Source organism: Eschrichtius robustus, chromosome 8 (genome assembly GCF_028021215.1).
Source record: "Eschrichtius robustus isolate mEscRob2 chromosome 8, mEscRob2.pri, whole genome shotgun sequence".
NCBI classification, from domain to species: Eukaryota; Metazoa; Chordata; class Mammalia; order Artiodactyla; family Eschrichtiidae; genus Eschrichtius; species Eschrichtius robustus.
In genome coordinates, this window is record NC_090831.1 from 94,216,281 (window position 1) to 94,288,369 (window position 72,089).

The 72,089-nt window shown below is 34.3% G+C and overlaps 1 protein-coding gene across 1 annotated transcript; it reads right to left on the minus strand.

Annotated features, from left to right (window-relative positions):
- Positions 1 to 12,664: 12,664 nt before the first annotated feature.
- Positions 12,665 to 47,903, minus strand: PPP1R3A (protein phosphatase 1 regulatory subunit 3A). Its single transcript, XM_068550325.1, has 4 exons — positions 47,116 to 47,903; positions 17,185 to 17,243; positions 16,964 to 17,088; positions 12,665 to 15,046 (listed from the first exon to the last, which is right to left on the minus strand). Exons 1-4 carry the CDS (start codon positions 47,901 to 47,903, stop codon positions 12,665 to 12,667), a joined length of 3,354 nt encoding a protein of 1,117 aa, XP_068406426.1.
- Positions 47,904 to 72,089: the final 24,186 nt, after the last annotated feature.

A 72,089-nucleotide genomic window follows, 5' to 3' on the forward strand; every position in this document is an offset into this window, starting at 1 on the left:
CTGTACAGAAATCATGTTCAGTTTGAAACCATGGATTGAAGTGGTCTCTCCTTTTCATGAATAAACACAAACTAAAACCTAAAATGTAACTTTAACAAGCTCCAGGCCAGAGGAGAATACAGACATATCATATCCTCCCTACTAAGAATAGCACAAAACAACCGGCTGACTTTGCAATTGACAGAATTTGCAGTATTCCTATTTTCCCCATAGTACAGAAGCCTCCACTTCTGGTAATATTATTAGGCTCCACATTTGAGGATCAAGAAGCCAGGTGAAGACAATGACAAACAGAGTTGAGACAGGGAGAAATAAACTCAGAGAAGGAGAGAGACAATGAATTTATAATCAAAAATTCTAAAACACGTGAAGGAATCAAATACCAAATACAGCTAAAACCAAATCAAGAATTGGCATATTCACTTCAAACTAATGGGATATTCCACTAAAGATTTTAAATATCTACATTTAAGATACTCAAAGTGATAAATGGAGGAATAACTTTTATTTTTTAAATGGGAAGGAATTATTTTTTTATTGAAGTATACTTGATTTACAATATTGTGTTAGTTTCAGGTGTACAGAATTATTTTTTTAAAGAAGAAAAAATAAAAATGGCTAGGTATGAAAAAGAACAAATTCTATATATTTAAATAAAAGTCATGGTTATTGAAATGAAAAATAATTCTATATTAGACAAAGTAGAAGAGAGAACTAGTAAATTGGAAAGATAATTCAAGAAATTAAGAATGAAGGACAGAGAACAAGGAGAGAAAAATATAAAATAGAAACTCAAAATAACATGGTAAAAATAAGTCCAAATGTATTAGCTTATCAAAATATCATGCATGGCTCAAACTCCTCTATTAAAGGACAGATTATAGGTTGAATTTTTTTAAATATAGCTATAAGTTTCTGGCAAGAGATATGATAAAGTTATGAGGAAAGCTATGTTATGTCAATATTAATCATAAGAAAACTAGTGCAGCAATATTAATATCTGATGGCATATAATTTAAGGTGAATATTAATAAGAATATCATGTACAATAATAAAGGATAAATTCACTAACAAATGGTAACAATAATGAGCTTATTTGCAACTAAGAATTAAGAGTCTTAAATATTTAAAGCAAAACTGACACAATTACAAGAAGAAATGGATACTTTCATAATATTAGGAGATTTCAAGTAATGGTAGTCAAAGCACACTAAATATTAGTTAGAATACAGGTTTTTTTATTAATTAATTTTTATTGGAGTATAGTTGATTTACAGTATTGTGTTAGTTTCTGCTGAACAGCAAAGTGAATCTGTTATACATATACATATATCCACTCTTTTTTAGATTCTATTCCCATTTAGATCGTTACAGAGTATTGAGTAGAATTCCCTGTGCTATAAAGTAGGTTCTTATTAGTTATCTATTTTATATATAGTAGTGTGTATATGTCAATCCCAATCTCCCAATTTATTCCTCCCCCCCTTTCCCCCCTTGGTAACCATAAGTTTGTTTTCTACATCTGTGACTCCATTTCTGTTTTGTAAATAGGTTAAATGAACGTATTTTTTTAGATTCCACGTGTAAGCAATATCATATGATATTTGTCTCTCTCTGTCTAACTTACTTCACTCAGTATGACAATTTCTAGGTTCATCCATGTCGCTGCAAATGGCATTATTTCGTTCTTTTTATGGCTGAGTAATATTCCATCATATATATGTACCACATCTTCTTTATCCATTCCTCTGTCGATGGACATTTAGTATGCTTCCATGTCCTGGCTATTGTAAATAATGCTACAATGAACATTGGGGTACATGTATCTTTTCGAATTATGGTTTTCTCTGGATATATGCCCAGGAGTGGGATTGTTGGATCATATGGTAGCTCTATTTTTAGGTTTTTGAGGAAACTCCATACTGTTCTCCATAGTGGCTGTACCAATTTACATTCCCACCAACAGTGCAGGAGGGTTCCCTTTCTCCACACCCTCTCCAGCATTTATTGTTTGTAGATATTTTGATGATGGCCATTCTGACTGATGTGAGGTGATACCTCATTGTAGTTTTGATTTGAATTTCTCTAATAATTAGGGATGTTGAGTAGCTTTTCATATGCCTGTTGTCCATCTATATGTCTTTTTTGGAGAAATGTCTATTTAGGTCTTCCGCCCATTTTTGGATTGGGTTGTTTGTTTTTTTCTTATTGAGCTGCATGAGCTGTTTGTATATTTTGGAGATTAATCCCTTGTCGGTCGCTTCTTTTGCAAATATTTTCTCCCATTCTGTGGGTTGTCTTTTCATTCTGTTTATGGTTTCCTTTGCTGTGCAAAAGCTTTTACTTTTAGTTAGGTGCCATTTGTTTATTTTTGTTTTTATTTCCATTTCTCTAGGAGGTGGGTCAAAAAGGATCTTGCTGTGATTTATGTCATAGAGTGTTCTGCCTATGTTTTCCTCTAAGAGTTTTATAGTATCTGGTGTTACATTTAGGTCTATAATCCATTTTGAGTTTATTTTTGTGTATGGTGTTAGAGAATGTTCTAATTTCATTCTTCTAAATGTAACTGTCTAGTTTTCCCAGCACCACTTATTGAAGAGACTGTCTTTCCTCTATTGTATATTCTTGCCTCCTTTGTCATAGAGTAGGTGACCACAGGTGCGTGGGATTATCTCTGGACTTAGAATATGGTTTTGAACAGCAAACTTATGAAGCATGACCTAATAAATATATAAAGAACTCTGTACCCCCAAAAAGAATGTGTACATAGAATAATAATTACATTGACAATGCAGTAGATCACAGAGGAAGTATTATCACATTTCAGATAATTGGCAGTCAACCACATTCTATGACAATAGTCTAATGTAATTTGTACCAATTATTAAAGATCACAAAAAATTAAATGTCCTGTTAAATAACTCATGTGTTAAATTACAGTGGGAATTATAGAGGGAAACAGGAAATAAAAGGGAATAAAAATGTTTAAAATGTTATATATATGTATTCACACATATATTTTTGAGATATAGGTAATTATCTCAAAATCAATTCAATGCAGTTAAAAATATTTGGTTTATTTTATAGTATTATATGAACTTTTTTAAGGGAAAGGATTAAAAATAAATAAGACATACATTTACCTCAAGAAGACAAGAAAAAGAAAATAGAAGCAAGTGAATTAAAAATAATACCAACTAGTTGTAGTCATGATAGAATTTGGCAAGATGCATAAAAGAACATACAAAAATGAATATTGTTCTTATACATTATTGGCATAATGACCAAAATATCAAACTAATAACTAGTAGGACTAATGAGAAACTTTGGCAAAATAGTTGAATAAGTGACAAATAAAAATCAAGTGTTACAAAATATCAATAATTTCCCTAAAGAAAAAATAATAGGAAAAAGTGATTCATTCAAAATAGTAACAAAATCCATGAGGTACTTAGGAGTATATCTGATAGTAAATATGCAGTGTATTCATGGAGAATGTTATAAATCATAATTGAAGGAACAAAAAATGAATAAGAAATATACTATTCTCATGGGTGGAAAGACTCAATATTTTTAAATGTCAATTCTCCTCAAATTAATGTACACATTCAGTAAAATTCCATTAAAAATCAAGTTTTTCATGAAACTTGGTAAGCTGATCCTACAATTCATATGGAACAGCAAGGGGCCAAGAGTTACAGAGTTTTAAAGAAAAATTTATAGGAACTTGACTCACCTAATATCAAGATCTACTATAAATCTATAGAAATTTGGGCCATGTAGATCTACAGGAGGAAAAAGAGAAGCAGAAATATATCCATAAATATATGACAATTGGCACGTTAGAGATACACATTACAAATTCCATATTCCCACCTACCCTTCGAGAACCTACAAACATTTCCTTTACAGTGAGTCCCTCTCTCACCGTGTGCCTCCAGTTACTGGGAAACAATGGATTGCATGTAGAACAAACAACTGAATAAATTTCTCTCTTCTAGGAGTTTAGAACTGAGATCCAGGTAACTCTAAGCAGTTAACCTTTGGACATACATAATCAGGATGCAAGATTACCATTGGAAAATTCTACTTTAGGGACCATGCATCTTGAAGAGCAAGTTGAAAGAGAAAATCCACTGGCAAAAAACAGAAAAAATAAAGTAAATAAAATAAAGACTCAGAAAAGGGAAAAAAAGATGGGAAAACAGGAAAGTCAGGAGAGATTCCATTTCTGATGGCTTTTCATGCCCCGGCTTCTGTCCCTACTGATGCCTGTTTTCACATCTAGCCCTGGGGTAGTGGTCTTGTTTCCTTAAGATATGTTTTTTTCCTGTGTGTTTTGTTTTGTTTTGCTTAAACTACTTTGAAAGGTTTTGGTTATTTCCAACCAAAGGGCTTTGAGTAATGCACATTGACTATTATCAAAATTCCCTTGTCCCTAACAATTAAAAATGATAATATCCAACTTTATAAAATATCATGAGATCTACACCTTCAGTGATAGAACAGCTTTATAGATACATAAAAGTGACCCCAGTGACATTTTAAAAATGAACAAAGAGCACATAAAGACCACTATTTAAAAATTGTTCCTCTACGCCCTGTAAAAGTGTAAGGCTGGGTTGAAGTCACCAGAGGCACAACGCTTTTAGGGCAACTATGCTAGCCTTTTGCCATTCATTCAGTATGAACATATTTTGTGGTCTTAAATTATGGTAGTAGTTCTTTGGATAAGGTTCCAATGCACATATCCCTTAAGCAGAAATGAAGGGAATGCTGATCCATCGTCATTCACAGTGTCAGCACAGCACACCTGTGTGAAGTGAGGCCAAAAGTGATGGTTATTGCAAAGGCCAAAACTAGATGGAGTGACACTGGTTCTGCCTTAAAATGTCCTTGTCTCTTATTGAATATCTTGGGTCATTTGTTTATATTTTAATTTATTTTTGCTACTGAAATACTACTAGCTTGTCTCATGATTGTTAAATGCCAGTAATACGTAGCTTAATTTCCAAAAAATTTTGTTTCTCTTACAAATGATGAGCAGCATGTACACTCATAACACAGCTTCCAGCAACATAACGCCATTATAATTTTGAGTAACACACAGTGGCTTCCACAACTTTTGCTAAAGTTTCTTCCATCTTGTTCCACTTTGACTATCCTGGATGGTGGAAGTATCATGTCCTGTGCCCTCTGAATAGGCTATAGGCTATAGTATCAGGTTCCACAAAGTTATGGTTATCCAGTGTCAGTAATGTAAATGACTTCTTCCTAATGGATTTTGACCAGCACATTCTTTACAAAATGTCCCTACTTTTTAAAAAATGATTGCCCTCTGCAATACTGAATCTGCAAAAATGTTGCTCTTCTTTACTTAGGCTGACCAGGGACTGGTACGTCTGAGTTATATTCTACAACCCTAAGGACAAGAATTCTGCGGGTAGGTTATAGATGGCATTCACACTGGAAGTTTCCCCTTTTATTCTTGTGACACAGAGTGATATACACCTGCTGGCTAAGATATTTTCTTGGACTTTTAGGCTGACCTTAGCATTTTTCATCCAAATCATTTTACTTTTGAAAGTGAAAGGAGTGCTATTAATAATTACACTGGGACATCAGGCATAAATAAACACTATACCAGTCACATCAAGATGTATTCTCATTGTAGTTATTATTTTGTAAAACGCCAGTTGTAATGAGGCATTTGGAGGGTTTTATTCTGATTTCCTTGATACCTAAAATTATTGTGCTAAAAAGATGGCACATTTATGAAATACAAGAAGCAAAGTGCTTACAGGACCAAACATTCCTTTCTTTGTGCCACTTCTGTGCTTAGATCTTACCTCTATTGTTGAACTGGTCACAAGATATTGCAATTACTGGTCTCTAACTCCTTCGCTATACTCAAGCTAGGCAAGATTTGGGACTAATGCAATGTTTGTGTCCTGGAAGGAAGTCAAAGTATATTTTTTGAGATCATTTGAATAAATTGAAAAGAACAGAATACTTTTAGGAACTTTCTTTTTTTAGGAGCATTAATAAAGATAGGATTATCTGTGCAAGATATATGGTATACTCATATCTCATAGTATGTAATGTACTTATATATTAGTATAGCACCATGCTGCAGCATGCTAACATATAACTGCAATTTGTAAGATAACTTAGTATATCTGAACTGAAGGAACAATATGGTACAATGTTTAAGAGGATCAGCTCTGGGGAAAGACTGGTGGAGTCTGAATCTAGTCTAGCATGTGACCTTGGGAAAACCAGCCTTTGCGCATCTATCTGTAAAATGGGAAAGTAATAACACTTCTCTCATGAAATCATAAAACATAAATGAGTTTTTCACATAAAGAGTTTAAAACAGTGCCCAATTATTGTAAACACTCAAAAGTTGGCTGTTGTGTTATTATAATAATAATTATTACAACTACTATTATTATTATTAAAGGTTGAACCTCACATGCATAGATCAATAAAGATACAGATGTAGATGTTATACTCAAAGATTCAGGCTGCAACTGGTTTCCTTACTTATTCACATAATGAAAAATCAACATGTTGCACTTAAATATTAATTTAAGCATGGGAGTAAGATCATGTAGGCCAAAGAATTCATATGGGAGAAGACAACTGACTTAACTTGAAGTCTATATGCCTGATCCCAAATATTAAAGACTATGAAATAAATATGAAGGACATTTATAATCTCTTATCTCATTTTCATGTCCAACTTTCAAAGTGTAGAAATGTATTTAAAATATACCCACTCATATCTGTGAAGGTAGGAAATAAATTATCTTTTCTTTAACCTTTATTCTCTTTCTTAGGCAGGACTGAGAATTGAGAAACACGGGGAAAGTTTATGTGCATAATGAAAATTGAATTTTCCCAAAGATTTATGGATTAACTGGGAAGAGTCACTTAATGTATAGTAACAAAATATCAATATCATTTGTAGAATGTATGTGTAAAAATGATTTACATGTGTGATATATTCATAAATACCCCACACTAAAAAATTTTATAAACTGTACATTAAAACCTACATAGAATTATTAAAAGTAGGTTATGGGGTATTTAAGTGTTTACAAAGAGAATTTCTAACCTTGTATAGTGATTTTTAAACTCTCTCTCTGCTATTATGTTTTATAGAGTGTGTCTTTAGGAAATTTTAAATGTTTCCACTCAGAACCAGCTCAACCGATGCATGATACTGATGAATTCTACAATAGACTAGACATGTATCTGGCTTTTCTTTAAGTCTTAAGAGACTAATTGCTAATGGTCTTAAGCTGTTATATGGCATGCTACTACATTTCTAGGCCATATACTGCTTTCCTTTAGACTCTGCCCCCCAAACAGGCATATCTTTGTGTTATCATTTTAATTTCATATCTAAATATGATAAAATGAATCTCTTCAAAGAAAGGATAAACCCTTTATATATTATATTATATATATTCACTATGCATAGTATTAGTAGACTGTTTACTGCCATATTGTCATTTATCAGATCTTGGAATACATGTATGTATGTGTGTGCCTTTGTGTGTACGTGTGCATGTATATGTGTGTGTGTTTCAGTATATATAGGTACTCTCATATGCTAATCAGGCAATTGTTTCCTTTTTAAAAATCCACTTACTATTTTTGCTAGTTGTTCTGTTTGCTTATCCTAAAAGTTGACATGCAGAACAGGTGTGAAATTCAGAGATCGGCCATTTTCAAAGGGCATGGCAGCAGTTGGGAAGATTGAGTTTCTTACACTTGATATCTTGTGATGTTTGTTGGTTGTTAATCTACTAAGCTTCTTTATCTGAAGACATGCCTTGTTCTCTTAATTTTCACATTAGCCAGCAAATTAAGTTATGCGTTATTATTCTTTTAATATATAATCTGTATAGTATTTCCCATGAAATAGAATGAAGGGAATGTTTCCTGTGCTAGGAAGGATTAATAAATATAGAAAACTAATTTAATTGTTAAGAAGAATGGAGAGAAAGGATTTTTTTCTTTCTTTCCCACATCCCAGATCCACTGCATCACTCTGTCTTGTAGCTACATTCTCTTTGCCTTTTTCTACATTGTCTTTCGTAGTTTATGAAAACATTCCAGCTTTGCTTTGATTAAGTTTATTCTTTTTAAAATCAGACCTCAAAGTATCCTGTCCACGTTTCAGGGACAAGATAGGAAGGAGACATCACTGCAATTCAATTCTATCCACAAGTATTGACTGAGGATTCCTATAAACTAGACCTTGTGAGGTGACTGGAGGGAAGAAGCCACGTTCCTGTCTTGAACAAGCAGATGGTCCAGTTAGGATAATGTCAAATACCTAGCGCATGCAAGACGGTTAGTGTCATAAGAGACCTGAAAACGGAGAGATCTCACCAACAGAAATATTAGGAGACTTCAAAAGGATGGGGACTAAAACAGTACATAGAAAAATGTACAGAGTTGTGTCGGAAGAGAGGAGGAAAGATAACTGAAAGCCATTTCTAGACAGAGGGGCATACACGAGCAGTCACAGAGGAACGGATGAGCATGGCATGTTCTAGGGACAGCGTGACTTGCTTGACTGACAGAGGACTTGAAGCAAAGAGCAGTGGGAATTAGGGCTGCGTGGTTCAGACGGGGTGATAAGAAGGACGATGCACTGATTCCAACCAAGACCAGTAACTTAATTAGGCATTGAAATATGCTGCAAAATCAGATCTTTGCATCGTCTCAGAAAAATAAAAGTGATTTCTTGGTAATCCACTATTGATTTACCCATGACACTCTTTACTTTCTTATTATGAATATAAAGAGCTGAATATATTAGGAAAAGACTTAGGGATTTTTTCCCTAAATTTTCACATACTGCATTGCTTCATATTTGACGAATGAAGGTAGTATGTATGCATCTAACAAATACAGAAAGGACACAAGATAAAAATGCTGAACTTTTTAAAGAGTTGTTTGTTTATTAAGATTTTAACACACTGTAATAATATTTCTTGTAAAACATGTTCAAGCTAGGCTGAAAGTCTAGTGAAAATTTGATTAGCTATTTAAAGAGGTTTGGGTAAAATTATGGAAATGTATTGTATTAATGACTGAATCTATTTTTAAAAGATGAAAAGTAACTTATGTTGCCATGAGTTTTATTATGAATTATTTCTGAAAGTAGAAAAAAATTAAGTAAAAAAAAATTAAGTAGAAAAAAATTAAGTAGAAAAAAATTAAGCAAATTAATTTAATCCAATAAATAAAAGTAACTTTTTTAGTTGTTCTCTTTATGTAGGAGTACAACTGTGGAGATGCTGGAGGAGCATGGCCTGTCATAGTCCTTTCATACCTTGTTGCAGGATCAGAGTCAGTCCTATTCCTCAGTTCCACGGAATTGGCTAAGACAGGACTTAAATTAACAAACCACGATCTTTATTGCATCGTTCAATTTCTGTATTCACTCAGTGAAATTTTAAAAGGTCAGAGATCATGACATCAGAAATCAGTAGATGAACTGGCCCTGGGGATGACAGCTTTCCTGCCTGCATCTTTACTAGTTTTCCTGCTAGTTTTTTGTTTTGCTTTGTTTGCTTTTTTGCAAAAATTTATATGCAAAAATTGAGACTAATAAAGAAGACAACAGGTCTGGTGAGATAAAATAATATTCATGACTGAAAAAAATTATTAAGAAAGTATCATGAATGCTATTTGGGAAAAATACTTATTTCCCCAAATTTGGTCTGGATATTTTTAAGTTTTCCATTTAACCAGAAGACTGGTTTAAGATGACAAATAAAAGATGATCCTGTTTCTCTCACAAAATGGTGCAGAATATATATATATTCTTTGAAAAAATTCACTATCAAAATATTGGAACTCAGCAGGGAAACACAATTGCATTAAGCCAATGTTCTTGAATATTGAGAGGTGAATGTCATCTCATTGACCTATTTACTCTTACATTGAAAAATCTATTGAGATATTGGTGGCTTACACAGATGTGATTTTCTGAGATAGTTGATTTTACTACCTACACTTGCTTGACTCGCCAATTAATTTTTAGAACTTTGTTTCTAATAGTCAGAAGCCCAGCAAGATAAAAAGGTGATGGTTATTACATCACATTTCTTACCCACTATAGAAGCAGATGTACAATATACTCTTTTTGTTTATTCTCATGCCACACCCTTTTGGCCCTTAACCAATACTTGGGGGGACACGATGAAGGCAGCTATGCTTATAAAGTTGACCCTTGTCATGATGATTCACTGTCAAATCTTTATTAACCAGGGGCTGCCAGTTCTTCCTGAGATCCACTTTTCTTGTTCAACATAGTGATGTGACCAAAACAGGTTGCAAAAATCTACCTCTCCACCTGGCAATAGTTTCATAGTTCTTTTGACTTTATTTCTAATTCTTCATAAGTAATGTTTGGAAAGTCAGTTAAATCACCAATTATTTCTTCTTTGCCTGCAGAGAAGTACACAATGGAGTATTTTAAATCCTTTGAAACTTCTATTGTCATATTACAAATATGCATGAGAAGGTATAGTAAGTTAATGTTACCAAAAGTCAAATAAAAGAGATAAAAAAAAGTTACATTCTTTTATGTATAAGGGAACAATTGCAGTTTGGGCACCTGTGTTCATAAAGTAATATAGTGTTCTTTGCATTAATAAGATATGGCATATTGACTGAAACTCTTAGAGGTAGAATGCAAAAACCAAGCCATTAGGAACTGAAGAAATGCTAACCCTAACTTCGTTGTAATCTAGACCTGTCAACAAAATTATCAAGACAGCAATTTTAGAGATAATATTCTAGGTACAGCCTACAGTATCCCACTTGTATTTAATGAAAATATGCTCTCTCAAACAATCAAATATTTGCCCTAAGTTCTACTTCAGGATGTTTGTATTTGTTCAACTAAAAAGTTAAAGTCAAGCATTCAATTTCAATGGGACTTAAGACAAGCATGCAATTAGGGGATTTGGAAATAGTTGTGTACCTAATGAAAATTAAGGAAATCATTTACTACCACATGAAAGTCAGTTTAAATGCTTCATTCTCATGTTGTCTTCCCATGCATGCATGTTTCTTAGGAGTGTAGGATGATATATACAAGTGTTAGTCATTGAATTTACCTTTACAGGTTAATAAACAGATTACTTTTTCTCTCTGAAGATCAATGTTATATTCTCCATAAAAGAAGTTCCTGTTAAAAAGAAATCACCCAAGTGGGCTCCCTCAATGTGACTTTCTCCCATATTTCTGGCCAAGTCAAAAGCATCAATATACATATCGATGCCTCCTCCCTGAGGACTAGCCATTCGGGGTATCAAAGGAAGTGCTCTGCCACAGAACAGAGCACAAGGTTTTGCATATATTAGTCATTCAATAAATAGTTGTTGAAATCAATTGTATAAGCCTATTTGCATTACCACTATGTGGCTAAAATGATTAGTTCCATTATTTCACATACTTAGCCATAGATAATAACAGTAACTGAAGTCACTGCTCTACTGGATATTCATTTCTCTCTCAGTAGATCTCCATATCTACTTATTTGTCTCCTTAAAATTTGAGTTATCATTTAACAACCTGATAACTATATAATAAATATCACCAATGATTAGTTGTTTGTTCTCTAAATGCACCTTGGGGAATAATTTATTGTTTTATAATGAGAAAAGTTAAAAATTTGTTTGAAGACAAAAAATACTACCAAGTAAAATAGTTCATTAGGAAATCTTTTTTAAATTATTGTTATCATTTAATGCTTTATGCTTTATAGGTACAAATTCATTCTGAAGCAATGCTTCTGGAACTTTTAATTTAAATTTCCAACTCTGAATAATAGTTGACGTCAAAATTGTTCAGCTGTGTTATACAGTCTTCCTTTAAAAGAGAAAAATATTGCTTAAAGACAGGCCATCCCCCAAATTTTGTAGAACTGAAAGATCATCTCTTGATTGTTTCAGTCTTTGTCAAATTTGGCTTATGAATGCCCTGGCTTTGTAGGTATGCAGGATATAAAACATGTGTATGTGTATTAAGTGTTATTCAAGTACACAATGTGTTTCTTCAGGTTAAATCTATACATTTCAATATGCATGGGTGTTGTTCTTAAAAATATGCAATCAAAGTTGAAAGATTCCATTTATCAAAATGTGCTGATAAATGATACAGTGGTAAATGCAAATTTCATGGTCAGTATTAAAAGACCTAAAAAAAAAGTCCTCTGCCATTGTCCATGTCTTATCTATTTCTAAAAACAGTAGAGGGAAAAATACACTCAGGAAAAAAAAAAATGAAGCTTTACTGCAAAAATGAATTCAAGAAATGGCACTTTAAGTAGTGAAGAGACATGAAGCATTGAAACTTCATAGCCTGCTAAGGAGCAACAGCTGTACCTAATTTCAACTTGACGTGCTTCAGATCTCATATTCATATAGGTATTTAATGATCCAAACATAATGGTCCTATATAGAATAATTACTTATATGAAGGAGCAAACTTCATACGCATTCCTTTCTAAATGATCCTTCAAGAGGAAAACTGCGCTGGCTCTTTGAACAACGAATAGTCTCTTTCACCAATCCAAATGTTTGGGGCTAAATAGCTTATCTTTTAAGAGAGAATAATAATAGTGCTGAGGTTACTTCTTTTTGACAGACTCTTTTTGTCTTCCCCCTTCCCAGCACAGCCAGTACAATGAAAAAACGTAGAATGCCAAGCCGGTCATTAAGTCATACTGATAGATGGTTACAAGAAATATCAGAAACAAAAGGAAATAAGGCATTTTAGAGTTGGTGTATTTTGAAAGCAGAGATTCCCTTTGAGCTTGACTTTCCTGGGCAGGGAGACTGTCAGAAGCAGGGCTCTCAGATTCCTTGTCTCCTGAAGAGCACAGTGATTGTCCAGAGTTTATTAATCCTTCTTTTTCATTCCTTGCCTCTTCCATGTTCTCAAAAGCTTCACTGATTAAAATTGTTGACCCTAGAGATTTCTCCACACTGCATTCTCCTTGTTGGACAATCTGGCCTATACATCTTTCCCTCCTACTACCTGATGTCACTATTCTTGAACTTTTGGAAACTTCTTCAGGTGTAGACGCAGGATGATGGTGATTCTCAGCACCCTGGATTTCACTTGTTGGATTGCAATTATATTTTGATTTAGAAGAAATAGATTGGAGAGTCATGGTAGTAATTGCATTCTCTATAGCAGTGGCCTGTTCATGAGATGGCACTGAAGTTTTAACATGATGATTAGAAATGTGAGAGCCATTCTGAGAAGCTCTATTAGTGTCTGAGTTTAAAGCAGAATGAATAATGGCATCTATATTCGTTTTCTGTGATAATTCTTGGATCTGCCCATGATCTCTATTTTCTGGAAGTATTATTTTGTCTGTTGGTAACATTCCCAAATGTAAATCTAGTTTTGAGGCTGCTTTTTGATAGTCTGTAATGACCTGTGAGGATTCTTCTACAGATGTTGTATTTCCAGTGACACATTTCTTCCTGTCATGTGTCTTCCCAGGATTGTAAATAGATATGGTTTCTTCCTTCTCCATTTCATCTACATGTACATTACAAATACCTAAACGTGATTCCTTTTCAAAATCATTGTCATAGATTACACCTACTGTATCTCGTTGACAAAGGGTATCATGTGAATCATCATTTCTCCCTTCATGTGGATCAAACGCTGTTTCCTTTACCTCGATGGGCCTGTCACTTCGTGCTGTCTCTTGAGGTAGCTTAGCAATTATTGCTTTTTCTCTAGCAGACATGCTTTCTAGAGTACTTTCTGATGTTGTCTTAATTATATAAGCTGTACCTGTTTCTGCTTTCTCAGTAATACCATGATCAGCTAGAGAAGACAGTTCACAGCTCGCTGTTTCTTGGCAGGTAAACAATTCTTCTGTAGGATTAGCTTTCAAACTCCTTGCATTATCTCTTTTTTCCCACACGTCTCCACAATCTGCTTGTTCTTTGGTCTGCTCTGTTATATTTGTCTTACTCTCTCTTGCTCTTCCCTGACTTTCCAGAACATTCCAACTTTGTTTATGCTGGGTGTTCTTATTTTGATCTTCGGGATTAATCCAAGCTGATTTTTCTTCTTCAACTTGGAAAAGATACTCATTCCTCAAAACATTTCTATTTCTTGGTAAACAAGCTTGACCAGGCATCCCTCCTAAAATAGTGCCTTCACTAGTCGAGAGATCAAGGTCTGAGGTTGTTAACGCAGCTTCCTCACAACTTAGATTTGTCCTTGGTGAATGAAATGTATCTGCTCTGATTGACTGGTCATGAATTGGGGTATCCTTACTCGGCAGAGCAGTTAGGTCTCTGTTACTGGCTCCCATCCCTTCCACACTTATTTCAGAGTGGCTCATCTTCCTTTCTTGGTCATGTAAGATTGACTGAAAATTTTTGCTGTGTTTTTCATTAACACCTAAACATATTCTTTGCTCCTCCTCCTCATTCTTACCATTGCCATAAGCTTTCTTGGAAGATCCTTTTTCTGTAGATTCTTCTGAATGGAAATCCGAACGGAAATCACTTCTTAAACATTCCCGATCTTTTACTTCAGTCTTTTTAGCTTCTCCTTCACGTTTTTGATTAAGGTTGTCTGCCATTAGTTGATCTGCAGAGGGACAAGATATTTGCACTCTGCCCCTCCCTTGGGCTGGATTAGCATTGTTATCCAGTACTTCTTTGCTACCAATATGTACTTGCACTAATTCATCACTACTAGTATTTCCCAATGATGGCTTGATTTCTCCCATATCTAAAGTAATTTCCTCTGAAGGTTGATAACTACACTTATTTCCTGAGGAATATTTTTCATTGTGGTAAAACTCTCCCTTCAAGGATCTTTCTGCTGATGAACTTGAAGACAAAGGCCTTTTAAACAAGTCAGTGTATACTTCATCATGGATTTGCTTCTTCTGTAACCCCTCGGCTTTATTTGGAAAATTGACTGTATTCTTTTCATCTCTGGAAGCAGTACTTCTTATTAAATGTTGATTTATCTTAAGGGATAAAAACACAAAAAATAATGATCAAATGATTTTAAATATACAAAGCAAATTAGATAGGTTTCATTAACTTGGCTAGTAATTATCTGGTATATTTCCTTGATTCATTTCATTTGTGGATTTTGCACAAATTGTGGAAGCTGGATGTTTTGGGGGGATCCTTGTAGGCTATGACTTGGGAATGAGATTAATAAGAAAAGGGGCCAAAATTAATCACTCTCTTTCCTAGCTTCCAAATATCACATTGTATTATTCAACTATTCTTGCTTGTCATTGCACTTTCTCCTCACTTAGGAGATACACATTGATAGCTCCATGCTAATCAATTAGAGAGCAGCTTCCTAGATGCCCCTTTCTGCATTTACACTTGCTGTAGGTGCCCCTATTACAGTTTCTCTTATTAATATGTTTTCTGCAAAGCCTCTGCAAACTATTAATAGCAAAACGTCACTCAAAGAAAAGTGAGGGAGTTAATGTCTCTGCAAATTCTGTTTTAATGACCCTCTGCCAACTGGTACTCAAATGTATTTGAGCTCTTCAGTGATGCCAACTGTCAGGATTTAACAGTGAGATGCCTGTGTTTTTTTTTTTTTCCCTCATAACTGACATTTGCATGATCTCAATAATTATATGCAAATCTTACATTTTCCCCTTCTTCTCACATAAGGCTCATGTTACTTGTCAACTGCACAGCTGTCTTGTAAGCCAATGCCTGTGGGTTCCACAGATTTGGTTGTATTTCCATCTATTATAGAGCTTCATTGTTTTATTCGTTAACATCAGCATGGAGCAAATTAGCATCTAAATTACAGCTCCCTATTCATTTATTGGATGTACAATCTCAGTAACTTCTAAACAAACTTTTATATTTGAGTCTGCTGATTGTAATGAGGTATATTGGTGAAGTATGTGATTTTTCAGGGCCCTTTCATTATATTCTGTGGTTTGAAAAAGATGGCGATGTTAACTTTCAGCTGGTGAGAATTCTCACAATGGGTGACAACTTTGTAGTTTCTTAAAGTTGGAGCAAAGTAAATTGCATACTTTAGTGATGCAGCTTCCATATCACTATAGAAAGGGTGGAATGTGTGGGGAAAGAGGTGAGCTCCATTTCTTTTCTGTTTCAGCACGGACACTTGAAGAGGCAAATGTCATTTTAATCTTAGATGATTATGAATCCATGTATCCTAATGATATGAGCTCCAACCAAATACAGTAAAGGATAAATTGCATTATGTGACTCATTTACTCCTATTTCTTCCTTTGTGATAAAAATGCTATCTAAACCATCCCCCTAAAAATCCCAAATAGATTGAATGTTCACCAAGTGTGAAATTTATGATAACAAATTTAATACTAAATTGTACAGTTCTGAATTTGTTTCCTGTTTGAAAAATATGGCACAGGCTATTTTATCCTCATTTGGTAATTTAATACTTTCCAATGATATAGAACTTAGAGATTCTCACAGATGGAAGTAAGTTAAAAAAAAAAAAATGCTGCTAAATGCAAGAATCAGACTTGTAGAGCTGGACAGAACCCTAACAATCATCTAGTCCAGCCCTCTCATTTTACAGACGAGTTTATGATAAGTGTACACTTGTCACAAAGATTAGAAATGCACATCAGGATAGTACTACCTCTTCTGTAATTCCCACAAACTATTACTCAGAGCCACTGGTAAATAGGTAAGAAATGAATGTCATTAATTTACCAATGCAGAGACCAGAAGCAACATACTGAAATCAAAGTGCCTTGTTGATCAAGCTAGAGATGCAAGGACAGAATAGGCTGCGCTTTCACATTTGCAAATTATTTATTAGTTGAAGCTATTGAAAGGCAGGCATTGCAGCATCTTTGAAGCATAAATGGATTCATCTTCTCTAATACCGAGGCAACCAGAACACTTACCATCAAATCTAATTCTTTTTCATTATGTTCATCATGTTCCGTGTTTACATCTTTTACATTCTGATTACTGGTTTCCAAGTCTTCCTTGTCCTCATGAGAAAACACAATTGTTGGGATATAGGTATCTGAAAAGTTAAGATAATTGCACCTATGTAAGATTGTTATAATTGTAGGCTTTAACAAAATAAATATATTCGGTTTAAAAATTAAAGAAATATTACCTGTAATCTTTGAATTCTCAGAGTTATTCTCATCTGATGTTACCAGTGATTCTTCTTTACTGTTAAGTTTAAAACAAAATGTTATACTTTTTTTCTGGGACTATATTTCTAAGTATTTTTATAGAGGAGGAAATTCAAACCAATTACAAGCCAAACAAATATTATATAACCTTTCACATTTTCTTGCATTACTTTGTATATTTTTAAATTAAATTGATCTCTTAGAATGATGCAATAATATATATTAGTTGTAGAAAAATGTAAAAATTATTTACACAATTCCATAATTCTAAATAAAATTATTTTACTCATATTAAAACACATAACCAAAGGAAAAATATATGTAAGTGTAGATTATTCCATCATTCATGAATTTAATCTTTGCAAGTGAAAACATTTTTCTCTTGTTTTAAATGATGAAGTTTTATGAACTGACAGTCCATTTGTGGTCATTGAAATTACTTTCTAACGTTCCAATTATTTTTTTGTGTTCCATTTTACTCAAAATTCTTCCAGTTGAACTGACATATTATTAACTCTCTCTCTCTAGAAAAGGAGAAAAAAAACAAACTTACTAGAAACTGAAAGGCAGTTAAATTTATACCCAGTTTAAAGACTTCATGTGTGTATTGCCAAAGGCCAGTTTTACAACCAAGACTTTAGATCATTCATATGGAAGCATACATTTTCTTTCTTTAAAATAATTCAGGTTATACTAGCTTTTCTCTCATATTCTGCATGCTTATTGAGAAAGATAAATACTTTTTTCTTTCAAATGTAATCTGTTTGTAGGTGTATTTGTGGAATTATAAGAATTTAGATTTGTCCATGACACTCAGCAAGAAAAGAGTTAGTGAAAAGCTCACTTTGTGTATAATTATGTCACAAATCAGTCTATCAGAAATGATTGGCCCAGTCTCCACATTTTCTTGTACTGTCTCAGCTGAATTTTCTCCTAGTGGCTTTTCTCAATGACTTTTTTCTGCAATAAAAGAAATACAGAGAGTTCACAATGGCTGATAAATTTGTGTAATAGAGCCTAGTTTTCGTTGCATGGATAATGTTGATTCAAACCCCAGAAGGCTAATCTTGTTTCAACAAATCACAGGAAAATTGCAAATTCTTCCATCTTGACCATGTAAGAAGTAATTCAGCTTTGTATACATTTTATGATGCTTAATTTTAGATTTACCAAAACTATTTGGTAGCTTGAAGTGGGCCCAGAAATGAAAATAATGTTTTTACCTAAGTATAATTTTATTAGAAAAATATTGTATTTCCAATAAGTGATACTGCTTTAATCTATAAATCTATATTGTATAATGAGGCCTATAATTATGCAAAGATTCGATTTTTGTGGAATCCAACTGCAAGCTGGCACATTTTTCTTTCATAGAGTGCATAGAAAATCTATGTACTCTTAAAAATATATAAACCATTGAACAGCATTTAATTATCCCTTCTTTATCTTTAGTCCCATAACAATGCTGAAAATCTCATTTGTAGAGGGAAAGATCATAACCATTTAAAGCTTTTTGTTTTTGCCTAAGCAAAATGCTATTAATCATTTTTCTTATTAAATTCTCTAAAATGCTTTAATTTTTTAAATGATTGCATCAAAAGGAAAGAAACCTGCTTTTAGCTCACTTTGGGGACAAATAATTAGGTGTCAAACCGTGTATTATTATATTGACTTCTTACAAAAACATATAAATACAGAAATATAGGAAGGAAATCTTAGATTCAGGGGTAAATACAAGAAAGAGAACCTGAAATAGATGAAATTTAAATGTTATATCAAATATCTATTAAAAAATGAATAGGAAATGTGTAAGACTTCTACAGGGAAAAGAATAAAATTGTGTCAATAAATATTAAAGACCTAGAAATTATTGAGAGATATACCATGTTCATAGATAGGAAGAAGATTGTGAAGATATTATCTCCCAATTTGATCTACAGATTCAATTCAATTCTAATCAAAATTTCAAAACAGGTTTTCACAAAATTTGAAAATATAATTCTAAAGAGAAGAATAAAGGACTGAAAATAGGTAGACTACTGAGAAATAGCAGGGTAGAGGAACCTGCTCTACCTGGTTTCAATAGTTCTTATGAGGATATAGTTATTAAGACAGTTATATTGGTACAGAGACAGGCAAGTATTGAGAGCTTAGTAACAGATCCCTACTTATCTAGAACTTTGGTATATGACAAATATAGCATGTCACCAAGCAGGGAAATAAGGGACTTTTCAGTAAATGGAGATGGGGAAAGTGGCTACCCTCATGGAAAAAAGATGAAATAGGCAAAACATATATTCGATAATCAATTCCACATGGATTAAGGTCTTAAATGTCAAAAACCTTGAAATTCTTAGTAGAATATGTAAATATCTTTCAGACGTCAGAGTAGAAAATGTTTTCTTAAATAAGAAAAAAAAAGTGACTATAAAAAAAGATTGTCAGTTTAGCTTTATTAAAATTAAAAATTTTTGTTCATTGAAAGACATCTTTATAACAGAAAAATATAAATAAACTGGGAGAAGATGCTTATGTTATACAAAATCAACACAAAATAAATATCAAGAATATATAAAGAACTTCTACAAATCAATAAGAAAGCACAAACATTTCAATAGAATCAGGGGAGAGGAGCAGACATTTCACAGAAGAGAAAATACATATGGCCCATAAGCACATAAAGGATGGTCAGCAGTATTAGAAAACAGAGAAATGCAAATCAAGACCACAAGGAGATGCTATTTTATACTTATTTAATTGGTAAAAATTGCTGTCAATTGCATAAATTGAACCAATCCAAATACCTATCAACAGAAGAGTAGATACAAAACTTGGAATACCACAAAAGAAATATTATAAAGCACTCAAAATTAATAAACTACAGGAACATACAACAATATGGATAAATCTTAGCAACATAATACTGAATGAACAGTGCTAAAACATTACATCAGAGGAGGTTCTTTTTTATTGAGCTAAAACCTACTAAAATAATTTAAATATATTTATCAAGGAATACATATAATATAATACATAGAATATAACAATAAAGGTTGATTTTCAAGATTATGGTTACATCAAGTGGGGTGAGTCAGAGGAAAGGAATGAGCAAAGGAAATGGTGAGAAGTCGATTGTTTTGAGTGGTAGTTTTGCAGGTGTTTATTATATTATTTAAAATATCTAAATGGTTAAATTCTAGTTTTAGATAATTTATTAAGGCAAATGGGTTGCTGTCTGGCCAAAATTATAGGATGTTTATAGATAAAATCCCACTCCAAAATCCAAAGTGTCTGTTATATGACCAATTACATTTAATTAAAACCACTTCAAAAAATTTGAGGAAAAAGGCAAAGAACTTGATGGTTGATGAAGATAGGACCCACAACTATATACAATTGTGGTATAAGTGAAATATGTTAGTGAATATTTCTAGTCTCCCCTTTATATTCCCTGAGTCCTTTTGGAGCAGGGGAGTTTCTTATTGATCTGTATTCCCAGTGGCTAATACATTACCTGACACATAATAGTGGCATAATAAATGCTGCTGAATAAATGCACAGTGTCCTTTCTACTCTTCCCTTCTGTCCACCTCTTGTCAAAATTATCATAACATTATTCTTCTTTTCTTTCCTCATTAAAATTTATTTTCATAAAAGATTCTAATAAATTAAAATGTGCATATTTTTGTGTGTCTTGTAATGTTTACCTCCCACTCCAAAGTTAAAAACAATGTTTTTAATTATGGGTTTAAATAGCTAAACAAAAATTTTAAAATCTTCTAATATAAATTTAGAAATTGAAAGGTCAAAAAGGTATGTAGTTTGTGGAGGGATAGTTCATTTCTCGTGCACCTTAAATCATATAATATAGTCACTAGTATTATTTAATCATAGGAGGGGTCATTCATTCTTCTAATAGATATTTTGAATATCCACTATATGCCATAAGTTCTAATAAACACTGGGAAATCAAAGATGAATAATATATATGTAGCCTCTTACCTCAAGGAAGCTATAATGTAATGATGGAAATAGACACATCAACAGGCAATTATTATAATGTGATAAATATTATAATAAATAATTGGATATGATATTCTCTAGAGAAAAAAAACAGAAATGAGGAGAGCACTCAGTTGGAAGAATCAGGGAATTTTTCACAAAGGAAGTGACATTCTAATTAGGTTTTAGGGGAAGTAGGAGTTCCTCAAATAGAGAAAAATGGTAAGGTCATTTCAGGCAGAGAGAATAAGAAGCGGTCAAAGAAGTACAGGTAAGAAAGCACAAAAAGAAGAGAACCATCCAGGAACAATGAGATGTTCAGAGGGTTTGGACTGTGTTTTGAGGAAAGAATGCCAAGGAATAGAACTGGGGTTGGTTTGAGCCAGGTTTAAACGGCTTAACATGCCAGGAAATGTGGGACTGAATTTTTTCTGTACTTTTAAACCAGTGCTCCGGTTTCTGGGGAGGGGAGTGGAGGAGTTAAATGGGAGAGAGACACCATCAGATTTACATTTAGGGACCAATCTCTGGAAGTACATTTAAGGATCTATCTTAGGAGATCCTGGATGGGATGAGCCATAGTGAAGCAGGAAGACAAGTCAGGAGGCTCCTTCAATATTTCAGGCACAAATTATGACTGTTAAAGGTGATGGCAATGAGGAAAGAGAAAAGGAATCAAATTTGAGTTAAACTTTTGATGTAGCATCAGTGCGATTTGTTGATCAATTCCCTGAATGTAGATTTTAAAAATGCCTTCTTTCTGCCTGACCTTGGCTGTGTTCATGAGATTTAGAAGTCAAGTATTGCTCTTTCCAAGACCTAAGCAAGGGAGAGTTAAGTCTGGTGGTTAACCGGGGCTCCTGCACTGTTAAGTCGGTAAGGTCTTGAATTAGTCTGCTGACTGATTTCTGATGTCTTGCACACTGGGTAATCTGCTTCTCAGGTGCCCATGTAGACACCTTTCAGCCTTTTTCTCTAATCTCTGGTACGTGTGCCTGGACAGTGCATCAACAAGTTATGCCTATTTTCCTGGCTTTTATTCTAGTCAATTCATAGCGAAAAAGAGCAGAAAGACCTGGATTCAAATCACAGTCTTTCCTGTTATTTACCTTACTAAGTCACTTACTGGCCATGCGACCTCCAACAAGATACTTAACCTCTCTGTATCTCGTTTTTCTCCAAAATATTGCCTAGTCCTTACACAGGGCAATTATTTATCATAATTCTCAATATGTGGAAGTGTTTAATAAATGTATTATCACTACTGTTATTACCATTATTATTAGTGACATGTAGTAAATACCACACTGATCATTAGTTCTATACTGCCACAGTACCCGATTCCCGTGCTTCTCCTTTTACTTGGAATTATGTATATTTTTTAAAGTTTACTCCATTCTCTCATATCTTTAATTCACAAGTTACTTTTTTTTCCAGAAGTTACTTTCAAGAGTAAAATCTGCAGCCCATGATGACATACTCGCTTAGTCTTTCTAAAGTATACTCTTACTATCAGAGGACCACCCTCCAAAGAAAGATCACTAGATCATCAGTGAAAGTAACTTTTTATTTAAAATACAAATACAGTGTGCATGGGAATGCTAATTCACACTTTCTGCTACTAGCCAATTGATTTATTCACTGTCAGAATTTAGTCACCCTGTTAATATTCCTGCAGTTTCTGGGTATGTGGCACTTATTCTTTTGCAGTTATGGTTAATTTTAACACTCTCAAAATGTAGTAGTTTTAGTATAAGTAGTAATATCATTTTTCCTGAGTTTCTGTAATGCTATTGTGCTAAAAGCCCATATGTCTCTTAAAATATGAGTAAAACCTGTTCCACCCAGTCTAAGTCTGAAGTGATGGAATTACCCAACCGGTCAGGGTAAATGTCAGGATTAGGTTGTAGGCAGCAGAAATGTAACTCTGTTCCAAGAGGAATCAAAAAGTTGGCATAAAAAAAGGATCATTTCCAAAATGAGTCATGAATGTTGCATTTGTGTCTCTTTAACACTCTGCTTGAAAGTACTCAGCAATGCCTAAAGAAAACCAACTTGGAATTCTTAGGCATCAACTCTCACTCTGATAAACAGCTAAAAAGTCAATATTGAACTCTTCAAGAAGACGTAAGTGTGCCTTCTTTGTTCGAAGTTTGTGCTCTCATTTGATTTTCTCTACCCACTCTCCCTAAATGAATGGAGAGATTTTAAGTTAGAAATATTATGTACCTCACTTGAAATTTTTTTAAAGACACTTAAGAAGAATATATCAGGATTGGCATTGATAAGTGGATACTTACAGAAATACTGAAAAGGTTTTCCTGGAATAAATAATTACATATTGTGTACTGTTTATTTTCATAATTTTATGGTGATATTTCTCTAAAAATTGACTTTCTAGTATTCTGACATTTTATAGCCATGAATTGGAGGAGTGAGGAAAGCAGAAACTTGTACTTAATGAGAGGTAAAGTTCATAATACATTAACCAACTACTAGGGCTTAGTATCTATTCCTTTGGTGTTACAGTACCGATAGTCTTCTTTTGATCAGGAATAAAACCAGAACAGAAGAGAAATATTTGATCAAAAGAGAGACAATTAGAGCAATAAATGTCTAATTGTGAACAGAAGTGTCTCAGGAAAAAGTTTAAAGGCATAATGCAAGAAGGAATTTAGGATGAAAAGATGAATTAAAATTCAGTTCCTTGATGATAATTCCACAGAGGAAAACAAAATGAAGACAGTTCTGCATTAATAATGGGGATTGAAAGAAGCAAGAAATAATCTCAAAGAAAAAACATCAAAAATTTTAAATGGCTTCTATTTCCTTTAGATGCCGAATCTGGAGACTAATAACTAATATGGTAAAGAACATGGTTTTTGTGGGATTCCTCATCTTCAAAGTGAAAGCTCTAGATTAGATTAGGGATATCAAATACAATACTCTCATGCTGGCCTCCTTCTCTCGCACCCATGGCAAGCACTGATAACAGGTCAAGGGACTTCCTAGCTGAGACCAGATTGAGCCCCGTGATCCTTCTCTATACAACCAGGCAGCCACTACCCCTTTATTTCTCAACCCCTTTATTGCTCAAAATGGAAACAATTAGCCTTTCTCAATTTTGACATTAAATAACATGCTTTCCAGTTTTAGGAGTTCCATATTTATGTAGCTAATAGTATTCCATAAATATAATTTTGAAATGTAATTTGGAAATTTCTTAAATTTGTTTTCAAAAGATATAAATGCTAGTAGGATCAATAGAAATAACCATTAACTTTGCAATACAAAGGTAAATTCTCAATTGAATCTTATGGTCAGCATTTCAAATTTAATACCTACAGAAATCCTACCCACACAGTTTGTGAGCTAGACTTACATTATTTATAATGCAGATTATACAATGATTTATTCCCAAATTATTTTACTATGTCCAGGTAAAACTTTTCAAATAGTGGAACATTATCAATATCTACAAATGATTGGGATAAACGAACATATTGGATAATACATATGATATAAGCTAATTTATTACTTTTAAAATGTAAGCATAAACCACGGCAAACCACAAGCCCCTTGAGTAAAGTCTAGTGAACTGCTCAAGTATTCAAGTAACTAAGAACATATCACCACATTAGTGACCAGATGGTTTTATCAAGTCACTTTCCTGTTTTCCACAAACCTGAATTGCTATGTTCCTAAAAATCTTCTCTATTTCTTTTACTAAATTAGAACATTGCCCATTGCCTCAGTGCTTGATCTTGAAAATATATTGAAAACGATGGTACGATGCCTTCTTGATGCAGGAAATTTCAATAGCAGAGAAAGAAGCAACTAAAAAGCATAACCTTGTTGAAGAATTCTTTGGTAAGTTTCTTTTCCAAAGTTGCTTCATTTCCTAACTCTTTGTCTTCTGCCAAGGATTGCTGTTTCCAAATCTGCTTTGTCATGTTAAATCAGTGGGTGCTATTTTTTCTTGCTCACCCACCCCACAGAAATCAGGGAGAAAAAATTATTTGGATTTAATTCTGTGATTGAATCTAGGCATCATGTGCAATTTTGTAGAGATGGGATCTCCTTAGAGTGTCTTCTAAAGGAGTACTAAATTGCGAGAATCTAGTGCTTAATTAAGTCAAACCTTGGAGGTTCACATGTGAACAACAACAACAAAAATTGTAGGTTGCTTTGGGAGAGATGTAATTACAAGCAGAATCCATGAATTTTCAGTGGAAGAAGAGTTATAGGTAAACCTGGCCCAAGGGACTTCTCTGCCACAATCTGCCAATTATATTCTACCAAGAGAGAAATGTAAATGTTTTTAAGTGATGGATACTGGAAAAACTAAAGAATATACATCAGACAGATATCAGAAAAAAATTCTTAACTTTATTGGTCTAAAGTCCTTATTTTACCTGAGTTCTTAATGGAAGTAATTGTTACCAGTGGAGCATGTGGGTAACAGAAAAATTAGTCATTGTCCGGCTGAGACTCTTACTACTTCAGAATTCTGACATTCTGATTCTCCACAATTGCCCTACAAAGTGATTTCTAAGAACTTTATACAGCATCCATCTTTTGAAAATTATCAGAGTATTGTTAATATCTATTTTTTTCCTAAGGATACTAATTTTCAGGCATTATTTCCTTCATAAAGATATTGATTTGTTTGTGTTTGTGTAAAAAGTCATTATCACAAAGTCATGACTATGAGCTAACTAATGCAATTAAGGAAATCCGGATTAAACATGTTTGCTCTGTGAAATCTACATATAAGTATCACCTAAGATATTTGGTCTGTTAAATACTGAGATTTGACATCCAAGCTCTACAGAATTTGTATTAAATATGGTTTTGAAAACTGTTTTAAGAAAAGGTAATTTAAAATGTAAATTGATATTCCCAGTGTATGTGTGGAAGGGTTGTATTCGGAAGGGCTAGGGGCGAGAAGGAAAACAAAGGAGCATGAGACTTCCTGACTGAAATCAAATCATTTGGAAGTGACACTTCTCAAAAGGATCTGTTGCCCAGCTGAGGGTGGCAGCCACTCCCCTGAGCATCTGTGCCCGCTATTGTTCCCCAAGGTAGTAAAGTTTACATGGGGTTGTTCGTTTTGTTTTTTCTTTAGTGGGGAACAAAGTGCCAAACTTCTCCAACTCTTTCCCCAGCTTTTCTCCTATTCCTGGCTCTTGACAGAGAATTTCAAGCGTGTATCAATACTCTTCCCTTTATCTGGAGAGTAAATCAGGTGAAATGATGTATAATTCAGTAAAATATTGGTAAAACAGTTCTTCAGTATTTCGTATAGGAGATGGTAGGTTTTATGTTCGTAAGAAAAATCACCAAATATCTTAAATATAATAATAGGGCCAACAAAAGTCAGGGCATGCCAAATCAAGTTAGAAATGTTAAAGTACTGCCTTCCTGTTATTGCTTTTAATTAAATGTGAAATTTAAAAGTTATGAAATCATTTTTTAAAATCCTAGGACCTTTTATTTATGGCTATGCAATTAATAAACGTCTTGTATTTTCTCTAAATTTAAAATTCTTTTATATTTAAATTTTTTTTATATTATCAGCTACTGCTTTTTAGTTTTAATAAGTGTTTAGTAACCTCTATCATATGAAATCCATTGGAATTCATTTCCATTTTCAAGAAATTCAGTTTCACAAACATTTTTAAACTAGCTACTCTACTTATGCTAATCACAGCATAAATTGATATATCAGGGAAAAGAGAAATATGGTAAATTGGGTTGGATGGTTTGTGTTAAATTCCAAATAAGAACCCTATTATCAAACTGGATTTGTATTTAACTGCATTTGAAAAGTTTTCTAGGCAGACTCAGGAAGTCTTAAAGCATTATTTCTAAATTTAATGCTTTTGTGAACTTACGTCACACATTAAAATCATCTTAATGCACCTTTTTGTCAAATCTTCACAATAAGATTACAAAAGGAAGGGAGGAGAGGATACATTTAAAAAGCAAATGAAAAAGAACTCAATGGAAGCCTATTAGGCTACCTGTTGATGAGCCTGTAAGAGAGTCATTAATATGCGGATCATTGACATGATAGGCCATAATGACTCCTCCAGGGACACTCATTCTATTGTGTCAGAGACTAGTTAGGGATTCATTAACGTGAACACTCGTGACTTCTTAATATGCAAATTATTAATGCAATGCACTGAGGCATACTCACAAATGTCCACATCTTGTGTTACAGGTTTTCTTTGCCAGCCCTGCACCCACACCTTTTGTGAATTAGTATTTTCTTTCTGTCCTCTTGCGGATTTCTTCACAAAAGATTCTGCACTCCTGTGGAATCTACCACTTCATATTCAAAGACCTCCTCCCCTTCAGCCCACATTTCTTTGATTTAAGGCAGGTTTATATATACAAACCACTTGAACATTTTGACTAAATCAGTCAAAATTCAGCACAAAATCTGATTTGATATTTTTCTGCAATGTCAAATTGGTTTTTGGCTAAAGGCAGAACAATGTGAACGAAGCACTTGTTTTTAAAAAATGAGACTCTGAAACATGAATAGTGTAACCAGCAGTTGAATAATTTGCTCTGAAGGTAGGTAGGGAAAGAGTAGTGGAATAGAAAAAAGAAAAAGAGAGCAGAGAAAGGCCATGAAAGAGGACACAAGAAAGAAAAGTGCAATTAAACTAAGAAGAGTAAGTGTTCGTACCAATGTAACACATTAAATGAGGAAATGGATTTAAACTGCTCAGTGTCTGGCATACAGCAAGCAATCAATAAACATTAGCTATTATTATTACATCAACACTTTGCACTTTGCAAAAAGATAAAATTAATATCCACATTCCCTGTTGAAACAATAAGAAAAATGTTATGGAGTGAAAGTTGTTCAGTCCTTGAATTAACATACTCTGAAGAAGGGGATCAAACTTATAGTCCTTATTCCTGCAGCAGAATTATCTACAGAATTCATAGAAGGGTACTCAAGTATCTTTCAAAGCTTATACACATACCAGGTATGGGAAATATAATTTTTCATCTGGGACTATGTACGCAACCTATATTCATTTTCTTGCCATTTTATTCTAGCCTCATCTAAAATACAATACAATCTTTTACTACTATTTCTCTACTAAATTTCAGGAGAAACAGACCCTTATTTCTAAACTGATAAACCCTAAATTCTGCAGTCTGTCTATAGAAATCTATATCTGTTTATCATAAAATATTAGTATCCCCATACAAAATTAGTAATATAATTTTTCAAGTTAACAGCTTTACTGAGGTATCATTTACATACCACAAAATCCACCCATTTTAAGTGTTCAATTCAGTGACATTTAGTATATTTAATATATTTACAGAGTTGTGCAATTATCACCAAATCTAATTTTAGAACATTTCCAGCACCCCCAAAAGAACAAGCCTGTTAGAGTCACTCTTTACTCCCATCCCCAGTCCTAGGCAACCACTAATCTTCTTTCTGTTTTGAGATATTTGCCTATTCTAGATATTTCATATAAGGAGAATCATACAATATGTGTTCTTTGTGTCTGGCCTCTTTCATGGAGGAAAATGTTTCTGAGGTTCATCAGTGTTGTAGGATGTATCAATGTTTCATTTTTATTGATGAATAGTATTCCATTGTATAGATACACTCACTTTACTCATTTTCCAGCTGATGGGTATTTGAGTTGTTTCCACCTTTTGGCTCTTGTGGACAGTGCTTCTATGAACATTTACATACCAGTGTTTGCATGGACATATGTTTTCATTTCCCCTGGGTAGATACCTAGAAGTGAAATTGCTGGTTTATGATAATTCTATAATTTGTTTCTCCACATCCTCACCGACACTTGTTATTATCTGTTTTATTGATTGTTGTCATTATAGTGGGCGTGAAGTGACATCTCATTGTGGTTTTGATTAGCATTTTCATAGTAACTGATGATATTGAATACTTTTTCATGTGCTTATTTGTCATTAATATATCTTCTCTGGAGAAATATCTATTTAAATCCTTTGCTCATTTTAAAATTAGGCTGTCTTTTTATTATTGAGTTGTAAGAGTTCTTCTGGATAAGTCACTTATTAGATATATTTGTAAATGTTTTCTCCCATTTTCACTGTCTTGACTGTGTCTTTGGGTGCAGGAGTTCTTAATTTGGATGATGTCCAAGTAATAGAATTTTTAAATTGGCTTTAAGATCTTTGCTAACTTGCAGAGATCCTTCATAGAATCTATTTGATTAAAACTCTTTAAATAAGAGGCAATATTATTTTTAACATAATTAATCTTTATTAGTGTAGTTATCACATGCAACCAACTACATTTCATATTCTTGCTCATGTTAATTTCAATGCTAGAAAATGTCCACCAGTTATTGGTCCTAGCCAAGTTCTAGACTGGAGTAGATGTAAGCAGATTCAGGGATGATGCAAATGAACCTATAGAGTCAAGAAAAGAAGTCCAACTGATTTAAGAAGCTTACAGTACAAACACCACCTTACTCCTCTGGTTTGTGCCTTTCACTGGAAGAGATGGAATAGGCAGGAGGAGCTCATCAGTGCCAAGATGGCTCTCCCAGTTGAAGGCTTTTGGATCCCTGATTAAGTAAAGCAAAATTCATTGCCAGCAAACCTAAGAAGATGAAGTGTGAAGGTCTCACTAAGACGGACTATGGTTAGAGATTAATAGAAGAGCAATATGGTGCTTGGGAAGGACAAGTTGAGAACCAGTATGAACTAAAAGGCAAGGAACAGGTGACTGAAGAAGTTGGGCCACAGGCTGGGATTGCTGAAGGAGTCAAATGCAAGGGCTGAATCCTGAAGGGATGCAGTTATGTTGCCAAAGATGGGGATCTCTGCCACACTTTTTACAAAGCAGCACAAGACTTTACAGTCAACATTCTGAAGAATACAGCTATCAAGTGGCTTTAAAAGGATTCAGTCCTTCTACTGGACATCATGCTAAGTCAGAATAATGTTGGACAAAATTTAATGTGTATTCATTCAGCAAGTAGTTAATCTGTGCTAGGCATCATGCTAAACGTTAAACTACTAGCAGAAGCTGAGATTGAACCAACTCTAACTTCATAGAGCTTACAGTCTAAAGAATGATAAATGAAAACTAGCAGTATAAAATCACAGCTATACATTTCATGATTGGGGAAGCATGGAGTGCTATAGAAGAAAATACAGTCGACTCTTGAAAAACACAGGTTTGAACTGCGTGGGTCCACTTATATGCAGTTTTTTTTCAATAGTAAATACTACAGTACTACGTGGCCTGCAGTTGGTTAAATCTGACGATGCAGAACCATGGATACAGAGGAACTGAGTATATGGAGGACCAACTATAAGTTATACTCAGATTTTCAACTACAAAGAGGGTCAGCACCCCTGATATCCCCATTGTAATAAGATCCATAACAGGGTCCATACAGGATCCATACAGGGTCAACTATAATATCCATAAGTCAAACTCAGGGAAGGCAGTAGCAACTGTGTATATACATGGGCTTGTAAAAAGAGCAGACTGAAAGAAGATCATATCCTTTAATATGCTTACAAATCATATTTAAAAGTTTGATTTTTCTGAACTGTAAAATACATACTTTTCAAAAAGAAAAGTAAATACTTTCTGAAAGTTTACTTCATTCTAAATGGAAATTAACTTTACCATGCTATTTAAAGTGCCTTTTTCGCCTTCCCCAAGTCATCACAAATGATGGGGCAAAATTTCTGTAATAGATGCCTTATTTAAAAAGCTTATCTTTTGTATCTTAATTCCCACAGTACTAAATGTTTCTATTAATGCTTAAAAATCCCTCAGGCCATATTTGCAAAAGCATTATTTTATTTGCTAATTTCTCTTTGTTTAATAGCATTATTCTTTTGGTGGATACTGAGACTGATTTTCAAATTACAAAAAAAGTTACAACTCAAAACACATGTGTTTAGTCTTTTGTTTATATCATTCTCAACCCTGGTGCATATCGGAATCAGCTGGGGAGCTTTTTAAAAATACCAGTGCCTGCAACCTGCCCCCACCCAATGAAATTGGGGTCTTATAGGAGGATCTAGGCGTGGGTGCCTATTTTTCCCCTTCCTATGCGCACCCAAGTTTAAGAAACACTGGTTTACACTACTATTCTACACTGGCTTTTACTATATCGAAGTATGGTTAGTGGGAAAATAAATCCTTCAGTGAAAATACTCTGCTCTTAAGTTTTTCTATGGGGTGGGAGGAGAGGGTATACATAATCGAGCAGGTTAGCAATAATGTAAATTTTATAGGGATTTTACTTCTGCTACTGTTAGGTCTATTAAACAATTAATTTTTATTCATCATGGGGATTACCAATCCATACATCAGTGAATTTAAATTTACTGATTCTTTTAACTGAAAGGAAATCTAGATGCTGTTTAGGGTAAGAGACATTAATCTTTTCTACCCTAACACTGATCGTGTTTGTTAAGATTTAGACCTGGGATGGTAAAATGTTTTCCAGTTGTACTATGGCAAATGGCCCAAACAATTATTGTAAATGCAAGCACCGTAAAGTGTATTGCCAAGGACACTAGTTGGTTAGATCCCATAAAAGAGACAATTAGTCTTGAGATGAAAATGGTAGAGATGAGGTGACAGTTATTAAAAAAGCAGAACATGCAATGTAATGGCTTAAATGTAAGTTGTGGATAATGCTGATAGTTTAATGTGTTTGGAGTTTATAATATGTAAAATAATGTTTCATATAAAAAGATCAAAACTGCTTATATTCTGGTCTTCTTTTTTCCTCATTTGCTACATAAGTAAAGGCACTTGCAAGATTACACTTGCTATCTTTGCAAATCATTTTACGATGGTTTGCTTGATTTATTATATGTATACAGTGTTAATTTATGAAAAATATTTTCTTCTTACAGGTATCAATTTACATAAACTTATCCAGTATCTACAATACTCATAGTCTGTTGTCAGGATAATCGAAAAATTTTGAAATAAAATAATAATAGATAGAATTATTCAGTGCTTTTTAAGATAACTCAAATGTGGAATTTCTTCTTTGATTAGATTAACTGTAACACAACTGCCCCTTCACCAAGACAAAATTGCAACTCAGTCCTTCAGTTGCAAAGATGACTCTAAAAGATTGGATATAGGGATTTGGGCAGCCAGAGAAAGCAGAAAGGGACCCTAAAAGACTTTAGAGTCAAAGGCAAACTGCTGATGACATATTTTCATCTGTACCTTTGCTACACTGCCCCTTTCTCTCAGAGACCCTGTGGGTAGTGATGGGTCCTGTGGGAAATAAGCCCAAGAATGTAGAGGCGGCCTAAGGAGCACGAGAACCTAATGTAAACAGAAGGGGAGATCCATCACTTGAACTTTCTTAGAATATTTGCACTGGTTGCTTTGTTCTGAATGGAACTCTCTTCTCCCAGATTTCTTCATGACTGACTTTCTTCAAGTCTCTGATCAATTGTCATCTTCTCAATGAAGTAGTCTTTATTCCTTATTCTTCTTATGCTGCTCTGTTTTTTATATTCTCAATTGCATATGTCATCTTCTAAAATAACTTACTTATTCTTTATGTTTATTATCCTGTATTCATTTCTTCTAGTCATCGATCTTTTTTTTACTCTCTTTTAATACACAAGCTGAAAAGCATAGTAAGAACTTTGCTACTAATATTTTGATTTTTTTTTTCATGTGAACCAAGATTCATACCCTCTTAATCTTGAGGTCATTGGTACTATAGAAAAAAATATACTAGTGTAATTTCCATGTATCCATCCAAGAGGATAAAGACTGAGATGCCTGGACTAATATTTTTCACTAAATTAAAATGTAAACCTTAGATTTTGAGGAAGGATTTGGGCGAAAAACAATTATAGAAATAAATTTCCCCTAAGTGTCGCCAGAGTAGTAAAATAAATCACCCATAAAATAGTATAGAAATACCTAAAAATTAGTGCCATAATATATATATGTGTTTATTTACGTTAAAGATGACCTATAGCAGAATTCAGTTAATACTGATAATGAGAAAAGGATAAAACCTATGTTTTAAACATTCTAACATACAGAACCAGTAAGTAAAAAACAGTTATGAACATAGAAAATCAATATCCCTTTTTATGGACAGTGACCTAGTTCATACTTTTCACTCTATTCTGCATACACTTTCTGGATTGATATAAGTAAAATAATACTTTATCCTTGAGCATAGGAACTAAAGTTCAAAATCCTTGGTCTAGCAAGACTGTGCAATTCTTTTTCAACCTTTTTCTTCAAGTTTGATTCTCACAATTCTTTCCATTCCAGGCAGTCAAATTGACTAACAAAACCTCCGACTTATCTTTTTTGCTGCCGTGTCCACAAGTAGTTTTTATTCTGTGTAAACAGTCTCATAACTCTTCTCCACCTACCCAAGTTTTACCATTTCCAGATCAAGTTCAATTCCTCTGTGATGCTGTTTCTGATCAGGTCCGCCTGCAGTAAATCATTTCTCTAAAACCTGTTGCTCTGCACCTCCTATGCTCTCCTCTAAGTCTGTGTCATTCCATTTTTGTTGATAACTAACTTCTCATGTGCATAAATATTATCCATTTATCAAAATAATGCTTGAAAATAGAAGCTAACTAGAAGAATCCTACATAAATTAAGGACTCCGTAATTTCTTTTTGGTTAATTGGCTGATTGGGGCACTATGGTTCAAAGCCGCAGGGAATTAGAGATCTTAAATCACAAAAAGAGCTTTTCCTCTTATATATTTCCTGGTCTTGATCAAATAAATCCCTTTTGCCTAAATTTCTTCTCATGTAAATGGGACTGGCCTGTTGACTACAATGTATAAAAGTGATCTAGTGGGAGATAATTTTATATCACTGAAGAAATAATAATAGAGACATGTAAAGTATGTATTCCTTAAGTTTATATAATTAGAAATTTCTAAACAAAAGGACAGCTAACTTGTTAAAGTAGTAAAATATCATAAATTTAAAGTTGTCGATGGACTACAGTCCATGCACAAGATGAGAGTCCCACCTGGTTTCGTAGACAAGTTCTAATAAATGTTACAGATGCTCAGATAAAAATTAAAAGAATGAAAGCAAACTGGTCCAAAATTACCATAAGTGGTCAAGGAATTCCCCAGGAATTGAAGAATAACACAGAAAAGAAAGACTCTTATAATCACACCAACATAATTTTGAGGGTTTTCAAAAAAATTAATTGCCTCAGAATTTACGATTAGTCACAGACAAGAGTATTCTGTTGTACTAATAAGAATACCCCTCCAGGATGCTCAGTCAATAGCTAAGCTTTCCCCAGATACTGTTTAACTCAGTCTCACAAATGCCATTTTCAGTAGGAACCCATCCATATTTGTATACTAAAAGTTAATTGGACAACAAAAAATGTAAATGATAAAACTTTAATTTTCAGCAAGTTTCATTAAAACACTTCTTCCGAGAAAGTGAAACGTAACTATTTACAAATGCCATGCATTACCTACCTCAATAATACATTTATACTTTGGGTGGAAACTTCAGGTTTTATACAATAAAGCTCTTTAGGATATTAGGAAAATTATAGTAAAACTCTTAATGAAAACTATGAGATGATAGTTGAGGGTAATGATGTAAGAGTTAATTGATGTGTCATTATCCATGAGGTATATTATTATTTTGCCATATAAAATATGTAATTATTTATGCTAATTTCCTAAAAACATATATTTGTTTCCCAATTCTTCTATCATAAAAAGAAAAATAATATAATTTTAAAATTTAAATATTATAATATAGTAACAGTACTATTTCCATCTGAGTTTGTTAATATTTTCACAAAACATTTTAATTGTAGTTTATAGTCTGCAAAAATCAGCAATTAGCTACAAACTAGAAAGTCACATTGCTTATGTTTTTCAAAGGTAAAAGCTTTTGCCTATAAGAATCAATGTAACTGGACTCCTCATATAGTTTTAAAACATTTATATACAAGAATATGGGAAGTCTTCATATTATTCCTATAAATTTTTTTAAAATTTAAAATTATATCAAAGTAATTTTTAAAAAAAGTACTCACTAGGGACTTCCCTGCAGTGGCTAGGACTCTGTGCTCCCAATGCAGGGGGCCCAGGTTCAATCCCTGGTCAGGGAACTAGATCCCACATGCCACAACTAAGACCAAGCACAGCTAAATAAATAAATATTTTTTTAAAAAAGTACTCAACAGAATGTAGCAGATTCGTCATACTACCTTTTTGTAGGTTTTAAGGTTAAACATTTACATGTACTGCATTATTTCTCTTTAATTGTTTTTGTTTTATGGTTTCATATAAGCAAAGACCAAGAATCTGCAGTCTCAAGACAGAGAGGACGTGGTTTAGGTGTTTAGGTTTAGGAACAGGGGAGGAATCTGGTAGAGGCAAAAGGCCAAGTCAAAGGAAGTCATTAAGGTAAAGAAAAGCAGACAGAACAACAGCCAGACCCAGAATCCACAGGTGTCAGAATCAGTGAGTGCCACAAGCAGCAGCAGCAGAACTAACATGAGTATTGGCCCGGGTCCTGGCCCTGGCAAAGAGAAAGAATGAATGACTCAGCTCTGATCAGTGGACATACAATATCTGCCTTTGGTCTTTTATAATTCAGCCTGTTGGATTTTTCTCTTGTCCCACTGGTCTGGATTGTGATATGAAGGAAGCCAAAAGCTGACCAATGAGTATTTCTTTTATTTGGGATGTTAAGATTACGTGACATTACAGAATAGTAACATTGTACTGACTCAATGAATCAGCTCTTTAGAAGACAGGAAAGAAGGAAAGACTAAATAAAGTGTCCTATAGTAGACTATATTAACTTATTTCTCAATTTGATCTTTCTTTGATACCCTGGTAACTGAAAGTAAATTTAGACTGACTACAAGATGTTAATATGGTTAATATGTTCAATTCTATATTTAATTTTGAGTCAATTTAGACAACAAATGTGGTTATTGAAGAAATAAATTTCCCTCTTAGCTGTTGTTTTTATAATGTGTAAATATGGTTTTTGTATACTCTGTTCTTTATTTTTAAAATAATGTGTTTTTTTAAATAAATTTATTTATTTTTGGCTGCATTGGGTCTCCGTTGCTACGTGCGGGCTTTCTCTAGTTGCGGCGAGCGGGGGCTACTCTTCGTTGCGGTGCATGGTCTTCTCATTGTGGTGGCTTCTCTTATTACGGGACATGGGCTGTAGGCACGCGAGCTTCAGTAGTTGTGGCATGCGGGCTCAGTAGTTGTGGCGCACGGGCTCAGTTGCTCTGTGGCATGTGGGATCTTCCTGGACCAGGGCTCGAACCCATGTCCCCTGCATTGGCAGGTGGATTCTTAACCACTGCACCAGCAGGGAAGCCCCAAAAACAATGTTTATTTTTAATCAAATGAACAATCATTACTTCTGTGGCAATGGAATCGAATATGAGTGTAGAATTAATAGGAGTTGGCAAAAGAGAAATCAGTTCTTATGTTGATGTTTCTTATTTGCATGACTGGAATGATGACTATGACTTTAAACAAAGTATAGGATAGAGGAAGAAGGATTAGGATTGAAGGGGAAATGTAACTTTGGTTTGGGACGTAAGGGAATTAATTTGCCACATGGATATCCAGATGGAGATGACCAGTAGGACCCTGATTTTTAAAGATTGTGAAAACAATAAAAGCACTCATCATTAAAATTATAAAAAGCATAATTCATTCTTTAAGTACTCAGAATGGATACTTAAGGATTTTACCAGGCTCTACGGTTATCAGGTTTAATCAATATTTTTTTCAGAGCTTTTCCACACAAAACCCTTTGTTAGTCACAGTGGGGAATAATGCTTAAACTAATATACCACTGCTGACCTCAAGGATCTTGCAGTCCAGTTGAGAAGATGGCACACACATTAAAGTTTTTAAAAGTGCAGGAAAAGGCCACCATTTGAAAGGCCACCATTGGAAGAATTCTGGCTAAACAGATATAGAGGGACATATGACAAAAGTCCTCTTCTTCCAAATAAAAATATCTGATAAACAGTAAGTTTCACTGAATGTTAATTTCTTTGCCTATAAATTGCATCAGATGCACACATGGCAAACAGCAACCCTTTCATTTAAGGAAAGTTGTTTTATTTTGCATCATAGGAGTAGCTACTCCATGGGAAAATATTGCCGGAAGCGCTGGTAATTTTAAGGCAGTATAGTAAATCTATGTAAGGGCAAAAGCAAGTTCCATAACATGGATAAATCGACAGTAGGAGTAGCCCTGGTGAACTACATGAGTTTTATGAGATTTGTAAACCAATGCCTTGAATGTTCATATAACTGCCATTGTCTAAAGCTTAACTTGGTTTGCCAAAGGTAACTTTGAATGAGGTATTACTAATACAAACAGTATAAAATACTAGAAAATTATGAACTATCTTTGTGAAAAGTGAAAAGCCCATATACACATATGCGTGTGTGCTTTCCACACAAAAAAGCAATGCATCAAGGATAACTTGAATGTAGGTGGGCAAAATTACTTATACTGCTCCCTGTGTTCAATTTACTAAATAAATTATCAACTGGATTGACTGTACCAGTCCTCTGTACATATTCATTGCTTCGAACAATACCTTTTAGTCAGAATTGCACACACACATATACACATATAAACAGAATCAATAATTTTAACATATATTCAAATGACTTCTGCTTGTGAACACAGTATTAACCTTTCTACAAAAAGGTACACTTACAACAGTTTAAATTTCAGCTGGTCAATGTTACATTTGGTTTTTACAAATCTATTCAAAATTTCTTTTTTCAATGTACTTACAAAATTATATTATTGAATGAAATTGTATTAAAAATCAGATTTCTAGAAAAGGGTGTGGTCATTATTCAAAATTATTCATTATTTGTCTGAGAGAGTTTCAACAGTTCTAATACAGCTATCTTTTTAGGTAGGATTGAGAAATAAATGACATGATCTTCTGAAGTACTTTTAATTTTGTGATTTAGTAAAATAAAGCCTCTTTCTCTTCTCTGACTCCCACAGGAGTCCAATACTCAGGACTCAGAGCTAAAGAGGGCAGGATTGGGAAAGCTTCTTAGCTAGCCTATTAACCTATCCAGCTGCCCCGATACCTTGGTTCCCGCAGTGCACGGTCCTTGTAACAGTGCTATCATTCACTGGTTGGTGATGATTTTTTTCTTCTCTGACTTTTGCTTGAAATACTACAAACTAGTTTATTAGTTTAATCATTAGGAACTCAGGGGGGAAATCTAAAGTTGTTGAGCTTATTTGACATGGAAAATAGAAATTAAATACTTTAATTTTAAAGTATAAGGATAGGAACTCCAACATTTAATTCGGTTGAGAATCAGAGTAAACAAATGACAAGATTAAAGATATAGAACACAAATGGCTGCATGAAAAACATAGAATTTCCTGATAGAATACTTTACTAAAGAACACAATCTTCCCAGGAGACGTTTAAAAAGAGAATATTATAAGCATTTGGCTTGGGTAGTTTTCAGAATAATTCTGCCTGAAAGCAAAGGATAGAATTAGAATGGTCTCTCCTACAATACAATTCAAGGAAGACTGTTCAGGAATCAAGTGCTGTATTAGCATTGGAAAAAAATGATTATCACTTTATTTACACTAAGCACAGTAGTCTTATACACTTACTCAAGATTATATATGAAGATCATATTTTTTTCTGCTTGTACCTGAATGTGATTTTAAAATTCGGTGAGATTTTTCCATTGGCAAATACTCAAGAGATTTAAGTTGTAACAATATATTATTATAAAATTATTTATAAACATTAATCCTCAGGAGGAGATATCAGTAAAATGTGAAAATACTCAGCTTTATATCATATGTGGCTTATGAAGCTGAAAGTTACCTGAGCAGTTCTATGTAATTTGTAATTGTGTGAATACATCCACAGTAATTTTTAAGAATGAAAATCAGCTTAGGGTTTTTATCACAGCTTTAGAGTCAATAGGTTAGCTTTGTATCATGGTTTAATTCTGTAAAACAAGCAGAGTACCATCAGTGTTAAATGGGCTATAAAATCTGTTTCACATAATTAGGAAAAGCATCTACAATTTGGCATGCTTTACAGATTTAAATTTGCGGGATATTTTGATCTTTTTTTCTACTGCAAACTTCAAAAGGGGTGAATGAAATTCAAATCCACAACCGCACCCAGGACAATCATTGTCTTACGATGTTAGAATCCCATTTATAGTTGTGACTTGAATAACACTGATGTACAACACAGACAGACCATTTTCAGAATAACTAGAGGGGGAGGGAACAGTAAAATTTCCTAAAACAGGTTTGTTTAATGTACAATTGGTCTCTGTCACTAAACAATGCTGTATAACAGTCCAATTTGGCAATCTATTTCTATTTGTCATAAAATCTTTAAACAGCAGGATAGTATGACTGAGGTTTCAAAACCAGTTATTATTTATATAATAGATAATAACACTACCATGCCAGTTACCCAAGTAAAGCTATTAGAGAAGCAGAACAAAAACCTGAAAAGATTTGAGAGTTATGCCCTGAGGAGCTTTTTCTTTTTATGTAGTGGTGGGGTACAGAAAATGCTTTCAAAGCAGAGAAATGACCAAAATTCAATGGTGTATAATATATCTTCTTAGAGGAAAAAAATATATCAAATTCAGTTTCATTAACTGAGTTATTTGTAATGAGGTAGATGGACCTAGAGTCTGTCATACAGAGTGAAGCAAGTCAGAAAGAGAAAAACAAATACCATATGCTAACACACATATATGGAATCTATAAAAAACAGTACTGATGAACCTAGTGGCAGGGCAGGAATAAAGACACAGACGTAGAGAACAGACTTGAGGACACAGAAGGGGAAGAGGAAGCTGAGACGAAGTAAGAGCGTAGCATTGACATACATGCCCTACCAAATGTAAAATGGATGGCTAGTGGGAAGTTGCTGCATAGCACAGGGAGATCAGCTCAATGCTTGGTGACGACCTAGAGGGGTGGGATATGGAGGGTGGGAGGGAAGCTCAAGAGGGAGGGGATATGGGGATATGTGTATACTTATAGCTGATTCACTTTGTTGTACAGCAGAAACTAACACAACATTGTAAAGCAGTTATACTCCAATAAAGATATAATAAAAAAATTCAATTTCATTTTCTATTCATATGTATACAGGGATGATAAGGTGAAACTCTGTATAGCCAACTCAGTTTTTTAGTCCAAAAGAACCATCTTAAGAAGAACTACCTTAAGAAAAAACATGTTGTACTTCTATAAAAAAATACCTAAAAAATCCAGTCAATGTTCCAAAATTCTTTTGTAACCCAGAAGTTGCTGGAATTTGGGAATCATTTTTCCCCATAGTAGCAATGCCATAAAATATTAGCTTCCCTGGTTAGTGCCCAAAAGCTTATTGAACCCATAATTTTGAAACTATGTATTTATACTAACCTGGATCCAGGCAGCAGGAATGATACTGAGGGGAAAAATCATCTCTCCATTAATCTTGGGCATAGGACTAGCCATGTACAAGATTTTAAAATATGGAATTTATCACCAATGCTATTTTGAGTATCTACAAAGTGTCAGCAACTGGGATAGATGTTTATATATGTTAGCTAATGTATTTGTCATAGCAACTCTTCCAAGTGGAGATTATTATCCCTATTTTATACCTGAATAAAATGGATACAAAGCGTAATTTATCCAAGTTCATACAGCTACTAATTAGTTAGAATGAAAGCCCAAATCTGCCCTACTTTAAAGCCCATGCTGTTTCCAATATACCTTGTTGTTTTTGGAATCCTCCTTCCCTCCCAAATACACACACACACTCCAGACCCCCAGGGTCCTCCTGCTTCTGTGGAGCCCCTACCAAAACTCTGTATTCAAATCTGCCTTGTACCCCATAGTGCTCCCTGCTCTAAAATTATCCATTTCCACTGTCTCAATCCAAACTCAAAGCCCATTTGTGCAGCTGACCTTAATTGGGTGTAAGACAGAGATAGTCCCTGCCAGCCTAGAGGTCTGCATTTAAGGAAAGGAATTTTCATGCGTGTGTGTATTATATAAATGTGTGCATACACGTATAAACACACACACACACACACACACTTATATATTTATGATCTTTTTTTTTTTATTTTTTATTTTTTATTATTTTTTTTTTAAACATCTTTATTGAAGTATAATTGCCTTACAATGCTGTGTTAGCTTCTGCTTTATAACAAAGTGAATCAGTTATACGTATACAATATGTTCCCATTTCTCTTCCCTCTTGCATCTCCCTCCCTCCCACCCTCTATGATCTTTTAAGTCTGACAACGCAGTGGACAATCAGGCCCACTTCAGGTGACTGCCCCTGAGGTTACTTCTCTTCTACTGTTCCTGTTGGGGTGCTGGGGTAAAACCTTGGAACAAGGACAAGAGTCACAGTGAGCAGAATTGGAAGAAGGTGAAAATCTTGTGTCCCACTTCATAATCATCTTTTGCCTGGAGCTTTATTGGCTCAGAGTTCTTGGGCCCTGTTCCATTTTTACAGGCTGCAGATGAGCTTCAGGTGGGAAGTTAGGCTCGTAGAGATCCCAGAGGATCCATGTGAGGCCTGGCATCCATAGTGATTCCCTTCAGCTAGGGCTTGAGAGAAACCCTGAGTGGTGAGACCCTCTTCTTCCTCTTCTCTCAGAAAAGATTCAAAACTACTCTAGGGAAAGTCTAGGCTTATAGGGGTATGGATTTCCCACAAGACCAGGAAGCCACAAAGCCCTGGTAGATCTCCAAGGAAACTCTAAACTAGTTGGTTCCTTGCTGTCAACCAGCTGGCAGCTTCCAAACAGTCCTCCTGACGGGTCCTGTGCAGCTGTGTTCTGGGTTTCCATATGGCCCTGCCAGAGGTCCCTCCCTTAAACAGACCTGGCTTCCACAATTAGCGTGCACTCAAAACAGGTTAGTTATGGAATACATTAAGTCCTAAAGGCCTCATGGGGCTATTGACACTTCTTTGCACTACTTCCAGGAACCCAGGTTATACTGTAAGTGTAAATTAAGGAAGTCTCACAATCCTAAAGCTCTGACTGGAACATGCAACATGACCATATCTTAGGCACCATTTTCCAATGCTTTTCTTGGCTTCATTTTAATGATTTTCCCACCCTGAAAGATAAACTCTCTCTAATCTTAAAGTCATGCTTTAGAAAGTATCTCTTTCTTTCCCATTTTTGAATGTACCTGGTTCTGTTCCTCAAGGACAAAAATTGAAGACTGATCAATTTTTTTCCTTTGGCATTGAAATCTTTCGGGAATTTATTTGCATTCACTTGGCCAAGTTATAAATACCATCCAACACCTATATCATGCCATTTCATTACTTAAAATAATAAATTGGTTTCACTTAACAAAATACAAAACCATATGAAGTCAGTCTGTGTACCCAATGGTTAGAAACATTTAGCAGCTGTTGGGAGGAAAAAAGAGATTCTGAAAAGGTCATTCCGCTGTCCAGAACACAAGATCAGTTATAGATCACAGATCCGAGAAAACCTGAAATGTAAGTAGTTCTTTTTCATCCATGGCTTGCCTGGTATACCTAAAGAATCTGAGCTTTGTTTTGGTGTTCTTTCCCCCCCACCCCCTCTGCTCTCAGTTCCTGTGAGGCCTGTTCCCTCGGGGCCTCTGGTCTTCACGGGGTCATGTTTCCAGCCTTATGCCTAACAACACAGTACCTAACACACAGGGCCTTAATAAACACCTGTGGAATGAATTTTGAAACCTGAACAAGGAAGACTATGATGTCAGGAGAAAAAACACAAGTCCAAGAACCAAGAAATTAGTTAGCTGAACACAATTTGCTAATAATGACGGCAATTATATTTGGGTTTTAATGACTACTTTATATGTGCCCAACACTTTACTAGAAGTTTTTAAAACATAATCTCATTTTATTTTAGCCTAATCATCACAACATTGGGCAGGCACTATTACCCCTATTTACAGATGAATAAACTGAGGCTTTGAGACGTAAAGTAGTATGTCCATGGCCACATAGTTAAGTGTATATTAACTCGGATTAATATGTGTGTCTGTTGAATGCCATAATCAATGCCTTTTTTAACCCTTTTGATCTGGTCCTCCATTTTTTCATCTATTAAACATGGAAATTTTAATAGTCATTAAGATCTCTTCCAACTTTAAGATGTTCTAGATATCAGGTGACTACATCTCAAGAAAATTTAGAATTCAATGAGTTTCCCTTGTTGATTAAAATCCTGCAAAAGACAAAGAAATGGCTCTCTAAAGCTAAAAATTTAGAACCCGTGAAAGGAAAGAGGAAAGGAACTTTTGGGCAGTTTGGGCTTTTCTAGGGTTTTTCAGATCCACCTAAAGCTAGAGTTAGCCTTGTCTTTTTACAGGAGTTATTATTTACTGATAACTTACTATGTTCCAGACACTATGCCGAAACTTGAATGTATTATTTTAAGGAAATCTCTAACAATGTCTATGAGATAGTACTATTGTTATTCACAATTAACAGAAGGGGTACCAAGTTTAACTTGCATAAGGTCACACAGCTAGCATGTGGTGCAGCTTGGACTCAAACCCAGATATGTTTAACTCTGAAGCCCCAAATTTTAACTTTGAAGTTATACTACTTATGCATGCTATTTTTAGTTTATTTATCTATGTACATTTAATATTATTTATATCAATGTCATTTAATTCTTTTGGTCATTTATTTTGAAATAATGCCCCTGAGATGTAGATCAGAAATCTGCTTAGTTTGTTTGCTAACACATACACCAGTGCCACATATGTGGTGACACTTACCAAGTATTTCATGATGCATGCCTTTCAGTGCAATTAAATACCTTTGGGTCACTCTCAGTCATATGCCTATGAGTTACAAACTCTGTTTCCCTCTCCCTCTAGATATTTCTTTCTGTCCAAAGTGGATAGATTAATAAGAATCAAAGAAAACAGACAACCACATCGATGTGGAGGTTTGCAAACTCTGACCTGAAAAAAATCTCCATAGAGAAAACATAACAGAAATCCTACCTCACTCAATGTGTTCACACAATTCATTCTGTACTTATTAGAAGGGATTATCGACACTTTTAGAAGATACAGTTTCTGAGACCCTGATAGCAAATTAACTTTGGTATCAAGAGGAATTCAAGTTAGTTGTTACTCTCTACATTAAGACAGACTTATTTTCAGTTTAACTCTGACTTTCGTTACATACTATTATTAATCTACTTGCATGTATGAAGTAAAAATTCACGTACATTTCTCTTCTGCATTTATCTTCTCAAAGAAATGACCTCCAAATTAAGTTACATAGGAAGTGTGGAAATGCTCAAAACAGACCCATTTAGATTCTGTAACTTTTGAAGGGAGGAAGATATTTTAGAAGCTATAACTTTTTTGATCAAATAAGTATTAGTCCATTTTTGCTTTAGCCAAGTACACATTTTGTAAAAGAACACTAATAAGGTGTGCTGTTTTTCCCTAACCAAATTCTTCACAATGAAATCCAACTGCAATATTCATTTAGAAATTTGATAATGCTCTCTTGTGTGAGTTTTAGGAATATTTGAAACCCCATTGCATATAAATTATATCATGGAAAAGCTGTATAAATATTCTGTTATGGCACATGCTGTTCTAAGGATCTGTCAGGATTTCCTTTATACACTCCATTTTGAGTGGTATATAAATCAGATGTAAAAATTCATGTTGGACTGAAATTCAGCACAAAAGGCCTCCTCCAGAGGCAAATGCTTTTTTTCAAAATGTGGTTTGAATTATGTTGGTCATTTTTAAGTTATAGAAGTACAGAAAATGTATTTGTGGTTTTGAAGGAGAGAGATTTTTTCCATTTTTATAACTCATTAGGAAACTTTACAGGCCTTTAGACCATTTTGTGGTTTAGCTCTTCTCAAGTTTTTCCCCAAAGCAATATTAAAACTTGAATGGTGTCGGCTATGAATCCAATGGTTACTGTTCTGAATACAAATGTGGGTATTGATATATATCCAGTTATACATATCTTAGACTAGGAGAAGTTTCAATAATATCATGACTGGGATAGATTAGGCCTAGCAGTTATCCTTTTTTGTTCTTGCTATCAAGTCAAGTTTGCTCTCTCAAAGGAATCCTCTATCTTTACCATAGTTCAGCATGTAATGCTTGTAATTTTAAAGCTGCTTTTCTTAACTTGCAGAAAAATCCAGAGTTAAACGCTGCTTCTTTTATGAGGTCTTTGACAATAAGGCTATGCCTTTTTTAAGTTTCACTTTTCTCTAATATATAGGGCAACTTGCAGCATGTATATTAGATATTCACAGATGATGATCTTATTTGTAAAGTATTTAATATGTGTATATTTATGTATATAAATTAGTTTATTAAAAGAACTTATTTTATCTATATAGCTAACATGTTGCTGAGTAATTTCATAAAATAATAAACTATTACTTTAGCACGTAGAGATTATGATTATATTATCTCTCAATAGCATCAGTTAAAACCTGAGAAACTTTTGTTTGGACTAAGAAATGTAGCATATCTCACAAAGTCAGATAAACCAATCTTTCAGATGACTTTAAAGGATAATGAAAACAGAAATATTTTATATGATTGAATTGCTTCACCTACATTATATTTAGTTCATTAATGCATTAGAATAACACATTTAGTAGTTATTATTTATTGCCGTATGAGATCAAGGCATTAAAGCATAAGAGGTTAAAAACTTCCCAATGTAATTCTTTATGTTTTTATTTAATTCCACTTAGAATCTGGGTGTCTTGATTCTTAATACAGTTCCCTTTTCATCATCTTACACTATTTCTGGTGCAGTTACTAGAATCCTTGGGTCTAGTGACAGTTATGGTGGACCATCCAGAGGATAATCAAACATTTGCCTGTGGCTGGTAGAGCAATGTGGATTTTTCCCTTGGGACACTCCGAGGAGCAGGAGACATCCGTCTCCTCTTGGATGTTTTATCTACTCACCTACTGTCATGGAAATTAGCCAACTCTACAAGAGAGAGAATTGAATCCTCAGTTTTCTTTATTTTTTACATTAACAGGAGAGCAAGGTTACTAAATGAGGGGTCATATCCCAAATCTCTAATCTATAAAGCTAATATCCTTATTTCTATTTGGGTCATTTTTTTATTCTGCTCCATTTACTTTTACTAAATTATACTACTTTGTGTTCTATAATGTTACATTTGGTTATAATTATAAATTTTTATGTGTAATTCATGCATCACTCATACATTTCTGTCTTTCTCTTAGCTTATAATTAAAGTCATAGCTCTTCCGATTTAACTTAATATGTATCACTCCAAACATCCCTGTATGACTCAATCAATTGTTAAAAAGTTCGTTACAGCTTTGAGGGGAAGTCTATGAATTTCTGAGCACTAGATACATATGGAAATACAGTTTTATGTTAACCAGAAATGTTTTGAAGTGCGGCAAAAGTATTTGAAAACCACTGAAAATAAATATACATTAAATGACAAAATAAATAGTTTTATATGTTAAGAATCTAGATTCCGTGGTTTGAATTTAAGCAATTTATAACTCGCTAGGTAGGCAATATACACATTGCAGTCCCCCTGCCATCTGTTACACTATACCCATATTTTCCTTACATTTGGAGGAGAGATAACACAGTGCTTTTATTTGAATAGCACTGACCTTATTAAAGCCTAGCACCATTGTTTTATACATAACAAAAATATATTTTTAAACAGAATGGCTATTTCTTACAACCAGTGAAATAATGACCTTAAATAACCTTAAGATTATAAAAAAGTAAGGAATGTAAGATATATCCTCACCTTGATTTTACCTTTAAGCAGCCTTTTATTTGTCTGTTAGGAACTTCTTCCTGTAGTTTTCCAGGCTCCAGCTCTTGTTCTTTCTTTTGACAAACCAGTATATAATTTGTGCCATTATTATTTGACCAAAATGTACCAACAGAAGTTTCATAACGTATACAAAACTCAACTTTACTGCCATCTTTTTGATAAGGGGGAACCAATGAAATCTTAAAGGAGAATTGGTCAGTTTCACCATCACATGAATTTGGGACATATTCTGCTAATATGTCATAATATGTCTGCCAGTCATCTAAGGACATTCTCACATATACTAACTTCTCAAAAGAAATATTCAAAACTCGAATAATGCCCTTCATACTTGTAGATCCAGGAAGATACTCAGTTGATTCCAGTATCGCTTTCTGTACTTGAAGTTGTTGCATAAGGTCTTCTTTTGAAGAAGGCAAGTCAAACAGTGGAGATAAAACATATTCTTCTGTGTGGAAAATGTCCTTCATTAAGTCAAAATCAGTTGAACCACTCGGAAATTCCCAGGAATCAAATTCTTTAACAGACACAAGATTGAACCCAAAGTTGTCAGCAAATGAAACTCTTCTTGCACCTGAAGGTGGAGTGTCCAGGTAAATGTCTTCAGATGAATCAGAACCTCGTCTGCTAGGTTGAGGGGAAAAACCAGGTCTGAAGGTAGCTTTAACTTCTTCATCTTCAGAAAGAGAATCAGATAAATTAGGAACTTCTAAATGGTTATCTTTGCTAATCTGACTAGGTTCTTCAGAAGGCTCCATTGGGCTCTCTGATATCAAATAAGAGAGAACTGTACAACTAGTAGAGGCTGATACTTGAGACACTGAGGCTTAAAATAAGTATAAGGTTACAGTTGACATTGCAGAAAGGAGTCAGCTCTATAAATAGGTCCGATGGCGTGTAAACTATGCTCGCTTGCCTCCAAAGGCCTTTAATATGATAGCATCCTTGTTACTCTCACCAGCATGTTTCAGGTTCAACTCTCAGTTTTTAAAGTTGAATATGTTTATGAGTTCCAAAGAGACGTCTTAAATCATTTTCTGCTGGGTTCAACAATCTGAAACTTTAGAATAAAAATATTATTTTAACCAGTTGATATTAAAAATGAAAACTTGAACCATTTATTTTAAAAGACAATAAAATTAGTATCACAATACTAAATACGTAGTTTGAGCTAAATCCATCCATTGGAGCAGGCAAAAGAAGACAGGAGAGAATGAGAACATTTATAGAACTGGAAAGATCCAGTGTCTAGTAATAATGATAGCTACCATTTATCATGGACTTATATATAATGTGAACTCTAAAGGGTTAGATAGAGGTGCTGGGAGTTCTGAGGAAAGAAACATGATTTAGATGGAGAAGGTATCATTTGAAATAAAGCATGAAGGGTAGGTAGAATATATACACGCAGGGTTGGAATGAGGTAGATTTTCCAGGTGGAAGAAATAGCCTAAGCCAAGGACTAGAACAAATAATTAGTCAAATCTGTTATTTTAAACATTATTGTTTCTTTCAATTAAGCCATGGAAAAATACAGACAAGTAATGTTTTATTAACTTGAAAATATAAGTGAGCAATGGTAAACCTGGCCTAGGAGTAAAATATTTATGTAGAATAAAATGTTCATCTTTGGCAAATTGCCATTTTATGCCCACAGAGCAGAAGTTAACACCATGACATGTTGGGGTTCTATGTGAGTTTTAAAGTGTGAGCAGCCTGTTTAGACTCTCATATTTTTTTGTATTAATGTAAAACCCACTTTGGAATTGGCAATTGGGAAAAACCTTAAAAAATTTAAACATACATATGCTTTGACCCAGAAAATGCTCCAGCTATGAATTTGCCCTATCAGTAGGGATAAGTATGCAAAGATAAATATAGATATATGTTCATAATAGGATTGGATTATTTTTAAAATTCTAGAAGCTATCTAAATATCCATCAACAGGGAAATGGACAATGTTACACCCATTCAATAGAATGTTTTATAGTCATTACAAAGGATAAAGTACCACTTTATGTGTTGATATGGAAAGGCAACCAAAATAAATGGCTAAGTGAAGAAAGGAAAGTGTGCACAAATATGTGCATAGAAAATTTCTGGAAAGACACAAAAGAAACTATTAGCAGTGGTTATCTCTAACCACAGAGGTTGAAGGTTCTAAGGGAAAAGGACTCATTCATTTCAGTTTATGGTCTCTGTACTGTTTGAAATATTAGCCATGAGAAAGGTTTTCTTTCAATATATCTTCAACTCAAATTAATAAGTATGAGAGGTGATTATTTTTTTTAAAAAGAGAACTCAATAGCATAATTTCTTTAAAATTACAGCTTTATAAATACATTATAACTTACTGAATAATTTGAATTGCATACAATAGTGGATCAAGAAATTATTTTTGAAATTAAAAATAAGTAGTGTCTAGGATAAGGGAATAAAATTATTTAGGCTTTACCACATAGCTAGAATGGGTGATGACCACATGGATTGTTCAAGAATGGAAAATGGCTGTGGAAATGACTATCCCTTGCAAATGTAATGACCATGAGCCATGAGTAGCCATATTCCAAGGTACCTAAAATATGTCATTAGCTAGTCAAGGAAATTCATAACAAAATACTCCATAGAATTTGTAAATAATCCATACAGTCATATAAACAATAGAATAATGAAAATTTGCAGATATAATAATGTACTAAAGTAGTACATCCAGGGATTATAAGCAGAGACATGGAGATAAAGACCCCTTGGTTTGTACACTGGCTGTGACGCTTACTAGCTGGGTGACCTTCAGAACGTTGCTCAAATTTTCTTACCCTAAGTTTCCCTGATTGCTAAAATGCAATGTTAACAATTAAATGAGATGCTTGCTAAAATGTTTAGCACAAAACTTATAGTAATAGAAGCAATCATTATTTTTATTTCTATGTATGTTTGTGAAAGGTTGATTTTAAGATACACCGATAGATCAGATAGATAGATAGACAGACAGACATAGAGAATCTACCTATACAATATTAAGTAATGGTTTACAATTTGCTTCATTTTTGTCTTTTTTTAAAGGCTATATAGTATATAACATTTAGCTTTACAAGACATAAAATAGCTCTACATTAGAAAATGGTCCTGTATTTGAGCTTAACTTTCCTGTTCTTAATTTCTCTTCCCACAGAGCAATACTCCCTTGATTTGTAATAATCACTGCCTATCTTTTGGAGTGTATAACCTTTGCGTAATTGTAGACGGTTGACATGTTCCGCCTTAGTCACCACTTAGCTAAAGAAGAGTGATTTCATCTTTTCAGTCTCTTCTCACATGTCAGTCCTTTGGCACTTCTTATCGTTTTGTTACTCCTCTGTGAACTCCTTCCAGCTTGCCTATATTATTCTGTTAATGAGCTGGCCCCAGATGAATGCAGTAGCACAGATCGAGTGTCTCTGGGGCATGTAAAGAAACTACCAGTTTCAGCCTTGTGACTTGGTGTTTGTATCAGTTAAAATTCACATCTCCTTGCTTTTTTTCCATATCATAGATCAGACCAATATCTCATTTTCTCATACTCACTACTACCTCAATTTTAACGTGACTTTTACCACACTCTTCCTCAATTCCTTAGGTATACTGGTTTTATCAGAGTTATGACTTTTTTAAAAATTTATTTATTTGTTCATTTACCAAACGGCAGCTCAAGTTTCCACACATTCCACTTCCTTTGTATTAATCAAACATTCTCAACGTTACCTTTAACATAAAAGGCTCTTTCAATCAGGATCCCTGTAAATAAGAAGTAGATGTCATGCTCAAAATAAGATAATCCCAGGAGGGCTTATTTACAAGGGTCTATTTATAACGTGTAAATGCAGAAAAGCCACAAGGGTTAGTGCAGTAAACTGGTGCCAATCGCATCAGAGCTGTTACATTCCTCAAGGGAAGAGGAAAGGGGGCAATCATCAAAACTTGAAAGCACAGAGTGCCATAAACTATATACCGGCCTGAAGGGGATCAGTGATCTTTGGTCAAGGGACACAGCCAGCTGAAGATGACCTTGCCAGGAGTGATCCATGGGCAAAAATACACTGAATTCACTCTTCTCCTTTCCTACACTATCCTGCCTGGGCTACCCATTGGCCAGAGGCTATGGGTTCTATTACAGTTCATTCAGGTCAGTCTCCCAGAGCAGAGAGCAGGGTGGAAAAGGGTGAAAAAAGTGGTGAGTGGGTTTGGAAGAGCAAACAAAAGATATTGGAGATTAAGATTTTGCAGTTACTTATCTTTATGTGCTTATGTGCTATATTTAAGCATACGTATGTGTTGCTCTTTCTTCATACATATTCCATCTCAATGCCAACTGAGTTTCTATTACCTGATCTTTTATTATCCTAGCAAAAAAGTTCAAATATCTAAGATCTTTAAGCTCTGATCCAGTGGAAGCCACATAAGAAATATTGAGCTTGTCCATGGATGACTAAGAAAGAAATGATATTTTTGAGATTAATTATAACGTTGCATTTGTTTCCCTTGTTAGCATGTCTTTGTCTGCAACCTAAACTCAAGAAAATTTTGTCAAAAGAGAACCTGGAACAGTGATTCTTAACAAGAGATACATAGTAAAAATCACTGAGTGAGATGTTCAGGCTCCACAGGCTCAGGTGCACTATCAGGTCTACTGAATGTGAGCTTCCAGGTTGATGATGCCCCGCAAGTGATTCTGGTATACAGACTGGTTACAAGGCATGATCCCCATAGGGTCCAGGACTTAGGTTCTAGTTCGAAAGAGATGTAGCTATCATACCTCAAGTACCACATGCTTTTTTTTATACAGAGGCTATAAGACACTTTTACAAAAAAAATGACATAAAAATTTAGTTGAGTTTCAGAGTATCAGAACTTTAAGGCATTTAGCAATCATCTAGTCTAGTCCCTTCATTTTCACATAAGGAAACTGAAATCCAGAGCAATGAAGGACCCCATCATTTGATAACAGAGCTGGGACTTGAACTCAGCTCTCTCGTGCTTTCAGTCCTGTATTCTCCATATTATACCATCCATACACCAATTCGTAATTAACAACTTAATCATTCTTTGAAAAATAGTCATTAAAATTCGTTTGTTCTAGATCTAGTTTATTTTTTTAATCAATTAACTTTTGTGAACTTTCTTTTTTCCATTTGTTGAAATATCTCCAGAGGTGTCCAGATAATTTTTATTTGTGGCAGAGTCTCTCAACCTTTCTTAACCTATGCTCCTTTGGTAAATATAATATCTTACACTGTTTTCTCTTGCTCCCTCAGAGACTTTGCTATACTCCTATTTGGGAATTACTGGTCTCAGTTATAAAAATGAATTATATGATCTCTTTAGAACTAATATTGATATTTATTATTTTAAAGGACTGTTAAAGGGTCCTACTTCAAACATAGCTTGAGATGCAGATTTGTTCATCAGATCCCAGTCATTGGAAAAAAAATCCTTTGAAAATGTTCACATCTACCAATAAAGCATACCCAGATAAGTCAGCAGAAAATGAAAACTTTGCCAGATGAAGGTAAATTTTTAAAGGGATCTGTCATTTATTCCATGGAGAGGTGAATAATTCAGTATTGTTAATTGATCATGTTATAGCAGAAGGGTTTGCCACCAAAGGCAGCATCTAGATTCTTTAGCTTAATTTATAAAAGAAAAACTAGTAACATACTCAAGCACCAAGTGCTTATTTTATATGGATTGTATAATGTGCTTTAATCTCCTTTGATCAAAATAAAGGCATATTAGTATAGAGTAGTTTTAGAAATCTAGAGTTTTAAGGACAGTTAGCAAGCAAGCATCAGGGCTACCCCCTTCATTTTACTTATGAGAAAATTGAAATCTAAGTGGTCAGCTGGATTCTTACCTTGGGTTGTGGGTGATTTCAGCATTAACCTTAGAAGGAAAGCATATTGTAAACTTCTGAAAGACAGATACCATCTGATAATATCTTAGTAAATTGTTGATTGACCCATAAAAAGCATGCTCATAGTGTATGTGTTTTGATATTAAAAAGTACAGCTAAGCACATTGCACTAGGAGTAAGTAGGCCTGAATTCTGGAGTCACGTTTATCACTAGGAAATTGTATGACATTGGAAATTATTTACCTGCTTTGTATAAATGCCCAGATGTTTATTTAAGATCTCCTCAAAACTTGGGAATCTGCAAACCCTTGAGCCTTTTATTTTGAAAGTTGCCATTTGTATGTGAAGCAAACATACACTGACTTCCTTCTCTGTGCCACATACTGTGCTAGAACCTAAGGCTACAAAGTTAAATATAAAATATGCAATCTTTTCTCAATAGCCTAGCATCTAGTGGAGAGATAGGCAACAATAGATACCCTTCATCATAATATAGCTCACTTTCTTGCCCTAACATCCTTAGTCATTGATTGGAAAGTTTGGGGAATTGGTTTACAATATTCTTCTCTTTATTGTGTTAGACGTATATTGTGTTAGAATTGGACTCTTGTCTCGTAGTCAGGTTTTAAAATTCTTTTATCTGCAGCCAGGACCGATCTATCCCTTTTTTTAAAGAAGTTCAGACTCCACATGCTACAAAATACTGATTCTTGTGGCTGCTATTTACTTTGTTAATTTTATTGACTATTTTTTCAGGTACTCTAGTGTTAGAATGTTAACCAAAACTGCTCTGCTCAATTTTCACCCCACATTTTTCCTGTAGGTGAGGGAATCAGCTAAGAAATACTTAGGAGTCCACCTGAGAGCTCAATATCCCTTGGTATGATATAGATAGCCCTAGCCTAGAATTGCTGCTTTACACAATTAAGAAAAGCAAATTCAAGGGTTTTTTTCCCCTGATTATGTTAATGTGAATTATCAAAAAATTATTTTAAATATCAACCTAATACTTAAAGTTATAAATTCTAGTAGTTAAATTTTAGATAATGTTTATCTAGATTCACTCTGACACATTTGTCATATTTTTCAGACACAAATGTTTATTTCATTAAACATATTTAATGGTGGAAGTTTAATAAAGTGGTTAAGAGTAAGTTTTAGAGTCAAACAGACCTGGTTCAAATGCCTGCTGTTTTTCTTATAAGCTTTTTGCTTTGGGGCAGAATGTTTAACTACTCTGTGCCTCATTTTTCATTCTATGAATGGAGCACAATAATGCTTAAGTCATTGGGTTGTTGTAAAGATTAAACTAGAACTTGTGTATAAGCAGTTGTCAACAGTGACAAGTCTATATAAAGAATAAAAATTGTGTATATCATTATTGTTATTCTTGCTGATGCTAACATTGCAATATTTTTGATCATATTAACATACCTCCATTCTTGAGAGATAATACAGCTGTGGGATTTGAGAACACAGTGTATGGAGATGCACTGCATATGTTCAAATCCTGCTTCTGTTTATTAGCTGAGTGACTTTAGGTAATTATTTACCTTTCTGCGCTTTTATTTCTGCATCTGTGCTATAAGTAATACTAATAGTTCCTACCTCCAAGCGTTGTTACAAGGATCAAATAGTTAATGAATGGAAAGCTTATGAAGCAATAAAAAATATACAATTATGGTGGTTAAAATTTACAAGGAAAAAGATCACTTGAAACCTCATCATCTAAATTATGTGACATGATATAAGTGTTAGCTAACGCTATGGTGGTAATCATATTGCAAAATATAAATTTATCAAATCAACATGTGCACCTTAAACTTGAACAATGTTATATGTCAATTATATCTCACTAAATTTTTAAAAATCCAATCATCTAGTATAGTCATTGTGTATTTTTCTTACATTTTTCTTCATGACAGTTTCATGAGGAAAATTATCCATTTTGTGTACCACTGTATTTCCATATATCCCATATTATGTAAAACGGATGAGTGGGTGTATGCATGGATGGTTAGAAAGAGAGATGGATAGCTGGATGGATGGGTGGATGAGTGGTAGGCAGAATGAATGACTTCAACATAAGCCATCATCTTCCTGGAATTCAAGTATACCTTTTATTGCTATTTCTGTACTTCTGCAATATAGTAAAAATCAATGTTTATAATGTAAGATCCTGAAGTAACTTCTAAATTATTAAAAATAATTATTCATATGTGGAATATGTGGCAATTCTCCATCTGCCAAAATAATTTGTTAAGCAGAGTACTCTATTCTTTGTTCAGGCTGGATATTTCCCGAAGTAAACAGAATGTAAATACCAGTGCATGTGGTTGGTGACGTTTTATTATGTGCACATCCAGATAAAAGCAGAAGAAAGAATTGCATTAGTTGTTTCAGATTCATTTTCTACTACACTGTTTTAGAGGTATATATTTTCTTTCCACTGAGTCACCATAGGTTCAGACCACTAGAAGCCTTTTGCCTTCTTCTCCACTTCATACTAGTCCTTCCTTGTAGTCGTTGAATTCAATAAATTGTTTAAGATAGAATGAAACAACATAGGGCATGGAAGGAAATTAAGAGTTTCTGGGATTTTACTATGGGAGCCTACATAAGTAAGCATGTAGGTAACTACATTTTTTTCCAGTCTACTTACAGGGTAGTATTGTAATATATGTGACTTACTTTTTTATGTCTTATGTCATTTGAGTTGGTTAATATAGGCAAAAATTCAGCATTAACTGTGGATTTCTCTCAAAATTTCAAAGAGAGGTAAATGCTTTATTCAATGCTTGGCACAATTTTGGGTGATGATAAATACTTAATGCTTCCACAACAACTTAAAGAATCTCAAACTGAATTTACCATGCAGGGTAGGATGCCTAATAGTGTTTAATATTATAACAAAGCCAGCAACATTGTCAGTGTTTGTGTCAACGATACATTATTTTAGTTAACCAGGCCAGGACCTGTGATATACGTGTACAGGACACTGCCAGATATGTGGGTAGAAAACAAAGGGTCTGAAAAGTCTCTAAAATTATATTTTAAATTTATTCATGTCTACATTTTACTGTGTTGACCATACACAATTTTTATTCCAGGTCCTGAACCAAAAAATTTAAGAATTATTGATATCTGTAAATAATTATTCGACAACCAGGAGGAGTTGGTCCTGTGAATTAAAAGTAGAATATGTGCCAGTCTCTGCCTTTCATGCACCTAAAGTTCAGCCCAAACTGAATCAGTATCCATTATAAAAACCTCTTTGCTATGTAGTGTGAAAAATACACGATGGTGTTGCACATACACACATTATGCATATCTAATCTGACTATTTAGGTGAGCAATAAATAGAACTTGCTTAATTTTTCATAAGGCAGTCCTGGTACAGTGAATAGATATAGTTAGCATCATTCTAAATTTTCCCATGGCAAAACATCTTTGACCAATAGAGCAGTCAACTGTCACTAGATTATTTTAGGTTTTTGTTAAGAATATAAAAAAATCTAGGCATAAGCTAATATATTGCTTAACTCAGTAGTTTAATAATATATATATATATATATTTTAATATATATATATTTTAAATTATGTAACTAAAAGTTGTCAAACATAAGGAAGTGAGAAATATATTTTCTTTTAAGTGGAATCAGCTTGATAATTTAAATGATTTGCTCACTGATGAACAGTGTTTAGCAAATTGTTTGGTATGACCCACTTGGGAGGTTGTGTTTGTTCATTGTAAGGTTGACATTATTTTGTCTTAGAGTTGAAAAGCTCCTTGGAAATCATTTTATCCAAAGTCCACCCTTTAAAGACTCCATTTTAAGATTATTTAATAGGAATGCTTCTATCTTTACCTTGTATAAATCCAGTGATAACAAACTCACTGCTTCATGCGGCATCACATTCTACTTTAAAAAATTAATAAAAGTTCTATTATTTTGTGCTACAGTTTAATTTATATTAGTTTTTGTGTTTTATTTTTATTTTTTTCTCAGAAGCAGGATTTGATATCTTCATAAGAACTTACTGCCTTAACCAAAGTCTTCATAAAAATTTGTGTCAACTGAAGCAAAACTTTAAAAAGTACTGCATTTATTCTAAAACTTCACAAATCATTAGTGTACAGCCCACTGAATTTTTCCTAGAGTGATCTTAGCCATTTAACCAACTAGTTTGAAAAATTGATTACCAACTCCAGCAAGAAATCCATCTCATACTTACTCCCAATAGCTGCCTCTAAAGGTAACCACTATCTTGACTTCCAATCACCACTGATGAGTTTTTCTCGTTTTTAACCTTAATTTTTCTAGAATCAAACTCTTTGGCCTAGTGTCTTTTGCTTAATATTATATGTTTGAGATTTCATCCATTCTCTCTATTGTATACTCTTCTATTTTATGAATAGATCATAACTTATTATTCATTCTACTGTTGAAAGACATGGGTTTGTTAATAGATGAACCACTAAAGACAGTTATCCTGTAAACATTCTTGTATATGTCATTTGGTGCACAGGTGTATGCATCCCTGTTAGGTATATACCCAGGAGTGCATTTGCTGGATCTTAAGGTATGTGTACATTTACCTTTAATAGCTACTACCAAGCAGTTTATCAAAGCAGTGGGACAAATATACACTCCCGACAGCAATGTATGAGGGTTTGAGTTACTTGAAGTCCTTGCAAGCCCTTGGTGTTGTCAACAGTTTTCTTTGTCACTCTGGTAGTTATAAAATGGTATCTTACTGTTGTTCCCTGATGTCTAATGAAGTAAAGCATCTTTTCATTTTTTGAACATTTGGATGTCTTCTTTTGTGAAGTGACTGTTCAAGTCAGATAAATCGATCGATCAATAGATAGATATTAATATGTTTTTTGTCATAAATACATGTGTGCATGTCTATATGTGTATTATTTCTCCCGTTATGTGACCTGTCTTTTCACTCTTAAGTGTGTCTTTTGATACATGGAATTTATTTTAAGTAGAATTCATTTGCTAGTCCTTGAGGTGAATTCTTTATGATTTACCTTTCACATTTAAATCCACAGTCCTTCTGGAATTGATTTATGGATACAATATGAGGTAGGAGAATCAAGATTTATTTTTGTTGCATAAAAATATCCAGTGTGTGCAGCATAACTTATGGAAAAGATTTTTCTTTCTCCCTACACCATGGTGTCACTTTTGTAATAAAATTAGTGACCATATGTGTGAGAGTCTGTTTCTATACTCTCTGATCTAGAAAATTGTTCTAGGGACTTCCCTGGTAGTCCAGTGGTAAGGAATCCACCTTCCAATGCAGGGGACGCGGGTTCCATCCCTGGTCAGAGAACTAAGATCCCATATGCTGTGGGGCAACTAAGCCCGTGCACCACAACTACTGAGCTCACGTGCCTCAACTAGAGCCCGTGTGTCACAAACTACAGAGCCCACTGCCTCTGGACCCCACGCGCTACAACTACAGAGCCCATGTGCCCTGGAGCCTGTGCACCACAACCAGAAAGAGAAAACCCACATGCCACAACTAGAGAGAAGCCCGCACGCCGCAGAGAAGAGCCCGTATACCTCAACGAAGATCCTGAGTGCCACAACTAAGACCTGATGCAGCCAAAAAGAAATTAAATAAATAAATAAATAAATAAATAAATAACAAATAAATCTTTAAAAAAAAGAAAATTGTTCTATCTTACTATTTTTGTACTGATATGACATTTTAATTATTGTAGCTTCATAATGTCTTCATATTCTCTAAAGTGAATCCAAACTTGTTCTTTTTCAAAATTGTCTTGACCCTTTGCAACTCCATTTAAACCTTAGAATCAGTTTGTTAATTTCTACAAAAAATTCTGCTAGGATTTTATTTGGAATGCATTGAGCCTATAGATTACTTGAAGAGAATTTGAAGAGAAATGACACTTTTACAATACTGAGTTTTCCAAACTGTAAACATTGTATGGCCTATGTTTTTAGCTCTTTTAAAATTTCTCTTAATAATACTTTATAGTTTTCAGTGAGGAGTCCTTTAACATGTATCATTAGATTCATTTCTTGGTATTTAATTTGCTGTGCTAGTGTATATACTGTCATTCTAAACATTTAATTTTCTATTTTTCCATTTCTATTTTCTATTTTCCCTTTTGTTGGTATATAGAAATGCAGTTGACTTTGGTAAGCTGACCTTGTAGCTAGTGACCTCACTAAATTCATTTATTAATTGTAGTAGTTTATTTAGTTTATTTTGTGTTTTATGTATACAATGTCACATCATCTGTGAATACTGGAAGTTTATTTCTTAGTTTCTTATATTTTTATCTGTTGCTTTACTTTCTTGATTTATTGCACTAGCAAAAAGAAAAATCTAGTACAGTGTTCAATAGTAGTGGCTGTAACTAGCATCCTTGTGTAAGTCTCATCTATATGGTAAAGGTTACAATATTTCACCATCAAGTATGAAATTTAACCTTGGTTAAACTGGATATCCACATGCAGAAGAATTAAGTTGGGCCCCACCTCCCAATAAACAAAAATTAATTCAAAAATACTTACATTTTAAGAGCTTAGACTAGAAAACTTTTACACAAAAGCATAGGCATAAATATTTATGAGCTTGGATTAGACAATAGTTTCTTAGACATGATACCAAAAGCATAAATGATAAAAGAAAAAAATAAATTGGACTTCATCAAAATTAAAGACTTTTGTGTCCAAAAGACACTATCAAGAAAATGCAAAGACTACCTACAGAATGAGAGAAAAATATTTGCAGATAATATATGATAAAGATCTCATATGCAAAATATATAAAGAGCCCTTACAACTCAACAATAAAAAGACAAATAACCCCATTCAAAAATGGGCAAAGGATTTGAATAGGCATTTATCCAAAGAAGATTTATGAATGGCCAATAAGCACATGAAAATATGCTCAACCTCCTTAGTAATTAAGGAAATATGGATCAAAACCACGATGTGATTCCACTGCATACCCACAAGCATGGCTATAATCAGAAAGCAGACAGTAACAAGTGTTGTTGAGGATTTGGAGAAATACGGAGTCTCATGCATTTCTAGTAAAATGCTAGAATGTAAAATGCTATAGCCATTTTGGAAAATAGCTTGGCAGTTTCTCACATGGTTAAATATAAGTTGCCATATGAACCAGCAATTTCACTCCTAGGTATATGCCCAAGAGAAATGAAAACATCTATGTACACAAAAACTCATACATGATAGCCCAAAAGTGAAAAAAAAAAAAAAACCCCAAATGTTCATCAGCAGATGAATGGATAAACAAACTGCGGAGTATCAATGAAATGTGGTATATACAATGAAACTGTGGTATATACAATGAAATGCCATTCAGCAATAGAAAATAATACAGTTCATGTTACAACATGGATGAACCTTGAAAACATGCTAAGTGAAAGAAGCCAGACAGAAGAGGCCACATATTGCATAATTCCATTTATACGAAATGTCCAGAATAGGCAAATCCGTTGAGAGAGAAAGTAGATTAGTGGTTGTCAGAGGCTGAGGGTAAGGGGAATGGGAAGTTACCGCTCATGGGTACTGGGTTTCTTTATGCAGTGATGAAAATATTACATAATACTGATGTTGCACATATCTGTGAAAATACTAAAAACTTGCTAAACTGTATACTTTAAAGAGTGAATTTTAAGATATGTGAATTACGTCTCAATTTTTAAATTTTATTTATTTATTTCTTTTTGGCTGTGTTGGGTCTTCGTTTCTGTGCGAGGGCTTTCTCTAGTTGCGGCAAGTGGGGCCCACTCTTCATCGCGGTGCACGGGCCTCCCACCATCGCGGCGTCTCTTGTTGCGGAGCACAGGCTCCAGACGCGCAGGCTCAGTAGTTGTGGCTCACGGGCCTAGTTACTCCGCGGCATGTGGGATCTCCCCAGGCCAGGGCTCGAACCCGTGTCCCCTGCATTAGCAGGCAGATGCTCAACCACTGCGCCACCAGGAAAGCCCTGTCTCAATTTTTAAAGATACAATTCTCTGGTGAAATTCTCCATCTTGCCCTGTTTTCTCGCACTATTTTCACAACGATTTTAAAATCCATGTCTGATAACCATTTTTCTTTCTTTCTCATTGGTCTTGGCAGGATAATTAGTCTGCCACAAGATATGGCATCGTAACAGAAAGGGAAGTTAATTTTTCTGTCTTTTAAATATATCAATTCTCCCTCAATATGTATTAGTGTAATTGATTTTATGAACCTAAATGTAAATAATATTATTCTTGTCAGCTTCTTTCATCTGCTATAGCATCCAGCTTTCGTATTAGTTATAGCACTCAGCTTTGTTACAACAAGCATTCCTAGGTAGGATATAATTTTCTAACATCTATATTCTCTATAGATTTATAGGTGCAATATTTCCAAATTTCCTCACCCATACAAGTACAAACTTCCAGTAAACTAGTAACGATGATCTAGGAGATTGTTCTGATAAAAAGAAAAGACTTTAAAGCTATTTCCATGTTTTTTAGATGGTCTCCAGCAAGAAAGTTTTTGAAAAAAATTAAATAGAACATATTTCTAGAGCAATAAAGAACTTTAGCTAAAACCCTTCTTTTTTAGAGATGTAGATATTAAAGGGCAGGTACACAGCATATCTTGACCCCATCACAGCTAGTTAGTAAAAGGATGGCATTAGTCCCAGAGCTAGTACTTTTTATCTGCTCACCGCTTTACAATAAATTCAATTCAGCTGAAATCCACTGGGGAGAGAGCAGCATATTATGAAAAGAGCATTAGAGTCTGGAAAGTTCTGTTCAAACTATGGTTCATATATTACCAGTCATGTGACCTTGGGCGAGTATTTAACTTTTCTAAAAATTCTCATTTTCTTTACATATGTAAAACAAAGATGATAACTATACTGTTATGAATGTTGAATGAGGTGATTTTTTTTAAAGGTCAAGCACAGTGCCTAGCACATAGCAGGTGTTCAGTTAGCAATGACGTACAGGAAATGAAAAATAAGGGAGTTTATTGCCTTAAACTCGTGTAAAAATATTCCATTTTTAAAGCACAGTATGCATTAGATATTATCAATTTTATAACATTTTATTCTGTTTCTGTCTAACTTTCGTTTAAAGACAGTAACTTGTAGTGCTTAGTTTGCACTTGAACAACCATAGAAGAAGAGTCCTAATTATTGTATCTTGTTTCATTGAAGATGTTAAGTCCCAATCTTCCTATCTCCACCCCCAAATCCCATCAGCCCATCTGAAAAACACCCACCTATACTCCCAAACCACACCAAAATAGCCTAACAGAACACAAGAACGTCCTACAGGCCTAAAGTATAAAGAGGTGGGGATGGGAAGGCTCTGATACTACCCTTTTTATGCTTCTGGAATTTAAACTTATTTCAATTTGATAATTCCCTCAGAAAGGATAAATATAAATTCTTTCTCATCCCCAGCTCCCACAGAAAGAGAATGTGATTCCTCGTCATGTTCTCTCATTAAAACAAAATTTCACTGTCATAAAACAATTAGTTGATCTCCAAGGTCCTTTTTAATTTTCTGATTCTGACTCTATGCCCCATGAAATTTATGGCAATGTGCTTAAACTTGTATATTGAATTTTGCCAATTTGTTCATTGTGTGTGTACATGTATGTGCTGGGACAGGCACTATTGATTGACCCCCAGAGCTTCCATTTTATAAGATTCACATCAGTAAATATTTATTGATACTCTAACCTTGTGAAAGGGTGAATAAGAACATGCCCTTGCCTTCAAGGGCACCACAATTTATCACAGAAAATGTAACTTAAATAACTTCTCCATTGTGAATTAGACAAATATTTTTGTATGCAATGATTAGAGTTCATGCTTTTACTTCCTTAAAAGTTTATCAGCCTGTGACTTTCTTTCAATATTTAAAATGTTAGTGCATAGCTTTCCACATGTTATTTAGGTAAGTTGCCTACATCAAATATGCATCAGGTTGAAGCACACTGGATTGCTGTGGTGAATGGTGTTTTATTCTTATTAGGAAATCTGCATATCCAAGAAACAGACCATGAAGATAGTATCATAGTTGTCACTAGGCTCAGATCAGACATTATGAGCTCTTTTCCATTACTTGCATAGTATTATAGGATTGGCTCAAAATTTCAGTTCATATCCATCATTTTCATGTATGATGAAGTGAGAGCTAGCTATTGAAGGGCTGGAAAAGCATTTGTATGATATCATGTCTCCCACAGCTCCAGGTACACAGCCTTACTAGAAGATGTTTGTGTACTAGAACATGTTTAAGCTGGAAGGGATTCTAGAGAGCATTTTGATCCTCTGCTTCATTTTATTGTGAAAAGAAGCAGGTCGATAGGAAAGAAGGGAATTTCCCCCCTCCTATTATGAGTGCACTAGCAGCATAGGCAAAGCCAGCATTTCATCAGCTGGCTCACAATTCACTGGTCTTTCCCTCAAACTCATTAAGCAGATCTTGTTTAATAATTAAGAGGACTGCTTGAAATGTGTCCCTGTGCCTTTCCTGAAGGAGTCCTCCAGATCAGTAGCAGCTGAACCCTTCTTTTCTAGATATTTTTATTGTATCCATACTTAAGACAGGGATGGTCTATAAAATGCAACTCTGAGAATCAATCAAGTCCCCTTAATGGAAGTGGTATCTATCCTCTTAATCGAAGTAAACCACACTGGGATAATTATCATATTCCATTGCAGTGAGAAAGTACAAAGATGATTCCTCAATTGATAAAGGATTCCTACAACACTGATATGTCATCATTTTTCTGCTTATCCCCACTTGGAGGCAATTTCTTCACTGCCTATCTGGAGTCTAAAGAACAGTGCTTTTTATCTTTCTGAAGAAATCCTTTTAAAAGAACAATAAGCATGTGTTAATGTAATATGAAGCTATTTACCATACTCATTTATATAAGAAGCCCTATGGGATAAATTTGCATCATGTATTATATAGGCTTCGCAAAAGATAAAAGAAACTTTAAAGAACAATAGAGTAGAAAAGAAAACAGAGTTATGAATACGTGGACAAGCAGACTAACATTAGATCATTTTCAAGTATAGTTTTAAATAAAATATAAAGATGTGAGGGAAATGATCCATTAAAAACTGATATTAAGGAATTAGAATCGTTAGAGAAGATGTGATAAATACATACCGTCACTACTTCCACCTGATTGTAAAAGTTTTAAATTTAGGTCTGGCCCATTTCCTTTCCCCAGGAGACTAATCAAAACTTAAATTGGAGGTGGGAAGGTTTACAAGGTTTCTGATCCAGAACTTTCCCAGACATGAAGGGTAAAAAAAAAAAATGTCCTAGCTTACTTGGAAGGCAATATTTTTTTCCATCCTTAAACACCAGAAATTATAATTACTGCAGCAAAGAATAAGGATTAACCATCTTATATAACTATAGGTTAAGTCTTCTGAGCATAGGTGAAGTAAAAATAGAATATGAATAAAGTTCATTTGCCCAGTCTAAAATTCAGAAGTGGCATAGCAATCTCGGTTTCCAAGATTCAAATTACTACAATCAGCATACATGGTCTGTGGCCTGACACTGCAAATATCAAAAAGGAAATAAAAATCTAGAGTCATTTTAGTCTACTCTATGTGTCCAGGTGTCACTCATTCACCCTCTACTGAAAGTTGAGGAGTTTGGAGGCCAGGCAGGTGAATTTACTTTCTACACCATCCCTATGAGCTTTTGTCTAAATTATCTAGCGACACAAAAGATCAGCTTGAAACTTATTGCTCACCTCTTATCTGTTCAATGGTTTGATGGAACAGCAAGGAATATCGTTAAAGACAATGAGGCGTCAACTCCTTTAATTATTCTCTCTTAAGAATCTGCCATTTCAGACCATCTATTTCAGATTTGGAATCGTGACATTTTAACCTCTTCTTGATTAAAGGTTTCTATCTCTATCTCAAAGAATGCTTACTTATATGTGGTTTCTCACAAATGGCTTAACCTTTCTGCATCTCAGTTTCATCCATTGGAAAATAGAGATAATTACAGTGGGTTCTATTTGCCCAGCATGTGGCAGTCATGATCCATGCCTGGACTCCCTGTAAGGTCTTCATATGGAGTTCAAAATACGTCCTAAGAGCAAAGAAAGAACTGAAAACAGATTTGGGACTAAAAACAAGGCAGGGCTCAAGGCAGAGGAGAGCTGAATGTTGATGTTCTAGAGTCCTTTGGTAGCTTTCTGTCTTTTATACACTTAATTCATTTACCTAAAAAAAATATAAAAATATCATCCACAACTTTACAGCTGGTATAGATTAAAATTTTCCTCAGGCTTCCAAGTAATATAGCACTTTTCCTTTTTAACAGTAATAAAAACACAAAGTTGAGAACCAATGTGATTTTAGTTTTCAAAGTTATTTTTCTAAAGGAGATAAAAGTTGTGGTGTACTGATATTTTAATGAAGAAGTGAATTATTATCCCATGATTTCTCCATTAAGAATGAAAACAGCCACCACAGGCAGAAGGGTTTGTATTACTTTGTCAGTAATTTTAAATTTGAATGGCATTTATACTTCCATTTATTAATTATAGACTTTTTGTATTGTCACTGAAAAATGCTTTTAGGCAATCTGCTCCATCAATCATTAGTGATTAATGGTTTTAGTCTATATTGGTATTTTGGAAGTGTTTCTCACACGATATAGATAATACCTATCAATAAATTCCAATAACTATGAACATGTCTTTGAAGCAATTTGTTCTTTCCCTGCATTAGAAGAACTATGTACAGCTGTTACTAGTGTAGTAACATACTATCAAAATATGATCCATAATCAGATATTAATCCAATGCCATTGATAAACACTGAGAACTTCAGGAATTTTGACAACAGTATTCACTATTAGCAAAATGTTGGCATCATTAAAGTGTCCCTTTTATGACTTTCTTTAGTTGACTAGAAAGGCTTACCAATTAATTTAAAAGTGCATGTACTTAAACCAAAATATTTTCAGAAGGTATTATCTCCTTGCTTTAGATAAAATAGCAAGGCCAAGGCAAACAGGAGACATTGATTCTATGTCAATAGATTATGATTTTATTCCTCTTTCAATAAGTGGTCAAATGGAATGTTCTTATTCATTTTATGTGAAGAATGTTGAAGTGGAAAGAAGTTCACTAAATTATTATTGATTTACCTATTATTTTTAACAGCCTTAGAAAATCAGATCCTAATAGAATGTTGACAGGAGAAACTATTTGCCATTAAATAAATCCTAGCATATGAGGTAAGTTTATTCTTTAGTTTGATTGATGAGACAAAATTCAAATATCTTTAAATTTCCTTCTAAATATAGTATTCCTTTGTGATATTAGACATGTAAAGTTTGTATGGTTATGTGTTTTGTAATATATCTTCTAAGAAAAATGGATAAAACTTTCTATATAAGTCTCAGCTCTTTGAAGAAATAGTACTATTTTCACATTGACAATCAGTCATATCATTCCCTGTACACTTGAAGAGCCTGCAGGTTTACAAAGTTAATTCAAATTTTAAAATCAAAATTTGGCAAGTGAATATAGTTCAGTGTAATTGAAACTTGCCCAAATTTATATTTATTTGATAACAATTCTGTGACATTCTAGATTTGATGTTTTTTGTTTTTGTTTTTTATTCCTCAAACAGCCTATAGCATGTTTTCTTTACTTCCTCCTCCAAAGTGTTAGATTTCCAGCAGACAACTAAGGGCTAAGTATTTAATTGATATTTTGAATTGGTCAAGAACCACTCACTTGGACTCCCGAGCCTCTTGGTCCTATTTTGAGAGTGGCCTGCCCCATATAAGCCATAATACAGTTTGTAAATTGTCCAACTTAGCTGTTCAGCTGCCGTAGCCCAAAGTTTAAAAATATGTAAGTGGGTCAGTTCTAAAATTAATGCAGCCTAACTTTGCCTGAAAACACTAAGAATATTACCCATCACAAGAGCCGAAGTATCGCCCCCATGCAGACAGAAACAATCCCTGGAGAATGACTGCCCAGGATGATGGCTCTGTGACATGCTCACTCTACTCTCCTGTCTGCAGCCCTTGATTACAACCTAGGGTGCTCTGATCCTGCTTATCAGACAAGAACGATGTTGGTTTTAGCTGACATGCAAATGAAAATAGGCTGATCAAATGAAGCACAGTTAAATGATAACAATCACAACTAACATTTACTGAGCACTTATAATTTACCAGACACACTCCTTTAATCTTCTACAATTAAAAAAGAAAGGCATTATATATGCCTATTTTACAGATTTAAAAACTGGGTTTGTATAAGAGGTATAGCTGGAACTTGAAGAAAAGCCTCAAAAGTCTGTGTCCTTAATCAACACATTATACTGCATTTTGCATGTATTACTTTCCTTTGTGTCTATTCATTATTTATTAAGCACTTAAAATGTGTCAGCTAGGGATTAGGGATATAATGATAAGGTTCCTGTCTTCAGATAACTAATATAGTAATGGAGACTGCTGTGGACTGAATGTGTTCCCCCCACCCCCTGCCAAATTCCTATGCTGAAGCCCTATTCTTCAGTGTGATTGTATTGGAGATAGGGTCTTTAAGGAGGTAATTAAGGTTAAATGAGATCATAAGGGTGGGGCCCTCATCCAATACAACTGGTGTCCTTATTAGAAAAGGAAGAGACACCAGGAGTGTCCATGCATGGAGAAAAGGTCATCTGAGAATACAGTGAGAAGGAACCAAGGAGAGAGGTCTCACCAGAAACCAATTCTGCTAACACCTTGATCTTGGATTTCCAGGCTCCAGCACTGTGCAAAAGTAAATTTCTGTTGTCGAAGGCACCCAGTCTGTGGTATTCTTTAGGGCAGCTTTGAAGACTAGTACAAAGACAGATACATGTATCATTTTCTATAAAAGAATATGAAAAGAATAGATGTACAAATCAAATATCTGGAAAGAATAAATTTAATTTTTTTCTAATAAAAATATGAAGATGGGTTACAAAATTTAATCCCTAGAGAGGATGCAGTTTTTTACTTTTGTCTATAGCTGATATGGTCTTCTTCAAGAGGCCCCCCCTCTGGTTTATTGAGAGAAGTGTTAACTAATTGTTTAATCCAGTCTAAAACTTAATCCAACAATTGAAGTAATATAGTGGGGTACTGTTCAGGAACTCCAAGAAACTGTTATCAGTCTCTCAGACTTCTTACTCTTTGTTCTGCCTCTCAGGTTCATCTCCAACAGGGCATCTGGGTGTGGTGTAAGGGTGGCAGGGGTGGGAAGTTCTTTCAGTGAAGTAGTCTGGCTCTTCCAGCCTCCTGGTGGTGTTCCTTGAGTGCCCAGTTTCTGAATGCTCTATGGGCCTCCAGTGCTAAAATGTGAGCAAGAAAATTGTGAACCATTCTTTTGGCCTCTACAATGTACAGATTGCTCCCCTAGTGGGTTCAGCCTCGGTTTTGTCCATATTGCTGATATAAACAGTAAGCTGAATGTCACATTCAATACAAGCCTAGGTGGTCCACTCACAGAAGTACACCACACTGCCAAGTCTTGGAACATCGCCAATCAGACTCTTAGCCACCCAAGGGCCTGTGCTACACAGGAAAGAGTAAGAGTGAATTGGAAAAATAAAATATCAAGTTGTGCCTTTAAAATAATTCTGTTATGGCTGAGTCCCAGACAGGATGGTACAAAGAAAAGTATGAGGGGACCTCCACCCAAAGTCCCAAATGGGGATGGGGGCGAGGCCTCACTCTGCTCCCAGTGATATTTACTCATAGAAAGGATAGATCTGTTCATCATATTCTCCCACATCTCTCTTTTCTTGACACATTTCTCCAAGATTTGAAAGGGACAGGCTTCTTTTCCATCCTCTTCCTGTCTAGAATGCTTATATAAATATCTATGGACTAAGTTCCTAAGTCTATGCTAATAATAAATAATGAAATTTGGGAAGTCCAATTCTCAATCACTGAGCTCCAGACTATGGCCGTGCTGCAAATTCTATTCTTGAATACTAATTACTACCTCAAACTTTATCTTTTCATTCCTTTTGGAAGAAACCTTAACCAAATCAAAGCAGAAGGGTCTCTTTGATGGAATGTAGTTCAGAAAGGCAAGAGAGTAAGCCACGTAAACAATGTTCAACATATAGATCCTGTTATACTCTTGCTGAGTAGCTAGGGGTGAATGATTGATTCTGACTTAAAAATGCTTCCCAGAAGAGATAACCTTTGCGCTGAATCTAGAAGGAAGAAAGGAATATTTGTTAAAATATTTTTAGGATCGGCTCAGTTTAAAAATGCACAGCCATGGGTTTTGTCTAAACTGGGCACATTTTTATATCACCAGAGACTAGGCAGCAACAGCAACAAGAACACTTGACAATTATGGATCAAACTCAATAAATCTGAAAAAAAAACCTCTTCCATTAGTTGACAGACACTATAAGGCACCTATTACATGCTATGAATTGTGCCAGGTGTTACCAAAAGTGGAAAAGACACACTCCCTATTATCAGGCAACATAGAAGCATACTATTGAAAATGCTTAGCTTGCAGTGCAGCACACACATTTTAGAAGGGAAGAAGAGTTGTAATCATTGAGTAGGGTTAAAAAATAATTTTCCAAATGATGAAAGTCAAGTATTTCATAGTAAAATCAGGACTAATCCTTTTATTAGAGTCCCATCTATCCAGTTGTTCAGAGAGTCACAGATGGCACCTCCCTTGCATTCCATGAGAAGAAACATGCTGAAAGATTATGACCAGTACAGGAAAGTTTATTGAAAGATTATAGGTAGAATAGGGTATATTTTGGCACACGTGTTTATTATTGAAATTCTATTTACAATAATCACTAAGACTTTTAATCACCTGTCCAATAGGTATTTTTAAGTTTATAAGTTTACACTCATTATTCTTTAATTTCATAACATTGTAAGAAAAGTTCTCAAAATACAATTCTGAAGGTATAATATGTAAATAATCATTTTCCATTTATTGAGTAAAAATTCTTTCTTTCTCTTAACCTATAATACTATTTTTTATGTAAAATGTATTTTATTGAATACAAAGTAACAGGATATAAGTGGAAATGAGGCAGGTAGAAAAACTAGCTTATAGAATAATAGTGTTATGACTGAAAACAAATATTGTCTGATTAACCAACCAATAAAGTATTAAAATTATCATCTATAAGTATTTTTAAATCAGTGACATTCTATAACTTTCACCATTACTGCAACTGGTGGGGACAAGATTGGGTTTCAGAAACAAATAATGCTGTACTTGTATTCTGCTTCTATTGACTCCATACTTTTAGGGAGAAATTACTTATTGTCCTCATGAATTATCTCATATACTGTTCAACAGCAAATAAAAGTAGAACCTCCTCTTAAGATATACTGAATTTGTAACCAGCAAAGTCTTGAATATCTTGATGAAAGTGAAGCCCAGAAATTTATATGTAACACAATCAATAGTGGCTTTGAAATTCTACATAAGTGAGGCTTTAGGACAGAAATCTGGTTAAGCCAAGGGTCTTGTGTTGAAATTACATTTGCAGAACAAGTACACTACTTTTATTTAGGTTGTTAATTATAGTGGATAAAAACATCAATATTTTATAAAATTTTATTTGGCTTTTACATAAGTTTAAGAAAACACAAATCTTCACATAAAAAATATTATTACAGTTGTCCCTCGATATCTGCAAGGGATTGGTTCCAGGACCACCTCAAAGATACCAAAATCCAACGATACTGGAGTTTCTTTTGGCATACTAGAGTCGGCCTTATGTATCAACAGTTTCTGCATCTCATGGATGCAGAGGGTCAACCATAGTTTTATGTAAGATATAGTTTAAAATATTATTGGGAGTTAATATGTTCTCCCTCCCTCAAGCCATTCAGTGGTACTGCCACTGTAGACACATAAAATCATGTGTGAATAACTCCCATATCTTTCTAATACTAACCCTCTCCTAAAGTCAAGAGTTATATATTTACCTTCATTCTCAAAGGCATAGTAAACTTACTGTGTCCAAACTTATGTTCATAATTTACTACAGCCTCCCCAAACATTTTTCTCTTTCAGATTTTCTATTTTAGTTAGTTGATGGCACCACCAGCCAGCCAGTCAGCAGACTGGCTTCATTCTTAGTACTTTTCTTGGCCTCATCTTCTATTATTCATTCCTTCTGTATCTCAGATGGAGGCATCAACATTCATCCAACAATTCAGGCCAGAAACGTGGAGCAGGCTCGTGTCAATATCCCGTCTATCTAGCTAGAGAGAAAGTGATAGTAGCAATGTAGATAGTACTTTCTCCCCACCCAGTGCAATCAGTCACCAAAGCTGGTAGATCTTACCATCGGAAAAGTTTCTTAGATTTATTCTCTCACATGGTAGAGGGGTTGATCAAACTGAGCTTTGTGTCAACTTGAATACTTGGAAGATTCACATATTTAAGATTCGAGTTCACACACTTGAATACTTTAATTTCATAGCAGAAGAGTATGCAAAAGGCAGAACTGGAATCCTGCCCATGTAGCCAAAATGGAAATAAAAAGGGACAAGAAGGTCCTGGAAGTAGATCATGAGACAAAAACTCCGTCCCTAAAATTAGGTATAAGACCTGAAGGAGTCAAGAATAGAAGACAAGTTTAAGGCTCTGTGCTAGGAGGCTAGGATCTTATACATTTCCTCTGATTAGAGACAAGATTAATTTAAGGATCAGAGGCAGAACCAAACGAACACCTATACATCCATACATATACACATACATACACATAAATATAAAACAAAAAAATTCACAGTACATGGCAATATACAAAACTGCAGAAGCCATCAAGTCCTTAGTCTTTTTCAGTGCAGCTCTGAAGCTCAAATTCTTAGGTTCTAGCTTAATCTCTGCCATATACTGTACGGTCTTGGAAAAGTAACCTACATACTCTGAGCTTCATCTGTGAAACAGGGATTATAATACCAGCTACCCCATAAGACTGTTGAGAGGTTTAAGTGAGATAACGCCA

Bases quoted from the DNA above. Each gene is read 5' to 3' on its own strand.
- PPP1R3A (XM_068550325.1), bottom strand. From the start codon at position 47,903: ATGGAGCCTTCTGAAGAACCTAGTCAGATTAGCAAAGATAACCATTTA. The intron at 17,244-47,115 runs GTGAGGATATAT...TAAACTTAACAG, and splicing joins TGCTTAAAGGTAAAATCAAG to TAAAGAAGAATCACTGGTAA. The intron at 15,047-16,963 runs GTAAGTGTTCTG...TTATCCCTTAAG, and splicing joins AAAAAGAATTAGATTTGATG to ATAAATCAACATTTAATAAG.